Below are 72089 nucleotides of genomic sequence, written 5' to 3' on the forward strand. Positions count from 1 at the left end.
TGTCGCTAACTCTCTTTCGATTGCATATCCGAGAATAATCGATACTTGTGGTTTTATAACGGTAGAAAGCTGACCTGTCATTGGCTGAACAGTTGTAACCTGAGTCGTCATTGGCTGAAAGACCTGACCTTTAATGAGTAGGTGTACTTTAATGAGGTCCATTAAAGGTCTGCTACCAGGTGTATAATTACTACATTTCGGCATGGTCGAGCATAAAATAATTTTCAGTATAATGTATCTTATGCCCTTAAAAGTTCTTGTAACGAAAGTTTTCGCCTCACTCTAAGGCGTCTTCAGGTTACAATGAAATATTACTGTTTTTACAATAAAATTAAAACATTTAAGATTTAAAATAAAAAAAATTAAAATAAAAAGTTACATTTCTATAACCCACATTTTAGTTCCAGTATTAATTTACAATATGAAGACTTTTTTCCAAAACTAACGATGTGAATTACATAATCCAGAAAGTTTTCAGCAAAGTTCAAAATGGCTGTATAGGACTTTTACATGCTGATTGTGACATTGCTATTGCATGTTCATTTATTCTATTAATATAATGCAATATGGTCCTATTTAATTTAGGTTTGTTAAACCATGTTTAATAAGGATACTACTTAATATTATTATTTCCTTATTTTTCATATTATGTGTAGGCCTAAGTTACAGAGTGAGGATCCAGCTAGTGGAGTATAATGCTTTCTTGTAGGCCTACTTATAAAGAATTTCACGTTAAGAAAAAAGCATTGAGCATATGGGGCTGTTCCATCAAATGACCAGTTGCCATAGAGACGCCTACGTACCATATAGCTTGTACAATGTAGCCCATTAAGCAGGGCCCATAAAACCAAAGATGTTTTCTTAAATTGATGAAAGCGTGTAGTATAGTTTTATGGTTCGTTACCATTATTGAAATATAATAATTCTTAAATCGGGTATATTTTATAATGTAAGATTTGTGTATTGTTAAATAAAATTGATTCCTAAAAATATACAAATAGTGGCAAAGGACAAAGACTTGATTGGTATGCACTACTTAGCTTTGGTTCATGAAATCTGACGTCACATCCGACTATTTAGTCCACTACTAGTTCACATCAGCTTTGGGACACGGCCTTATTGTTTAGCCGTAATGAATGAGTCTGAAATTATTTTCCTTTCTCCTGAAACAATAATTACAGTTTTATTGGTTACGTCCTAATTCCGAGGAGATCTTAAATTAATAATCATCATGGTCGTCGTCGTCGTCATCATCATCATCATCATCATCATCATCATCATCATCACCATCACCTCCTTTGAACAAGTGTTCAGACCTCAGAAAGTATGTGTTGTAGGACCCATGTTTATTAGACTTTTTTTTTCTTGTTTTGATGCATAGCCTACTATCAGCTCCTAAAATATTGGATACTTTTTAACACCCTGTATGTACAAACAGCATATGAGACGAGTTTCATTAATTGTTTGGTTTTCTTTTACGTTTTCATTTTATCATTGCTGCATTATGACTTGCCAACAATTCATCATTTTAATGTTCTCTATTGTTTATGAAGGGTGCTAGATGAAGTACTGATTCAAACCTCGTGAAATAAGAGTGCAGATGTCTCATTCAAACGGACGCACGTTGTTACGATTAGAATTTGGTAATTTAACATTCCAAAGACGGGGTATCCATTTAAGATAGAGAGAGACTGAAACATTGCGTGAGGGTGGGATGACAGGCGAATCGAATATGTATTACGAGAATGATATATCGCAAGTAGTATCACAACTCTATATGCTACAACCCGCAGAGGACAATACACAGGGGTGCCGACATGATGGTTTGTCGTCCCAATTACGCACTTCACCACTGCTTCCCTCATTTGCACCCCAATTCCCCGCTACATTGCCCCGGACTATATCACCATTATTGCCATTTTATCTTCAGTGTCAGAGTCTGATACTTGCATCGGTGAATTTATAACAACATCCAAGTTGGAGGGTGTTTCCCCACATGTTTTTCTGATATCGTTTATAAAAGAGTCCAGACGAACTGCTTTCGCTGAAGGCGACGACTTCTAATTGTGAAGTTCCGGGAAAATGACGAGAGCACAGCATGCATGGCGAAGAGGGAAGAGAACTTGATTACAGATGCGTTTTAAAGTGGCTCTCAGTCTTTCAGTGGCCACGTTGCTCTCGGTGCAGTGATTTCATTTAGCAATTCACTCGAAATTCTGTGTAGACTCCTATGTAGGCCTATAATAAGGTTCATAGCAATACTTTCATTTACATGTGGGCTGATTTGCTTCTTCCTGTTATTCTTTTTCTTCTCAATATCTTCTTTTTACTTCTAGTCTTCTTTCTTTCTCTCAGTTCATTTTTCTTTCTTTGTTTCTACCTATTTTCTTTTATGGAATTTCATCCTATCTCTATTTTTCATACTTCTGTTTCTTTATTGTTTTTGTTTCAGCCTATCCTTTTTCATTTTCTTTCTTCCTATTCTTCCATGATTATACCTATTCTATTACTGTGATATTCTGCTTACTGACCTAAGCGTTACTTCGGCGCAGAGACTGCAACGTTTTCATCGATATGTGCGTCCGTTTCGTCTGCAATATTCGTCGGGCTGATCACGTAACACCATCCCTCGAAATGTTGTCCTGGCTCCGTTGAGAAGATCGTAGGAAAATCCACTGTCTTTCCCTTCTCTTTCACATATTGCATTTCTCACTCCCATCTATCTTGAGTCTCGTTTTCAAAATTTATCTACCCACCACAATCTAAATTAAATTAAATGTTATGTTTTATTTAACGAAGTTCATAATACTTCATTTACGTGTGAACTGCTTTGCTTTTTTCTGTTATTCCTTTTCTTCTCCATAATATCTTCTTTTTAGTTTCAGTCTTCTTTCTTTCTCTCAATTCATTTTTCTTTCTTTATTTCTCCCTATTTTCTTTTCTGGAATTTCATCCTCTCTCTCTTTGTTTTTCATATTTCTGTTTCTTTATTATTTTTGTTTTAGCCTATCCTTTTTAATTTTCTTCCTTCATTTCCTTCTTCCTATTCTTCGATGATTATACCCAGACGTCTCCAAAAGCGTACTCGCGAGTAAGCCCCTGAACGGAACCGAAGCCAGTACGTAATGAGCGCGCTCCGCCTCACCCATCTCCACCTATACTGTACTCAATGTTTATGCGCAAAGGAAGAGCAGTGGCGGACTGCCATTATCACTGTGTTGGTCGGAGTGTTCCACCTTTTCACAATGTCTTCTAATCATGGACGTAGTACATTCAAGGATGAATAGGAAGAGAATTTTTTTTCTTTTTGAGTTATTGAGAAGAATGTGAAATGCTTAATTTGTTCGAAAATTCTTAAGGGTGTGTTAAAATTCAACATGCGTCTACAATACTCGACTCTTCACAAAGAATATCATACAATTACAGGCATGTTGGACATGTGAAAATAATTTATTTTGGGGTTATCTGTATAACTGTTGGTTATACATAATAATCAGTATAGCCTATTACAATATGTTTACACTCAGTTCTGCATGACAAACATGTAGTTCTTCGTTTAATTTTAGGTGAAATGCGTAGGCCTATAAATATTTTGATAATTGATATAAAAAAAGAAAATACAAACACAAATCACACACGTGTCCTCAGTCTTAAACAAAAAAGCTTTTTGCTAGCTATGTTCTAGCTTGGAATATTTGAAAATCAAAGAAGCGCTTTACATAAGCATCATTTGTAAAATCGTGCATACAGGACGTTACTAAAATACTGTGTCCAGAACAAGGTCAAAGTTCAAGAAAATTAAAATGTTTCCAATTACAGTTCAGAGAAGGAATTTGAAGACTGCAAATGTAATTGAATCTGAGGTCGACATCACAATTAACCAGTTTGTAGCTTACTCACTTGCATTGCACGAAAGCACAGATAGAAATGATAAAGCCCACCTGGCCATTTTCATCCAAGGAGTTAATTAATATTCTACTGTGTCTGAATGTCTTCTAGATGTAATTACAAAATATAACTGGAAAAGATCTTTTCCAGGCCCTGAAAGGCACCATAGAACAGAAGAGGTTGAATTTGCAATGGCTTGTGTCAGTAGCAACAGACGGGACTCCAGCTTCATAGTATGTCAAAATAATATACAAACGTATGATATTTCTTATTCCTTTGATGTTATTATTTGTAAATTTAAGCAGATCGTTGCCGCGATCCCCCACTGGTCGCTCCTATTTGTTGAGGTACGAGTCTCTTCCCCTTTTCTAGCCTTACAGCACACTGTGTTCGGCGGGCAGCATCGAGAGCACGAATGACGAAACGCTTTTTGGAGACCTCTGATTATGCCTATTCAATTACTGTGATATTCTGTTTACTGACCTAAGCGTTACTTCGCCGCACAGACTGCTTTGTTTTCATAAAATGTGCGTCCAAGTCCACCAGTGATCAGGTTGTGGATTAATACAATTTCGGATGAAGAAAACTTAATTTATTCATTGCCATAACAAACAAAGTCCATAACTCATTTGTTACTCCACAAAGGACAGCCAGAAACTTCAAGACTCAATATCCCAGAACTATGCCAGATGGACTTGGTCCACTCTGGTTGTGAACCCCTCATTTAATCATCAATAGTAACATCTATCTATATATGTAATTTGAATTGGTAATGGAAATTACGGGAAAACTGCTGAACGGATTTTAATAAATGATCCCTCATTTTGAAGCTTGGGACCCAAAGTTTTTCAGAAAAATTGTAATCTTCAGTGAAATGTCAATTTTCCTATATCATTTTTCTATTTTCCAAAATCCATCTGTCGTCAGTTTTGAGAAATATGTAATGGCCCTTTCATAATAAAACAAAACACAAACACACTACAATAAACAATATCACACGAAGGCTATGACCTGCAGGATTGCTAACATATTTAGAGTTCAGATGGCTGACATATTGCCAATATGTCGAGTTTCATTTGTGTAACTTTTTCTGAACGTTTCTGTAATATTGGTTATTAAAAACTTCAAGACTTACTAAAAAGAAGATTCTCTGGTGTGTAATTTTCTGAGTACAGCTGTCTGTGTATTAGATATTAAAAACTACGAAACTTAAGAATATTTGATGACATTATTACCATTAAAACTGAAATACTAGTATAGTGAATGCCATGATGTATTTGTCACCAATTAGACAGATTAATGCTTTATTGATGATATGAAAGTGAAACCTTTTGGGGTTATATAACTAGGCGTAGAGAATATCTGAAGTTAGATCTTCATTTCTATAATATTTACTGAGTGACGGCTATATAGTAGTCTATACAAAACTTACGTAAGATAACACTATTGTTATTAAAGTGAAATATTTTTATAGTTATTAGTCAAGTGGTATGGGTCTTTTCCATACATTTAATGGCGGTATGGTATAGATATTTAAAGTTGAAAGTTAGAATTTATAAAACAGTTATGCTACCGGTTGTTCTTTATGGTTGTGGAACTTGGATTTTCACTTTGAGAGAGGCACAGAGATTAAGGGAGTTCGAAAATAAAAAAAAAAATTGGGGCTAAGACGGATGAAGTCATAGGAGAATGGAGAAAGTTACACAAAGCAGAACTACACGCATTGTATTCTTCACCTAACATAATTAGGAACATTAAATCCAGACATTTGATATGGCAGCGCATGTAGCACGTATGGGTTAATCTATAAATGGTATAGAGTGTTTGGGAGACCTGAAGGGAAAAGATCTTGAGGGATGCAGACGTAGATGGGAGGATAATATTAAAATCAATTTGAGAAAGGTGGGATATGATGATAGAGACTGGATTAATCTTGCTTAGGTAGGAACTTCCAAAATGTCTGGTATTCTTCATTGGAAATAAATTTGAAAAATTTTAATTTGAATTGTAATGAACTTAGTTTGTAGCGTTTCCTGCACAAGCAACTAGTTGAATTTATATCTAGTTGCTACAGAAACTTAATGTCATTCTTCAAGATTTGGTAGTATAAATTTTCATATCGGAGGCTTCTGAAATATTTTTTAGAAATGCGATATTTGTTTGCAGGTGTTATACCAGTGATTTAAAAAGAGAATAACTACGTAAAACATTAACCAAAAGACAGAATGTCTTTAAAATCCAGACCGTTTGTGATGAGAATCTGGAGTCACACCTACCATGACAATCGAATCTAGGGAAATGGAATAAAAATAAAGGAAGTTGGCCGTACAATTCGAGAGGTAATTCTTCCCCTGATTTCCAACTCCACGCCATACACATACCTACTTTTTATTGCTCAATAATTTAAATGCCCTGAATTAAATGCAATGATTAATGGACGTGAATATCTGTGCTACTGGCAGAATTGAGTGGATTCAAAGGAGTGTGAGGAAAGGTGCTATCGAGAAGGAACGAGAAAAAAGAGGCAAACAAAGCATAAAATTGATGGCGTGAAAAGGAACGAGAAAAATAATTAAAGGACGGGAAATGTATGGGCTGGAAGGAATGGAGTTCGGATCTCCTCCTGTCTGCGCGGAATGGGTATTGCGAACTGATTTATTTCACTAGTTTGGAAGTAAGGCAGACAATTAAACTTAATCGTAGATGACGCCGTGAACTTTGATCTCCTGCTGTAACAAGTTGCATTAATTAACTTTCCACGGAACTCGCATTGTTTAGTAATAAACATAAATCTTGAAGCACTTTCTGTGGTTTCTCGCAGTCGCAATGTAGATTACTTCTTGCCTGAAGAAGAGTTGTTAAGGAGGATTCTATTAAATTTCCAAGTTTTATTTTCTCTTTTAATCGATTCGAAAATTTCTTTTTCACTTCCTTAAGACTACACATCTTAGAAACACTTCTCAGGAATCGCTCTGCCAGTTTCTTTACTGTGTAAATGATGATGATGGTTCTCTTTCAGTGACACATCAATTTACCTTCATGATCGTTTCTTCTGCAATATTCGCTGGGCTGATCACGTAACACCATCCCTCGAAATGTTGTCCTGGCTCCGTGTAGAAGATCGTAGGAAAATCCACTGTCTTTCCCTTCCCTTTCACATTTGCATTTCTCCACTCCTGTCTATCTTGCGTCTCGTTTTCAAAATTTATCCACCCACCATAATCTAGACACACGATCACAACACTCCTCAATATTATCCATTCCCTCCTACCGAACATTCTCATATTCATCTTCTTTCACTGTGGCTATTCCTCGGCTTTGGAATTCCCTACCGAGTAATATCAGGGACTGTCAGACATCAAACCAATTTAAGAATAGGCTAACGAAATATTTTTCTAACAATTCTTGTTAACAATAATAGCTGTTTCAGGTTTCTCAATGTTTAATAGTTATATATATATATATATATATATATATATCTCACAGAATAAATATTTAAATTATTATTATCATTATTATTATTATTATTATTATTATTATTATTATTATTATTATTATTATTATTATCATCATCATCATCATCATCACTATTTCTCACCAATGTTTATTATTGTCACACTAACATTACTTATTCAACTTTCATTATTTACTTTCATGTTGTTTTATGGTCTAGATATTAATGTAATAACTATGTAACCAATTGTATTCAATTAGAATTAGAGTCTGGCTGGGCGGAAGAGAAGGCCTACTGGCCTTAGCTCTGCCAGATTAAATAAATAATAATAATTATTATTATTATTATTATTATCATTATTATTATTATCATTATTATTATTATCATTATCATTATCATTATTATCATTATTATTATTATCATTATTATTATTATTATTATTATCATTATTATTATTATCATTATTATTATCATTATTATCATTATTATTATTATTATTATTATTATTATTGTTATCATTAATGGGAACCACACATAAAATAAAATGGAATTGATTTAATTCGTTATAAACATTAACAATAATGGTACTAAATATTCAATTGCAGAATTTGTAATATCTGAAATCTCGTTTGAACTCATTTTAACAATGTTTGTTTATTTCTCCTAGTACTGCTGTTCTTCTGTTATAAACAAAAACCTATCGCGTTCGAAACTAATGAAACAAATATAAACGAATCGCCTCTCACAGGAAGAAACTAATAGGCTAATAATAATAATAGTAATAATAATAATAATAATAATAATAATAATAATAATAATAGTAGTACAATCGCCTCTCCGCCGGGTAGCTCAGTTGGTAGAGTAGCTGGCTACGGACTGGAAGGTCCGGGGTTTGATCCCAGGTGGTGACAGGATTTTTTCTCGTTGCCAAACTTTCAGAACGGCCCCGAGGTTCACTCAGCCTCCTATAAAATTGAGTACCGGGTCTTTCCCGGGGGTAAAAGGCGGTCAGAGCGTGGTGCCGACCACACCACCTCATTCTAGTGCCGAGGTCATGGAAAGCATGGGGCTCTACCTCCATGCCCCCCAAGTGCCTTCATGGCATGTTACGGGAATACCTTTACCTTTTTTACTTTTTTTACAATCGCCTCTCCACAAAAGATATGTTCAAAACTAATAAAAATAATACAAGTACTTTTATTTAAAAATATAAAACCTCATACAGTTTACTTATCGTAACTTCATATCACAATATTCGACTGGTTATCGGACTCGGCCTGCGGCCTCGTGTGACAACTTTCCAATCTCCAATAATATGGGACTTTACGATATTCGTATCGTAAATAATTATTATCGTAAAAATATTTAATTCTTACTCTTTTATTAACATTCCATTGGAAATTGAAATCCGAATAGCTGTCGTATATAGACTTATTTACTTTATCTGCCAAATGTAAACACTTGTGCAATGCAGAAGCAATAGGGAACTAAGTAGGGAAACTCAAATACAAGCTCTGATAGATACACTTCGGTGGAAGAATTTGGGAACATAGATCTAGGGGAGGAAACAGTAGCAGCATTTTGGTATAAATCCTTGAAGAATGAGCTGCTTTACTTTTTTTGTCGTATTTAGTTTCTCCAGCTGTGTGTATCTGTAGTAGCCCCCCTCTTTCCTTTTATGCGATCTTCATTAGTTGCCCTTTTCATTCTCTGAATATATGTCCCAGGTATTTATAGTACAATACAAAGTTCCTGCAATAATAAAAGAAATATCATCCCCTTGTTTCCTCCCTTCCTCGAAATGGCTCCTGGTGTTGTGAGGGAACTCTGCGGGTGGGGGACGAAGTGTTGAAGGGAAGTTTTATTTATCCCCTGTGACAAGGAAACAATCCTGGAGCGTGACGCTGCGGAATGCGAGTGGGTGTATGCCAGGTACAGAGACAGTTTTGACCGAACTGTCACAGTGTTCGTCAGCATTGCCACGTTATTGTGAAGAGTAAACAACATTTCCCTAGAGAGGGGGATCTGAAATTACAGTATAAACTTTTAATAACCTTCCCCTGAAATTACACGCATGCGGCCGTCGCTTTTCATTTGTCCGTTTTATAGGCGGACACCTATGGAGTGCCACTGTTTGTTCACCGCCAATGTACGCAGCAAAGCGGGAGTGATGCTGAAATAGGGTTAGTAAAAATATAAACTCTCCCCTCTTGATTAACTGCGATAGTCTTTTTTTACAAAAGAATTTATGCCTAAATGTAAATAAAAAAAAAAGAACACTGCTGGTTTGCAGTAAGAGAGCCATATTCAGTAGTAGAGAGCATTTGGTCATATTCTTCTCGAAATTTGATAACAGTCGCAGGAGATTTCTATCTCTTTCTTTCTTTCTTTCTTTCTTTCTTTCTTTCTTTCTTTCTTTTCTGCATTCTTGCTTTCTCTTCGTACTAGCTTTCGTACAGTTCCTCTTTACTTTGTTCCCCTACTTGTTTTTTTTTCTTCTTTTGCGGTCTTTCATAGTTTAGTTCATAAATACGGATTACGGTCCTTTCTTTTGCAGGTTCAATTGTGAACGGGACATGTTTGGCATCCCATCTGTATGTCGCTCGTGTTGGACGTCTGAAAATCCTTTATTGAATGGCTATGATGTTTCTCTGTGTATAAAACTCCACTCGGCTCTTGATCAAAGTGATATCAACTGTTTTGAAGGTTAGGGGATATCCAGTTTGTTGAGATAAGATCGCAGCGAAACTTCGGTTCTGTTCAGAGATGATGCTGAAGTTCCATCTGAGCAAATAGCGGTCGGGTCAAAGGTTTGCAAAGGAACACTGTTTTTGTGTAAAACACGACGACCATACATCTTTGACATGATAAAGTGGATGTTACGAGATATCTCATTAAGAAATAACGTGAAAACTCTGCACAGTCTAGTGGCGAAGTGCATCAACATTGATTAAAAACGCAGTAATCATAGATTACGAAACGATGGTTAAACAGTAGCCGTGGTTAAAATGTAATTTATGTGCACCATTCATAATCACCGATTACTAAAACATGGCTAGCTGACACCTCATTTAACCAGAGTAAAGTCTATGATGGTACATTGTTTCTACAAAATGACTAAAGGAAAGCATCCATACCGCTGCAAAGATAATAGTCAACGTCTAAAAACGACTGCGCTCACTATGTTCTACATCAAAATGAACGTATCCTACATTTTCGCGTTGCATTTGTTTGCCTTTGGGCGCTGTTATATTTGTGAGTTCCATTTCTTTGTTTTTCAGTACTTTTAGGTTAAAATCGTACAAAATGGAAAATTGAATCCAAAAATGATTATATCCCAATGTTAGGTTGAAGTATCGATAGACTTAATTACTAGATTTAAATGTAGGCCTATTATATAAAAAAGATGGAATATCCATAAAGGAAAAGGATGCAGAAAATTGGTAGGAATGTGTGTACGATCTTGGACTACACCAGGGAATTGTGCATTATCCTAAGATCCATCCATAACCTCTCTTTGTTCAGCCAGTGACATAGAGAAAGAGATACTGGTATTCGATTATTCCCTCTTAAAATACAGAAAATAATAGTTACATAGAATCGTAATATAAGCAGCCGATCCGTAGGAGAAATATGATTGTTCTTGTGTTATTTCAATTGATCCATTTGTAGATTTTGATAAACGAAATCCCTCCTGAAATTTTCTGTCACCTAATTGCTCGCAAGAATTCTCTCTTTCCACTAAATAACCTTCACGCTCATGCTCTATCCAAGTAATTCAAGTACTGCACAATAATAATCGTCTTCGAAATAATCACCTGTGGTTATGGCTGCCATTTTGCTTTACTTGCTCTACTAATCGCTGGTTATCTCCTTTAACCGCTCATATTTGGCCGGTTAGAGATTACTGTGGTTAACTTCCTATTTAAGTCGTAACCGAGGTCGATCCACCGTAAAAATGCTTAATCGGGGATTAGGTCACAATTTTAACCGATGGTTACACTAACCGACGTTGATGCACGTGGGCATAGTTCTTAGAGCAATGATAGTTGCAGCCTAATATTCTTTAAATAATTTAGGACCTACTCTATGCAAGGTGTAACAAATGTTTGTGCGAGATCGTGCGTATTTGCTTGTTTTCCGCACAGAACCAATACGCGGTAAGTGTGAAATACCACATTCAGCATTCCCAATGTAACACACACAACAATTTCCCTCTTCTTACCGCTTAAGCGCGACATTCATTTTACTGCTTTAGGCTTTTAACATATTATTTTTAGAGACGTTTTACATAGTAATAATTATAAATTGGAAACTTACCACTGCAATTTCACCTAAATTGCAATTTCACCTAAATTGCACTGTTAATAATTATTGTTTTTAAATATTTGCAAAAATTAAGTAAAGTCTACTACTCCACGAAAACTATTGTATTCCTGATACAAGTAACATCAAGGAAGCCGTGAAAAAATCAACAAGACTCCTGATGCCGATGTTGTTACTGCAATACGTTATATAAATAACATTGTTAAAATATTAAAATGAAAAATAAATCATTACATAACCTTACCGTTTGTTTTAAGTTCGCATTTATAGAGTGGGGGGGGGAAGACAGACGTATATCACGGCCTGCTGGAGTATAGATATTTTTGTTTTCTAAAGTTGCCGTCATTAAACAGAAACCAAGATGGAGATTTCATTGCAACTAATTAGAAATTCGTCTTTCAGGTATGTAATAAACGATCTTCGCACAAAATAATGTACGATACACGAGCGGTATGTTTGTTTTCATGTTCTCGGAAATTAAAAAAGCTCAACTACGTTTCGCTTTTTCAATCTTTTCCTCGAACATGAAAACGTCAACATACCGCTCTTGTAACGTATATTACTATTGTAACATGTTTTAAAAATGTACACTCTTTATACTGTATACTTGTTACTATGTCAGTTTACAATAGTGGTAAGCCACTTTCAAATAAAATATATTTTCTAACATTAAACAACAATGCAAGTCTAGTAAAGCTCCCTGTGAAGTACACATGAATAATTTCAAGGGAAAAATTGTTCCGGGGCCGGGTATCGATCCTCATTGAATGTACCAGCGCTCTACCAACTGAGCTACTCAGGAACTCCACCCGACACTCTCTCAATTTTTGCACTTGGAATCCAAGTCACACAGAGTTTGTGTGCACTCGATGTGTGTCTCTGGCATCTTATCAGCCCAGTTGAGTTGTGTGGATATAAGTGGAAAAATTGAGACGGTGTCGGGTGGAGTTCCTGGTTTAGCTCAGTTGGTAGAGCGCTGGTACGTTCAACCAGAGGTCCCGGGATCGATACTCGGCCCCGGAGCAATTTTTCCTTTGAAATTAATTAAACAACATTGTTTGTTAGCTATGAAGATGGTTCAATTCAGAACACTTCAGTGCTTATACAAACGCTTACTCTCGGTAGAAAATGGTCTCAGCGTTTGTATTTAACTGAACATTATGAAAAAAACATTTCGAATTTATTTTACATCTTGTATAGAATGATAGATACACTTAAAAATAGCTATAAGTTGCTATAATTTTTTTTTACAACAGGTTAAATATTTTCATTATACTCGTAAGCTTCGAATAACTTTTGGATACATACAGTACCTATTTTTTACTAAGCAGTATTAGATGTTATAAAAGCAGAAGCATTAGATTTTCAAAACCAATCACATTATTGTAAATAGTTATATTTCATACTATTACTACAATTAGACTGTAATTTATCATGCTGTATTAGCTACCGGCGTGGCTCACAAGCAAACAATCTGATGGGAGCAGATAAAAAAGTTCAATTTTTTCTTCCATCATGTTAATAATGTCGAAAGAAGTGCCGATACAAATTTTGGCCACTCTGCCGCAATTACGAGGCCGTCCAGAAAGTGATTTTCCCTTTGGCCGTTTACAGAACAAAAGCACAATTGCATGGAAAGATTTATTGAAACAGATACAGCAGTTGTTGCGCTATTTGTCAATATATCCCTCACTAGAACTGAGACATTTGTCAAACCATGGGGCCAATATTTGTATCCTTGTGTCGTAGAAGTCAGCCGCCTGGGATCGCAACCAGCGTTTCACAGCCGTTTGCACTTCTCTGTCGATCCCATGATATCACAAATGTCTCAATTCTGATGGAGAATAAATTAACAAATAGCTCAACAATTGCTGTGTCTGTGCCGATAAATGTTTCAAATGAAATTGTGTTTTCTTTCTGTTAACGGCCTATGGCGAACTTATTTCTTTACGGCCCTCGTAATTGCGGTCGAGTGGCCAAAATTTGTATAAACACTTCTTTTGACATTATTAACATGATGAAATAAAAAAAAATAACTTTTTTTATCTGCCCCCATCAGAATGCCTGCTTGCCAGACGTAGCGCATTTGCCTGCGGATCCGGAGTTGCACTCTGGCGCGGATTCGATTCCCACTTGGGTTAATTACCTGATTGAGTTTTTTCCGAGGTTTCCCCCAACAGTAAGGAGAATACCAGTTAATAAAAGGGGAATCTTCGGCCTCATCTCACCAATTCCATCTACGCTAAATAACCCAGTAGTTGATACAGCGTCATTAAGTAACCAAGTAAAATATCATGCTATATTACCCTTTTCTGTACTGGGCTATATATTTTTATATAGGTACTTGATAATATGTTTTAAGTTATATTAACTGAACAAGTACCGTTGTCGTAATGCATTTACTGAGAGTCGTACAACATTCAAAGAAAAGGAAAGTAAGTTAATGTCAGTAACTCTTAGGCAACAAGCATAAACGTCATGGACTTTTATTGTATTACAGTAAGGTTTCACATTGGATAGTAATGCTATTCCTCACAGCTGATATTCCAAATAGCATGCTATACGCTAGTAAAAAGTTGAAAGGACTTCAGTTAATACGCGCTTCGTTGGAAGCTTTTCTTCAACATTGTAACATGTGTCTATCATTAATCAGAGCAAATAATCCGCATGTTAACATGATGAGACAGTTAGATATCGAACTCAAATCGTCGTGTGATTCCCTCTGCGTTTCTTTTCCCGAAGACTTTACTAAAGCTACAATTCGAAATTTTCGAGAAGAATTGAGAGGTCGTGAATATGAATCATGCAAGACCCTTTCAGGACGGGGAAAAGGTGTTGAGATGTATAGCGAAGTAACAGCCTCCAACAGTTGGATTGCAAACAAGTAAGGACTTTCTACTAGTGAATGGATATCTAGCCTGAAAATGACAGCAAATTTAGCAGCTGTTCGTTCCGTTCCCGGCAGATCTCTCGACGGTACCCGGCTGCCCGGAGATTGAAACTTTAGCACACGTCTTGGGATTCTGTGAACAGGGATTGCTCTTGAGGAACACTAAGCATCATATTGTAAGATCCAAAATTGCTGCCGCATTAAGAAATAAGGGCTGGATAGTAGAAGAAGAAATCTCCTGTCTAGCTGAAAATGGGTCAACGAGACGAGTAGATATTTTAGCGTACAATGCTGACACTAAACAGGGCATCATTGTGGACCCCACGATACGTTTTGAAGTAGGATGTCATCAGTCAGCCGAGAAGAAGTCGATCTATGAGCCTACAGTCAACTATTTCAAGCTGAAATATGCCTTAATTCACGTTGAGGTTTTCGGCTTGCTCATAGGTGCTCGAGGGACTATACCAGCTTTTTTTGGAAGAATTTCGACGGCAGTTTGCTCTGCTAACATCTCTGAGGGATGACAGTGTGATAATTGTGCTAAAAAAATCCTGCCAAATCCAAATTATCACATGGTGCCACATTAATAGCAATTGTAATTTTACGCCCTTTTCTTTGTTTCCCCTCTTTAGAATTTAATATCTATGTTTGCATGTATAATATTTTTTTTTGAGGATATAGCCTACTCAGTCCATAAGGGCTATCCTCAATGGGAGGCAGTTTTCTATTATTATCATTATTATTATTATTTATTACTTGGTTCACTTTTTTCTTCTTCTGATTATTGTTGTTTTCTCCTCACCCTGTCTCTATGGAAACTGTGCAACTGTGTTTGATATTTAAAAGCATAATCATGAAGAACGATAGTGTGTTTTAGCATCATTTCTGCTTGGTATTCCGTGACAACTCTTTCTTTGTTCATGATCATTAAGGTTTCTGAAAGGCAACAAACAGCTACTCTTTTTCCGTAACCTCATCCTTTCTCGCCGCTATATAGCCTGTACCGCAGTTCTGGAAACAAGAGAATTATCAGTTGAGAGTAGATTGTGGTTCTTAGGAGCAGTTTTCGTTGCGATAGCTCCACAGCTGGCACACAGCACAGCATTTGCAACAAGTGTAGCATCACTATGCATTAACAGTAGAGATGAAGAATTCCTTTTCCCGAAACCGGTAACATCAACAAACTTAAAAGAACAACAAAGAACCTGAATAACCACATTGTGTGTTTAATTTCTGTAGTTGTTGTGGGGAAGGATAAGGGTACAGTGCATCAGTTATTCATAGATTTCAAAAAGGCATATGACTCGGTTAAGAGAGAAGTTTTATATGATATTCTTATTGAATTTGGTATTCCCAAGAAACTAGTTCGATTAATTAAAATGTGTCTCAGTGAAACGTACAACAGAGTTCGTATAGGTCAGTTTCTGTCAGATGCGTTTCCAATTCACTGTGGGCTAAAGCAAGAAGATGCACTATCACCTTTACTTTTTAAGTTTGCTCTAGAGTATGCCATTAGGAAAGTCCAGGATAACAGAGAGGGTTTGGAATTGAACAGGTTACATCGGCTGCTTGTCTATGCGGATGACGTGAATATGTTAGGAGAAAATCCACAAACGATTAGGGAAAACACGGGAATTTTACTGGAAGCAAGTAAAGAGATAGGTTTGGAAGTAAATCCCGAAAAGACGAAGTATATTATTATGTCTTGTGACGAGAATATTGTAGCCTACGAAATGGAAATATAAAAATTGGAAATTTATCTTTTGAAGAGGTGGAGAAGTTCAAATATCTGGGAGCAACAGTAACAAATATAAATAATACTCGGGAGGAAATTAAACACAGAATAAATATGGAAATGCCTGTTATTATTCGGTTGAGAAACTTTTATCATCCAGTCTGCTGTCAAAAAATCTAAAAGTTAGAATTTATAAAACAGTTATATTACCGGTTGTTCTTTATGGTTTTGAAACTTGGACTCTCCCTTTGAGAGAGGAAAATAGGTTAAGGGTGTTTGAGAATAAGGTGCTTGGGAAAGTATTTGGGGCTAAGAGGGATGAAGTTACAGGAGAATGGAGAAAGTTACACAACACAGAACTGCACGCATTGTATTCTTTACCTGACATAATTAGGAACATTAAATCCAGACGTTTGAGATGGGCAGGGCATGTAGCACGTATGGGCGAATCCAGAAATGTATATAGAGTGTTAGTTGGGAGGCCGAAACGTAGATGGGAAGATAATATTAAAATGGATTTGAGGGAGGTGGGATATGATGATAGAGAATGTATTAATCTTGCTCAGGATAGGGACCAATGGCGGGCTTATGTGAGGGCGGAAATGAACCTCCGGGTTCCTTAAAAGCCAGTAAGTAAGTAAGTAATGCGAAAGAGAAAAGTTGGAGATTGTCTGGAACCCTGTTTGTACATCCTTGTTATGAGATATAAACTGTGTTGCACCTGTGACATTGCTATGTATGAAAGATCAAAGAACCATTTTGGTCACAACTTACTAGTAAGAATAGAATATATATTCTCACTCCTTCCAGTTCGTTATAAAAGGAGCAATGTGATAAAAAGCAGCCGCTGTTGCTGGGGGGCGGGAGTCTTAAATTACGCCGCATTGTGCATGAAGCTTGCCGCGTGATGGCCACGCTCATGTCCTGCAGCGGTCCTCTGTTCTGGAATAGGATGTTCATTTTCTGGGAGGGAGAGGACCGCTTGGTTAGTTGGATTCACGCCGCGGCTGGTTGGCCTTGCGGAATGTCCGCCTGTCATGCCTCTGCAGAGCCACCCAGGCACCGCCGGCAAGCAGAAACTGCGTCAATTAGTCAGCAAAGTTCATTTGCTTGACTGGTCAGTCATTACTTCGGTTCCCTTATCGCCGAACTGAATCTACTCGCCGATACCACAAAGATTGGATCACTTGTCCGTAAATCGGAATTGGGTTAACATTGTGCTTTACGAACTATCTGAATTCCAATACATTATTGCTAACAGTCATTGCTAACACAGAATTATTATTTCGACTATTACATTCTTACTACGTCATACTACTTTTGACCAATAAAACTGTACGAAAGGACGTATTTCAACCAATCATGGCTGCTTATCGCACAATTTTATCGCGTCCCTAGCATTTGTTAAATTTTATCGCGTCCCTAGCATTTGTTTCTTTGTTTGACAACATTTGAAACTGCGCTGGTCTGGACGTCAAAAAAAAAAAAAATTATATAATTACAAAACACTCCAGTCGATGCACAGCAGTTTCAAATATGACTCGCATTGGCATTCAAGAACAAGAATTAATAAAAATCACTGATCATACCGATGCATCTCCTGAAATCCGATTTACAAATGAAGAGCACCATTCGGAAATACTGAATAAGTTGAATTCACCATGTAGGCCTAAATCAACGAGTTCCACTTCTATTACGCACACGTCCAATATAACATCAAATGAACCACCAACCACATTCACATTAGAAAATTGTACATTCAATAATTATTCCTTTTAAAATTATTCATTCGGAAATTCTGAATAAGTTGAATACACCATGTAGGCCTAAATCAACGAGTTCCACTTCTATTACGCACACGTCCAATATAACATCAGTTGAACCACCAACCACATTCAAATTTGAAAATTGTAAATTCAATAATTATTCCTTTTAAAATTATTCATGTTTATTTTTTATGTCATCGTCGTTAATTAAAACTTTTCTAACACTTGTGATATTAGTTAGGTTATGTTATAGCTTCTGCTATATGATATTATGGATAGTCACGTATCAGAGATTGTTTAATATTGAGATTTATTGAAAATCATCTGTCAAGTGACGTTAATTACTGGGATTCGGATAATTGAAGTGGAATGTTGCATTTTAATAAAAATGAAACTGAATCGACAAAGTCTTCTTGACTAGTAACATTGCCATCGTGTATGATAGATCGAGAACTTCTCGACGACAAGGCATTGCTCACTACTGCCATCTAGCATGCATCTAGCGTAATAATTGTAAAGTTGAGATGGCACAATAATACATTTGAAGACAGTTGTATTTTCGTAAGTCAATTAATATTTTATTGTATTGGAGTACTTCGTTACTTCTAATCTTTATATACTTTCTTCTAATCGTGTAATAGTCAATTAAATCCCACTCGAGTTTTGATTTTCTCTAGATAAATCAAAACGTCTAGTGAGATTACTGTGGAATAAATTTTATTCAGCTTCCTCCAAGTGAAGGCTGCCTAGAAGACAAAGCTTACCATAAAATTGTTGTTGTTTTTTTTTTAGTAAATGGTAGGTAAACAATTAGAATTTTTTTTAACAATTTATTGATCGATCAGCACATTTAGCGCTATACAGATCATTTCTAAATAAAATATAAATACAATACATGACACTGAATTGAGGGCTGCCTAGATTGGGCTCCTCAATGAACAAAAATGATTGTTAATAAATAATTATTTACATAGGTTGGTGTGATGATAGCCTAAATTTTGATTATGATACGAGGTCCATTGGAAGTCGGCTCTTGATTCTGGTGGGAAATGTGGACTTCCTTCCGAGAGAGTAGTGGATGGCGCCTGGAACATTTTCTAGGTTGTTACAGAACTTCTTAGCTTGTGAATGAATAAACTGTTTGATTGTGTCAATACCAGTTTCTCTGTGTAGTTGGCTGTTACGGACAAACCAAGGAGAATTGAGTGAAATTCGTAGGACTTTATTTTGAAATGACTGGATGTGTTTAATTTCACTTATTGCAGCTCCTCCCCAGACAGGACAGGCATAAAGCAGTAGAGGTCGTAATAGAGATGTGTAAAGTAGCATGCAATTTTGTAGCTTTAGAGATGATTTCTTGTTGAGGAGCGGATATAATTTAGCGAGTCTTGAGTGGGCCAATTTAAGTTTGTTGTTGATGTGATGTTTCCATGATAGACGGCGATCTTAGTGCACTCCAAGATATTTTACAGCTTCATCGTTTGGTAAACAATTATAATGGAAAAAAAAGAAAACAATGGAGAAGGAAAAGAAAAAGATATGACACAATTATAAATAATTGAAAACGACTAAACAAAACATCATTAATTCCAGAAGAAACATAAAATTCCCTAGCATCTGTCAGGTGATCACAGTCGTCTATTTAGCACTAGCTGCAAGACCCAACTTAAGTGAGTAGATCGCCATAGCAAAGAGATCAATCTATTTAACTGTAGAGATGGTTTCTTAGGATTTTTATAGATTCCTTCACTGCAGACAGAGATACTTCAGTGACAAGAGTTTGTCCTAGACCAAACTGCTTGCAAAAATACGCGAATCTTTTTGTGATGGTTCCTCTAGCCTCAATCAATCAGTATTCCAATAACGTCGATCGACGTTAGATGATATTTTTCCTTATAATATGATATAGTGGAGTCGTATATGTCGCATTTTTCCTGATGTATCTCAGTAGGTCGATTTTCGTATGTTTCCATCCTTACAGTTCGATCAATTATGAATCCGCTTGTTGATCTCGGGATAGCGATGATGTCAATGCGCCTTTAAGACCCATTTGTGGACAAACCATGGACCTCCTCTTCTACTGTTCTAGTGGATTGTGTTAGGAATATGATACTCAGCAAGGCGATGCGCTATGAAATTAATTGGACTTTAACAAATTTTATTTTATTTTATTGTTTTTTTCGCAGTACAAATGTACGTTTTCATGAGGAGTATTTTCGTGAAAATTTTATTTCAATACCTTAATTACAAGTATACGTCCATATAATTTGGTAGAAGTAATGTTAATGCATGAGTTATGTGTAACCAAAACTTTAAATTTAATTATCTCGAAAAAGAAATTTTCTACGTTTTCAACCACAAGTATTCATTTTATTTCTCAGTGGTTAAAGCTACAGCGATGAAACTTTGCATATTTAATCATTAATATCTCTGTTGTGAAATGGAGCATTTGATTGGCTGTAAAAGTAAATCCATGGCGCTACAGCCCATGAAGGGCCAAGATCGACCAGCCGGCTGCTGGCCTCAGGTTCACATGTCGAAGCAGAGGTGGACAATCATCCAACCAGAATGGAGGTATCGTGTGGTTAGCACGTTGATCCTCCTAGCCGTTAGCTGGTTTGCGAAACCGGATTTTCGCTACCTATCGTAGCACCCCAAGTACATCAAGATGCTGGGTGGGCACCGGTCCCATACACTGGCCGAAATTTCATGAGAAAATTTCTTCCCTCATGAGGACTCGAACCAGCGCGCATTCCGTAACGCGAGTCCTAGGCAGGATGCCTTAGACCACGATGTCATTACGCGGGACTTTGATTGGCTGTATTCAGCATAATTTAATTGGTAGAGAATTATACGTAGAGCAGTATTATTTTTTATTGATGTTTGAACATTGAAAAAAATATTTTTCTTACAAATGAACAAATTAGAGTAGGGCATGGGTGCGATCACCTGTCGACAGGTACACAGCTTTGCTATGCTGCGTATCTTTATGTAAAAGGGGTTATTGAGCGCGAGAAATACAACGCGAGCCACGGGAAGAAAAGGTGAAGAAGAAGAATACAATGATAAGAAAAAGAGAATAAAGGATAGACAGAGAGAACAAGGGGAATACAATGAGCACAAGGGGAATTTGAGGAATACGAGGGGAACGAGGGGAATAATTATTACTGACCCGAAGTATAGTATAATATACCTCCATTTGTGTCCTAACAGTAACCTGCAGAATTTTTTCAGGATTTTTTATGTCGGTGACTTTTTCTTTTAAGTGTAGAATTGTATTCAACTTTAAAAATAAAACAAATGTCTCAGGACTCAGGAGGTCAGGTAGTTTTCATTTACTATGGAGCACTCGTGAATTTGACAAAATTAAAACGTCTTGTGTTATGATCTACGGTATAAACTCTCCTAGGGATGTGGAAAAATTAACCCCGAACATCTTCTAAAATTGATTAAGGTGGAAATATCTAAAATATATCAATTTATATCTCTACTCTTGTCTTTGAAATTGCAAGAGAATATGAAAATCAAATTTAAACTAGGGTTTGAAAGTTGCCAAGTGTGCGGACAAATTGCGTGGAGAGCCAGCCTGTTGCTGTTGAAGTGTTGGGAAGCTTACATGGAAATGTACTTGTACGGAATTCGGCGTTGGAACAAGCACGCAGAGTTCGGCATGATTATGTTGTGTGTCATCGAACGCAATTTATTTCCACGCCGATGTGAGCACAGCAGCGCTTTGTTACAAGAGAGTGCATTAGTGCACGGAATCCAGTGAGTCATCGAGTCTTTGTTCAATCAAGCCGTCTTCATAATCCCAGATTTAAATAGAAGCATTGTTAGGAGAGCCCTCAGTATACACAAGGCCTTGATTTGCTGTAAAATAAGAGGACCGCTGCCCATTACAATGAGGAATTAATTTAAGCAAAACTATTAACAAATGCAAGTCACTCCTTGGGGCTAATTAGTGGAGCATGCGCGGTACAGTGTGTCAAGTCTAGTTTGATTGTCCATTGCCATAGAATACGACTATACAGTCTGACAAGACAAGCTTTCCAACTTCAACAGGAGCCTGCTTATTGCTAGGAACTGTTGCAGTTAGGAATTCTACAATTGAATACTTCTGCGCGTGCGACAATGAATAGAACTTCTTTTATGCCACTGGTAATGTGACAATATCACTATTACACATAAAACAAATACTTCTTTGCACCATATTGTGTTTTCTCGTCGTGACAGCAAACGGCCGCCACAATTTAAAAGTTGATTTTACTGAATTCAGAGTTGCCAACATAGATAAATATGTTGAAATATTACAAATAACTGCTCTGGAGTTGTAATGAAAACCACTGCCTTCTATATATGCTACAATCTTACAATGCATGTAAAATTCATACGAAAATGTCCATTCTTCCTGTTTTATCTAATGCCTGGAACGCATCATTCATAAGCAGTTGTCAGACTATCTAATAGAATTTAATCTTTCAGACCCTTTACAATCAGGATTCAGAAATGGCCATAGCACTTCTACTGTTTTGGTGAATGTTACTGAGGACATACGCGCAGCCATGGATAAACGACAGGCTACTGTACTAGTTTTATTGAACTATAGCAAAGCCTTTGATTCTGTTGACTTCGATCTACTATTGACTAAACTACAAACTCTACATCTTTCTGATAGTGCTAGCACCTGGATGTACTCCTACCTTACTGGCCGCCAGCAGCGTGTCATATCTAATAACCGTTTCTCATCCTGGCGTACTGTAGACACAGAAGTTCCTCAGGGTTCAGTATTAGGCCCCATGCTCTTCTCTATTTATATAAATGGAACTTCTAAATCATTTAAGCACTGCAGATATCAAATATATGCAGACGACGTTCAATTGTATATTTCAGCCCGTCCTGGTGCACTAAATGATAGCATGAATAGTCTTAACGAAGATCTTTATTTCATCTCTTCCTGGTCTCAACAATTTGGGCTTAACCGAAACGCATGTAAATCACAGGCTATTCTGTTCGCGAACCGTAGATTAATTCCTGAATCATTTTTATTCCTTCACATTGAAGTTGATAGTGAAGTTTGTACGTTGTCCAGACTGCTAACCTTCAGTCAGCTGTTGATAGTGTAATGTAAGTACAGTACTATATTAAGATTTTTTAAAATATAATTTTCAAAATATACTATCGTGCAAAAAATACTGTACAATACATGTTTGTGAAGTGCATTATAAAATATCGGAAATAACTGATTATAGTTTGTTTCACACTACTTCAGTTCGCGTCTTATCCACAGGAAGAAGTAAGTTATGCTTTGAAACTGAATGGTATTAAGTTCATTTTCTCACTCATCTCACCATTCTGTCATGATGTGGTGTCTATTCCTTCCGTCTGTACGTGCTGGATTGGGAAAAATAGTAAATTTTAAATTCTCCCTTTCATAAAATAAAAAAAGTGTTTCTTCTGTTATGTTTGTCCATCGTTGTTTTAAACGGCGCCTTGTGCTGTGCTGAACTCAAGAGCGTTGTTTTACTACTTGTAAATATCTGATGTTGATTCAGAACCCTTTAAGATATCCCTCATTTGGGGATAAAATCTGTGGCCGGAAGGAAAAAGGTCTTAAGTAAAAATTTTGTACTTTTAGCAGATTAGTAGAAAGATTGAAATTGGTGTCAATTATAGATTTTTTTAAATTAAGAGTTTTTTCCTGGATATTATTTGTTTATATTTCTTTTAAAATAGGTAATGTTGCTCATTTAACAATTTTCTTGATTATTTCCAAAAATAGCCGCACTTAAGCCCTTTTAAGACTAGAAGCCAAACTGAGTAGAAGGGACTATTAAACATAAGACCTTTTTCATGTCAAACTAAATGAGAAGTGTAAATTATTAGGAATGCAAAATGAGTCTTAAACAATTATAGGACTGTTTACCCTGGTGCTTAAAGTTTTAAAAGGAAAGGGCATCAGTATGTGATAAAATGGCTATAATATAATTTAGACCTTTTTAATAGGGAAGCATGGAATGTAAACATGTGATGGTTTGTAAGGAATAAAGTATTAAAAATTCTTAAGTCCTTTATTCTGTGTGTGCTCGATTCAAAAAGTAGGCCTACTTAGGACATTTGGTAACGCTCTATACATCCAGTCAGGAGTCTTATTTGACTTTAGCCGTTTTACCAGATTGTAGAGAATTGTTTCCGTTTTCAGAACATATAGAAATCTCATAAAAAAAAAAAATTGACTTAAGACCTTTTTCCTCCCGGCCACAGAAATTATCTGCAGAAAAGACGGTATTGTCTGCGAATTTAGGTTAGTGTGTAAAATACTGAAACAAGTATTATTAAATATTGTGGAACCATCGGATCTGTGCCCCCGTAAGATATGCGAACTGAACCCTAATTCCTTCTGAGCCTCGGTAATTCATTTCTCTCCCTGCATTGCTATCTCTCACTTTTCTATCTCTCTCCCTTTCTTTCCCCCACCATTCACAATTTTGAGCCCTCTTGCGGGACAGTTTATTTGCACTTGCAGTCCAGTGTTGTCAACTCAACATGAACACTATAGCAAGGAGTGGCGAAAGAAATATTATTAAGCAAGTACGTAATAACATTTTGCGATGAAGAGAAACAGGTCAATATCTGTTTCCTATAAATCAGGCAACGAAAAGAGCAGCTGCGATCACAGGTGAGGCTTATTTTATTTCAATTGATTACGTATTAAAATTACTTACTTCACTAATACTAATAATACAACATTTTTATGTAATTTATATAGGCAGGTCAGAGCGCCTAATGAAGAAAATCAGGAGAGAGGGAGTCTGTGCAGATGAAAAGCTAGAATCACCAGGCAAGAACAGACGAAGGGAACCTTTAATTCTTTTTAGATGATATGAACCGATGGATTTTAAGAAGAAAGATACAAGAATTTTATACAATGCAGAAAGAATTTCCAACATTGAAGAAATTACTGAAGTTGCGAGAGAAACAATAATTTTCAAGGTTGGAGAGAAACGCTACGGAAAGTGATTTGAGATATGGGATTTAGGTTTAAAAATGTAGAAATACAAGATGTAAACTCATTGAAAGAAATGATATTGTAGAATGGAGGACCAGTTATTTATGACACCGTTTGACGGAAGTTTGGCAACATCCCTATTCGGCAAGGTTCGTGGCCTGCTGTTTAACGTGGTGGGAGGAAAGCGGGTGGAATGGAGTGAGTACAGGCGTTAACTTTTCCAAGAACGACAACAGCGCGGAAGGGGCACAGATCCGATGGTCCGACAATATGTGCAATGTAGAGTTAAAATAGCTTTTAATATTTTTTGTTATTATTAAAAACTTGACTGTCATTGTTTCTATCTTTCTTACATGTTTTATTTTAGAAGAGTTTTGTCCTTACATAGCCTATTTAGACAGGCATTTGATGAGGTTTCATTGGTATGTTTTTTTTTTTTTTCGGTCGCGTTATTTGAGCGTACAGCTACGATCGAAGTACATGCAGTTTTATTATTGCGTATACATTCAAATCACAGAAACGTGCAGAAAAGTATATTCTATTTTCCATGTGCTAAAAAGGATAAATGTTCATCTCCCCTCTTGCTTAAAAAAGTCCCTTGTGCAGACACTTGTATTTCCCTATTTCGACTATGCGGACATTTTACTGACTGACCTCTCCAGCGACAACAAAATGAAACTTCAACGTGCTCATAATTTGTGTGTACGTTTTGAAAGTAATGTTGGTAAATATGATCATATTAGCCCATCCCTGGAAGCAATAGGTTGGCTTAAACTAGATAAGAAAAGAAATTTACATTCACTTCTCTTTCTCTTCGAAATCTTGAACTCTTCTATTCCTTCGTACCTGTCGTCTCGCTTCACTTACCTTTCTTCCCACCATAATCTGAACACACGCTCTCGCCATGAAACAATACTAACAATACCACCCCATCGCACCTCCTCATACTCACCCTCTTTCACAATAGCCCTGCCAAGACTCTGGAATTCGCTACCTGCTAGCATCAGGGACTGTCGAAATAAAATTGAATTCAAACGCAAAATTACCAGGCACTTAGTCAGTAATTGATTTCTTGTAAATAGTTTCTTTAATCTATCACAAAATATTTCAATATTCAGTAATTTAATCGCTATACAATTTTGTTATTCTAGATTTAATTTGTAATTCAGTAAATATAAAATATTCTTTGTTTCTCTATGATAAATTATCTAGCTTTAATTAGTCAGGTAATCTTTTCGTACTTTGATTTTATTGTAATTGTAAATTTAATACTAATTATAATATTATTTGTAATTGTAATTATAAATTTAATACTAATTGTAATTTTATTGTTCATATTATAGTTGGAATCTCATGGTAGAGAGGCAGAGAAGGCCTGACGGCCTTATCTCTACCAGGTTAAATAAATAAATACTACCACTACTATATTATAACGAACATTTAACGTCCAGCAAAGGCCGCGAAGGGCGGTAAATTGGTTGTCCTGTGTCCTGAAGTGACTGAGGACCAGGGGGTCGGGGGGCATCGATCACTTGCTAATCAGTGTCCTCGCTCAGGCCGCCCGCTGCTGGGTGGTCTCTTCCTCTCGGCTCGCGGTGGGTCCGCCGGGCAGCTGACGTCACGGGCGGACCCACCACCTCGCACGCGGCCTACACCGACGGCCCGCTCGTTAAAAAAGTGTTTTGCTTTTCGTGTTGCGAATCCCATTGTCGGTACGAGGACTATGTGATCAATTACGATCTGGGAGTCTGCGTATATTCCAGGAAGGAGGAGGTGAGGTAATGGCGGCAGGAAACACTAGGGGTGGCCGCGTGTTGGCGTACAAGATTCGTATTGAACATTCCATTTTTGAACAGACAAACGTAGGTGTGAAAGCCTGTGTCTGTTTATGATGCTGTGAAGTGCATTAAAGTTGCTTCCAGTATCGGCATAAGTAATAATAATAATAATAATAATAATAATAATAATAATTGAACGGGTTACATCAGCTGCTTGTCTATGTGGATGACGTGAATATATTAGGAGAAAATCCACAAACGATTAGGAAAACACGGGAATTTTACTTGAAGCAAGTTAAAGAGATAGGTTTGGAAGTAAATCCCGAAAAGACAAAATATATGATTATGTCTCGTGACGAGAATATTGTACGAAATGGAAATATAAAAATTGGAAATTTATCTTTTGAAGTGGTGGAGAAGTTCAAATATCTTGGAGCAACAGTAACAAATATAAATGATACTCGGGAGGAAATTAAACACAGAATAAATATGGGAAATGCCTGTTATTATTCGGTTGAGAAGCTTTTATCATCCAGTCTGCTGTCGAAAAATCTGAAAGTTAGAATTTATAAAACAGTTATATTACCGGTTGTTCTTTATGGTTGTGAAACTTGGTCTCTCGCTTTGAGAGAGGAACATAGGTTAAGGGTGTTTGAGAATAAGGTGCTTAGGAAAATATTTGGGGCTAAGATGGATGAAGTTACAAGAGAATGGAGAAAGTTACACAACGCAGAACTGCACGCATTGTATTTTTCACCTGACACAATTAGGAACATTAAATCCTGACGTTTGAGATGGGTAGGGCATGTAGCACGTATGAGCGAATCCAGAAATTCATATAGAGTGTTAGTTTGGAGGCCGGAGGGAAAAAGACCTTTGGGGAGACCGAGACGTAGGTGGGAGGATAATATTAAAATGGATTTGAGGGAGGTGGGATATGATGGTAGAGACTGGATTAATGTTGTCCAGGATAGGAACCGATGGAGGGCATATATGAGGGCGGCAATGAACTTCCGGGTTCTCTAAAAGCCGTAATTATTATGATTATTATTATGATTATTATTATTATTATTATTATTATTATTATTACTTACTTACTTACTTACTTACTTACTTACTTACTTACTTACTTACTTACTTACTTACTTACTGGCTTTTAAGGAACCCGGAGGTTAATTGCTTCTCAACTAACACTCTATATGCATTTCTGGATTCGCCCATACGTGATACATGCTCTGTCCATCTCAAACGTCTGGATTTAATGTTCCTAATTATGTGAAGTGAAGACTACAATGCGTGCAGTTCTGTGTCGTGTAACTTTCTCCATTCTCCTGTAACTTCATCCCTCTTAGCCCCAAATATTTTCCTAAGAAACTTATTCTCGAATACCCATAACCTCTGTTCCTCTCTCAAAGTGAGAGTCCAAATTTCACAACCGTACAGAACAACCGGTAATATATTTGTTTTATAAATTCTAACTTTCAGATTTTTTGACAAAAAGTTCTCAACCGAATAATAACAGACATTTTCCATATTTATTCTGCGTTTAATTTCCTCCCGAGTGTCATTTATATTTGTTACTGTTGCTCCAAGATATCTGAATTTTTCCACTTATTCGAAGGATAGATCTCCAATGTCGTTAAATAACCAACTTTAAAAAAACTATTAATAGGCAATGTAACGAAATCTTTGCGTTATAATGTTAAATTCGTATATCACTAACCAAATTAGAAGTAGTAATAACAATCATCATCAAAATCTGTTTGATTCAGAATTAATCACTCGATCTCTTACGTATTCTTCCATCATTTCTTATCCAGCTAGATTATGATTAAGCATCCTGTATAGAATACGTTTATCTGACATTTCGTTTACATTTTTTCAAATTCAAATTCAAATTTTTTCAAATTTATTCACAATTTACATTTGAAATGACACATGTGAATATATACTCGAAATGAGCATATGCTCGTGCTCGTGTACAGTCCAGTAGTCTACATAAATTTTAAAGAGATCAATAATAATGTTTATGATAGAAATAATAGTAACAATAATAATAATAATAATAGTAATAATAATAATAATAATAATAATAATAATAATAATAATAGAATATCCGTGACGGAGATGATACAAAGATAGTAATACAAATTAATTCATTAATAATAATAATAATAATAATAATAAACAAAAATATTTACAATAATAAAATAAATACTAACACGGATAAAATAAAATATAAAACCACTAGCGGGAGTAAACACAACTTAAATAAGCATATAATAACCAGAAAAAAAATGACGAACTCAAAAATCAACAGAAAAGTTCGATATATCACAGACGACAGCAACCGCCGTATTGACATTGTGTTATGCATTATTGGTAGTAGGGGGGAGCCGAAGGTCTACGTAACTACCGTTCTCTTCGAATCTTCTCGTAAAATCATGGGAAGTTAATGCTGAAAAACAAAATGTCTACGAGTCAAAATGTTCATTATTACCAGGATAAATACAAATAATACTGAAATTTATTAATCAAGTTTCAGTTATAGATCTCCCCTTTTGTGCAAGAGGTATCATATCAAAATATTTTATGAATGGCGGGGAAAATATAAATTTCGATAACTCTCTAGTGAGAGAGATAGTGACAAGTACAATCAAGTGTATCTGTGGCGATGATAAGAAATCATTTATTGGACATATACACTGTTATTAATTAATAAAATGATCTAATTATATTTATTACAATGTTTTATCTTACAGGTTACATGCATCAGATAAATGCAATAAATATTAGTAACATATAGCCTAATGCTAGTAACACTTAAAATAATAATGAAATTTATCAAATATCATACAAACATTTTCACTTTATTTTTAAACATGCCAATACAGTCTTTGTTGATAGATGAGTATTGTGTCTGTGTTATTAGTCACCTTCATTTCTTGCCGCATTTCCTACTACTTTCGCTTGTGCAGTCAGCCAGAGGACGTAAAAGTACCATTTCTTCTTCTTCAAATGTTCTTTTTCGTGTTGTGAGTGTCCATGATTCAGATCCCTACAGTACAGTGGTACAAAATACGTCAACAATGCGAACCGCGACCAGGAAAATGAAATTCTGTAGAACATACATGGGCATCGTGCCTCACTTGAGAATTTGTGCCTCACTGACCTTCACAGAGCTTATCGCTCTGAGTGACATCCTCTTCACAGTCCCCGCTCCTCCCTCACGTAGCTCCTAGGCGTGGGCAGTTTCATAAGCAATATCAGTGGTTTGTATAATGGCATTATCAAAGCAGTGTGTACGCGTTAGAAAACGATTATTTCATGAGAAATCTGAAGAAGAGTTTTTTTTTTTTTTTTTCGCTGTTTAGAAGAGAGAGAACATACGATGTGTGTTATGCTCGAAAATCCTATTAGCCATTAATAAATTTAATATACAACGACATTACTCCTTATGTCATAAAGAACATGCTGAATTAGAAGGTAAGACAAATTAAATGTTATTTTTCGTACTATTCCGTAGAAAATTTATGATCTTAACATTTGCATAGTATATTAAATACGACATTATACCTTAAACACGCTGCATTAAAAGGTACGAGGAATTAAATATTGTTTGTACGTATTATTTCCAAAAGAAATTTATAAAAAAAATATCAAATGTGCGTAGAAAACGAAATATGATTTTCTGAAATTATTTTAGATCGAGAACGTGCAAATCTATTAAGTAATCCTGAGAAACGCCAGAATATTCAAGAAAATAAACGTAGACAACGTGATTGAATATTATTGGCTAGTTACGCAATTTTCTCGCCTGTGATTTAAATCAATTCAATGATGGAGAAATAGTCAAGAGGTGTATGATTAAAGTTGCCGAATTAATTTGCCAAATTGAATAAAAGTTTTCGAGTCTCTCACGTTAACCAAGCGCTTTCCTAATAATTCGCCACTGACCGCCTTAGCGATTACGATAAGGTGACGCAGGTCACAGCAGTTTATATTTCCCATCCTACTCTGCAGTCTCTTCTCCTAGTAAACAAACTATTTCAAATCGAGTGCCTCACGTAACCGAAAATTGTGCCCATGTATGCTGTAGAAGCAGTCAGTATGGCGTGTTCCTACGCACTAGTCTGAGTAATATCATTGCTAAAATCTGGATAAGCATACTCCTATAGCAAAGGATGCCATATCTGGCAACACCGGCTTAATTCACAACTCTATCAAGGATTGCGTGTGGGAGAAGTCGACGAACTTCGAGTCCTTGAAACAATAACACCATGACGCGTGCATACCGACGCCGCCAACAAAACATGTAGCAGATAAGTCCATCGCTAATGAGATGAATTTCAACCGTATGTCTTGTGCGTCGTATAAGCCTATTTGATATCAAATCTTCATCAAGTTACACAGAATTTCTAGCGGACAATGGAACAGAACAAATTTATTCTGTAATCTTTACATCATATCTTCAACCACTGTCTTAGAGACAATTGGGTAAGATCATATGAAAGTGTATGTGTTCACAGTAATAACGAAATACGAATTAACCGTGACATAATTTTGAAGTATACTAGCGCTGCTTCCGAGTATTAATGATTTATTAAGAGCAGCAGTAGCAATAATAATAATAATAATAATAATAATAATAATAATAATAATAATAATAATAATAATGTGTAAATTTTACTTCACCTACATATTATACTACTAGCCGTACCCGTGCGCTCCGCTGCACCCGTTAGAAATAAATATAAAGTAATTACATAAGTTAATTAAAATAGGACATTTGATCCAGGGAACATTCATGTTTGATAGAAGGATAAATTGTTTATTATGTTACTTAATTTAAATTGTATTAAAAGAATTAAAATGCGATCATTTTGATCCAGAGACCACTCATTTGGTCATAGAAATTATTTTGTACGAGATCGTGCGTATTTGCTTGTTTTCCGCACAGAACCAATACGCGGTAAGTGTGAAATACCACATTCAGTATTCCCAACGTAACACACATAACAATTTCCCTCTTCTTACCGCTTAAGCGCGACATTCATTTTACTGCTTTAGGCTTTTAACATATTATTTTTAGAGACGTTTAACATAGTAATAATTATAAATTGGAAACTTACCACTGCAATTTCACCTAAATTGCAATGTTAATTATTGTTTTTAAATATTTGCAAAAATTAAGTAAAGTCTACTACTCCACGAAACTTATTGCATTCCTGATACAAGTAACATTAAGGAAGCCGTGAAAAAATCAACGAGATTCCAGATGCCGATGTTATTACTGCAATATGTTATATAAATAATATTGTTAAAATATTAAAATGAAAAATAAATCATTACATAACCTTACCGTTTGTTTTAAGTTCGCATTTATAGACTGGGGGGAAAAAAAGACAGAAGTATATCATGGCCTGCTGGAGTATAGATATTTTTGTTTTCTAAAGTTGCCGTCATTAAACAGAAACCAAGATGGAGATTTCATTGCAACTAATTAGAAATTCGTTTTTCAGGTACGTAATAAACTATCTTCGCACAAAATAATGTACGATACACGAGCGGTATGTTTGTTTTCATGTTCTCGGAAATTAAAAAAGCTCAACTATGTTTCGCTTTTTCAATCTTTTCCTCGAACATGAAAACGTCAACATAGCGCTCTTGTAACGCATATTACTATTAGGAAATACAGGAAACGAATGCCTAAGAAGCTATTTTAATCTTACCTGTCCTCGATTCACTCAGAAGTTACTGTAATAACATTATAGCATTATGTCCATCTAGAGAAACTACACTTTCCAATAGTAAATTAATAATTAATTACACAAATCGGTTAATTTAGCTTCCGATATTACATCATACAAACACAGAAACATTCTCTGTAGGCTACCGTATGTTTCATAGCTTTCGATTGTTGTTGTCGTCCAAGGCCCCTTATAGACGAAGTCATTTGTTTTTTATTTCATTACGCCGTTTTAGATGGCGTTGTTATTGTAATTTTGAAACTCATTTATCTCATTAAATATCAGTCCTATAAAAATTTTGCATGGAATAAAACTTATCGGGAATTATTATTAAAGAAATGTTTGTTATGTAATATTTTTCATGAAAATTAATAATAAGGGAGATATTTCGATTTATTTAATTCAAGCCCCCTTATAACCCCTCTTTTAAATAACATATTTTGAATGCCATACAGCCTAAGTTCTAAGTTACAACGAACTTAATTTATATTCCAATTTTCATATAAATCGGTTCAGCCATTATCGCATGAAAAGGTAACAAACATCCAGATAGACAGACAGACAGAGACAGACATACAAAAAAAAATTCAAAAAAGCCATTTTCGGTTTCAGGGCGGTTAATTATATATGTTAGGACAAATTATTTTTGGAAAATCGAAAATTACCAGAAAAATTTCGGCTACAGATTTATTATTAGTATAGATACATTGGTTAGATTCAAGCTTGAATATGCATCTGTTGTATGCAACTCCATTACTTCCACTGACTCGGCTAAATTGGAGAATATTCAAAGAAAATTTATTTCTTTGTGTTCTTATCTTACATCTTACTAAAGAAAAAATATAAACGTTTTCGCCTATACGGAATCATCAGATATTCAAATGTTATCTTCTTGTCTGCTTTGTTTTACTTTCGTCCTCACTTTTGAAATACAATATATAGTGGAAGCTCTTAAGTGCGACAGAAGTCAAGTTCAACATCCTATAGTTCGACTGCTTACGTAGGAGAATTAGATACGTCCGTATACGGGTACTAAGAAATCGGTTTGCCATTTGAATGGGAATTGATTCTGTAGTGATACTTTTGTTAAAGGAAAACAGAAAATTTTATTGATTAGGACATTCATATTGATCACTGATTTTAAATTAATGAACTCTTCTTTTTCTATTTGAGAATTGTGCAGTTTGTGAGACGGAACTGTCGAAACCCACTGTGGTACTAGAAGCGCATACACAAGTCTCGGGGCGGGCAGGATATGCAAGTACAGTTCTGTATTCGTTGATGGATAACCAATAAGAATTTGTATTCATTTCACCTGCCACACCCACTACCCTTATTGGACTGAACTTTCAATTCTGTTTTGTCGAACTTAGGAGAGTCCACTGTACCGACTGCGGGCACTGCGGCTGCATTATTTGTTCTGTTGCGTTGAATGGGAGAAGCACGTAACACACGTGATCATGAGTCGAGGCTGATGCAACCGTAAAGAACATTCCTGTAAGATGCAATCGAATTGCGTAAGCCAGCGTTTCTCAAACTATGGTCCGCGGACCACCTGTGATCCTCGATGTCTGCCCTTGTGGTCCTTCAAAAAAGACAGAAGAAAAAATAAAATTCAATGGGATTGTGTATCACACTATAGCTGAAAATCTCAGAGTTTGTAAATGACACATGGCAATCGCCTTTCACTTTTTCTACCAGTACTGACATTTTATGAAATTTATTTAACCTACCCGTCTATCGTCTTCCCACTCTACTCTCAGCAACAAAAGAGGGATTTAAAGCACTATGAACGTGGTGTTTCTCGCCATCTTTTCCGTGCAAATCTGGCGCTGTGTCTGTTACCCTGCTAGGGACCACCCGAATTCATAACAGGACCAAAGTACCGAACCTTTTCATGTATTTATGACTTTCTTAATAGTTTTGCTCACACCCAGTCTGCACATTCAAATGGCCACGTACTGAACGTCATACACCAATAATATAACATGCAAAATTGCATCTTTACTTGTTGAAAATCGGGCATGTTTCTGCATTTTTTTTATTTCTGTTTTTGCAGATGACGATATAATAAATGTTCTTCTATTAATATTAACTTAATTAGTCAATACTAATATAAAATTAATTGAATTAAATTAACTTTGATTAATTAGGCCTATTGCTATATAAAAATGTAAGTATACTGGTATTAAAATATGCTACAAAAATGATAAATTTGTTTTCGAAGGGAACTAGAGTAAGGTGGTCCGCGGAACTGTTCTGACTTAAAAAAGTGGTCCCCACTTCAGAAAAGTTTGAGAAACACTGGCGTAAGCAATGTGCAGTAGGTTCTCGAATATAGACTACGATTACACCGTAAAAAAAGTCCGTTCATATGGAGAAAAGGGCATAACTGCAACAAAAAGAATATTTCCTAAAGAAATGAACAATAAGCAATAGAAGATCGAAATATGCAAAATAAAAGTAAGCTGTATTAGTTCGTGTTGAAGAGAAACGAGTTTGTATTGCATTCTGCATTCTCTGCGATGTCTGAGAAAAAATATTATATTTCATCAACTTCCGAGCCCTACTTATCACAGAATTAGGATGATTTCAATATCGATGATGTTGCTGAGAAAATGCCAGTTGATTAAGCTAAGATCGAGCCTAAATTAAAGCTGTGAAATAAAAAAAAATCAGACAATCCGATTTAAAATAAAAGTTTAGGAATTAGCGAATCGAAGTTAGGACACCTATGCGAGACATAGGCTCCATTGTGAACCGATGGTCCACATTATATCGGTTTGTTTAGAATACTAAACAATACACTGAAATACAGTTTTAATCCCACTCGCTACATACAATTTTCATACGTAATCCCCCAAGCTGCATTTGCACGATCGTAGCGTATTAAGGTCGTTTCACTATTTTAACAATAATAAGCCAATAGGGTGAGGCGGTAGTCATTCAATCAGCAATCAGATTACACCGGAGCGGCCTCGCTAATCGGCACGTTAACTTTTAGAAGGTCCTCCATTACATTTTATTTCGAGATCCCATCATTACGCTTGCCGTTAAAACAAAGCTCGTATTTTACTCTCTGTAACTGTAATGAAACCTAAAAGGAACCGCATTAAAATTCTATGAAGCAATTGGAGTGCAAACGGTCGTGTATGAACCCGAAAATTGGACCTTCTGTGATAGAAACAAGGGAGAAAAAAATTCAATTTCATTCATATAATTTCAAAATATCATGTTTTGTGTTTGTAACTATCGGGTGCAATTGGCAACAGATTGATACTTGTTAACATTATTAAAAATTAAAAATAGTGTTTTACTGATGGCGTAATGCAGTCACCTCAATAACCACGGTTGTAAATAAACCACGGTTAAAATTTCAATCCAGTCCATCGTTCATAATCAGCAGTTACTTACATATACTGTAGTTAGCTAACAATTTATATCACTAGGACAAAATCTGTGATGACACACAGTTTCTAAACTGTGGCTCAAGAAAAACATCTACAGTGTGTTTTACATAGGTTCAACTGAAGAGGTGAATAGGGGAAAATGAAACAAGCCAAAAGGTCCTAAGAAACAACATAGGTCCGGAAAAGAGTAATTTAATAAATCTATGGGGTTTTATTATGTATTGCAGGCATGTCAATTGATGCCCACAGGAGCAAGCTCGCGCTTTAGAGCCCAGGAGAGCCTGAGCGCTTTACAGAGGAAAGGAAAGAGACGGACGAAAGAGGTGGTATATGCCGCTTGGTCGAGCTATATTCAGGGATGGCCAGCACTGATTCAATAGATAAAGGGAAGAGAACTTATTAAAACTATATCCATGTTAATTTTAGATTTGCCTGAGAAGTATAAGTGCATTATAAGAATGTAAGTTTTAACTTTAATGCTCATTTTTCACAAGTTTGATTTTTTATTCAAAAGAAATATTTTCTCAACTTTTCGTATAGAAAAGTGAAATTTTCAGGTATAGGTCTATTTATTTATTTAGTAGCCTTACAGAATGTTTTCGTAAATCTAATATACCGTATATACGTATTACTGAAGATAGGGTATTGAAAATTTTGAAATATTCGCATGGAAATTGTTTGTAAGGAAATGAATTAACAAAGCAACTGCTGTTACATCATAAGCAAAAGATACGTGCCCATGTGTTGTATAAATGTCAGCTCTATAACTTCAGTAGATTTCGAGAAAATAATTTAATATTCTGATGATAGGAAGTTGCTCACAAATATCACCTGAAAAGCATAATGCGATAAGAGTTTGTTATGTAATATTAGTTACACTTAAAACAGATACAGTACCTAGGTAACTTTGCTTTGTACTGTAATATTGTTTTGATTAGTTTATTGATTACTTTTGTAAGGCTAAAGATACCATCATTATAAATTCCAACTTATCATGTCATACTCAATCTCTTTCTTTGGAATATCACTTTCTTTATGAATGATGTGTTTCATCCACTTAATACAGTATAATATTATACTACTATGGAATTTAAGTGAATATTCCTTGTTAACTCTCTGTTATGTTATTAAGATTTAAAACACAAGTGCAATATTAAGAAATCAGTGTTAGTACTTTTGTTTTACAGACAGTGTAGATAATATTAAACAGAAAGAAGCCATATAAAAATAACGACATAAAATTTCACGTTCCGTTTGAAGTTTGTGCACCACTGTTTTCTTAATCCAACAGGTTGCTTATTCATATACACAACCATTCCTCTTTCCATACTTAGCGCTTGCTGCCCGCGCACGACGTCAAGGTCAGAAAAATTCGCTTGCTTTGACATCACTGATGTATTGTATTGCATTGTATTGTATTTATTTACATTCCATGGTATTCGTACATCGCTTCCAGCTAGAGTGTGGAATGGAACGTCTAATAAAATCTTAACAGTACTACGAAGTCTTATTTCATAATCAGAGTCTAGTTGAAATATAATATATTATACAGAAGGGTTTTATAATATACTGAAGGGTTCGAAACTATAGACTACTAGTGCAATACAAGGGGTTAGTTTTGATACGCCTACTTAATACAAGACAGAAATATTCTTGCAGCGTTATTGAATGTCATAAATTCACCTACAGAATAGAAGGCGTGATAAATTAGGTACTACTTTAATTTGGCCCTAAATCTTATGTTTTGAGTTTGATTTTTTAAGTGTATACGGAGGCTATTAAAAATTTTAGTGCAATATAACGCACTCCTTTTTGATAGCACTATAGACTTGCCCATGGAGTACGAAAGTCTTTTTTTATTTAACGAGTATTTGTGCTATGAACCGAAACTGTTAAATTAGTTACAAAGTTTTCACAAGCCATGGGCATTATTTGTAGTTCTTTGAAAATGGTCCTACACGATTTCCTAGATTTGGCACCTACTATTATTCTAATTACTCCTTTTTTGTAGTAAGAATATTCTCTTACTATCTGTAGGATTTTCCCAGAATATTCTTCCAAAGCTCATTATCGAGTGGAAATATGCAAAGTATATTGTTTTTAAGGTATTGATATTTACTATCTCTTGCATACATCTAATAGCAAGACATGCTGAATTTAGTTTGGATATAATTTCTTTCTTTAATGTAATTTTTTCAATTTAATATATTATCGATTTGTAAGCCAAGAAATTTGGTTGTTGTTGTTGTTTCTATTATGGACCTGTGTTAATTAGTAGAGGCCTATTGTAAATACTAGGTAGAGATTTAAAGAATTGCATCTACAAAAGAATCAGTACTGTCTGAATTTTTTTAATAAGTTATTAATTAATTATGCCACTGTCATACATCTGTGACACAGTGCATGAGGGTTTGCCGCTAAAGGGAAACTAAGAGGTGAAGCTTAAACTCAAAGGATTCAGTCCGACATCGGAACTGGAATCCGGAGTGGCTTAGTGGATAAAGCGTCAGCACGTAGAGCTGAAAACCTGGGATCGAGTCCTGGTGCTGGAGAGAATTTTTCTCCGCTCCACCCATCCTTCGTCAGAAGATCGAATATTTTAAATAAAGTTGAGTACATTTCAAACGCAGTGATTTGTTTTGTATAATGTAGGCCTATATTAATTAAAACTGCCTTTTGCCTGTGAATTTAATATGCGTTGTAGGATTCTAGCATACATAGAGCACATCTAGGTCAGAAAGCATGGGTAGACATAACGGCTCGGTTAGAAAAGCCAACGTACTATGGTAGGAACGATCATGTTTTTAAAATCAAATGTAGGAAACAGAAAACGGATGTAGGTAAATTCTCATTTTTAAATAGAAATATAAATGATTGGAATGACCTACCTGCAGCGGTCTTTGAGGGCTGTCCTTCCTTAAGGAGATTCAAGAATAATTTAAAAAGTTGTGTTTAAAGTGCAAATTAAAATTAAGGCGACATTTAACATTTAATTTTTTTAAGGTGACATGTATTTATTTAGCCTGACGAGTTACTTCCTTGGTTTGAATTGTAAATTATTTAAAAATAGCGTGGAAGAGGGCCTTAGACTAGAAATGTTTAGTTTAAATGTAGTTCTGTTTATAAGTACAGTATGCATAAGGGTGTAATTATTTGACTTATTTGAACTGTTGTATCAGTGAAGCGAGGTGAGTTAGTGAAGTTATGGTTTTACAGTGCAGTGAATAGCTCCGATCAGTGATAATTTATAGCGTCAATAAAATGTGTTCTATAGTGTCAGTGAAATGTGTGCTAAAGTGTCAGTGAAATGCGTCATAGTGCCACTACAGTGAGTGAGATGAGAGTAAAGTGAAAGACTATTGAAACTTATGTAGGGCCTATACATAATTATGTAGGTTGTAATGTTTTTATTATTATTGTGTTAAATTATATTGTGTATTCTTATTGTATTGTGCATAAAATTGTAGGCCTATTGTGTATTGTATAATTGTATTGTGTATTGTAATTTTGTTGTGTATTGTTTATATTGTGTATATCACTGCCACCGGGTGCATGCCCACTTGTAGTGTAAATAAATAAATACATACATACATACATACATACATACATACATACATACATACATACATACATACATACATACATACATACATACATACATACATACATACATACATACATAATATATAAGGATAAGTTATTTGGGAAGATAGGTTAAAAGTCAGAATTAAGTGATAAGAGTCAAAAATAGGTTACTTACATTCTGTAAATAAGCTACAATATTATAGGGTATAATTTATCTGAAAATAGGCTGATCAAGAGATAGTAAATATGTAAATACTGTAAATATTTTAATGCTAGAATATGTAAATAGATTCTTGTACTTCATAGGTTAGGAATAGGAAAATAAGTTAGATTAAGAAGTACCAATATTATCTTGGCAGTTACACATAGTAGATGAACTACACTAGTCCATATTTAATCTAGAATGGCAACATAATAATATATAATGTAAATGGATTATGTACTTGAAGGTAAACCTAGGCATGTAGTATTACTTTCCATTTGTAATGGAACATGCTGCTCAAAAAAAGGCATACATACATACGTACGTACATACATACATACATACATACATACATAGAAGGCCGTGGTTTTCATTACAACTCTAGAGAAATTATTTATAATATTTCAACGTATCTAGGTTGGCAACTCTGAACTCAGTAAAATCAACTTTTAATCGTGGTGGCCGTTTGCTGTAGGCTAACGACGAGAAAACACACAATCGTGCAAAAAAAATTTGCACGTTTTCAGAGAAGTGTAATAATCAATGTCCAACACAATATTGAAATTGTGCCTTAGCAATTCCTCCATAATTTCGATTTTCAGCGAACTATAATTAGTATATCATTAACGTCGAAACTATTGAACAAGAAATGAAGGCAGATAAGTTTCTTGACTAACAATCACGTCTTGGGAGGTAGCATATATCCGCAATTTGTTCTACTTCAAATACCCAATAAAAACAATCTTTAACGGCATCAATTTTCTTCACTTCTTTTTTGTCACCTGTAATTCTTAATAAATCTGATCGGACATCAATGTAATCTTCTAAATTGTTCTCTTTAATATTTCTTTTTTGGATAATCATCACAGTTTAAAGTGGAGGGACGATTAGGTGTTCGCGAGTCAGCTATCATTAAAATTAAATTTTAACGCTTCACTGGTGGTCATTTAATAAAACGCCCGCAAAAAATGGTGGTGGGGGAGACGATTACGGAATCTATCCAGGGCGGTGGTCCATATTTAACGTCGCGCGGGATCAATGTCTGCAACTTGTTGGGTATTCTCAGTCAACCTTAACCAAATCTGCTTCAGGCGAAGATGGGTTCTGCTATCGGTGAAACCTCGTAGACAATGGATTTTTTTCCCATTATTCGTGGAAGTATCTTTAACAGAACTCCTATTTATGCCTCTGGAAAATGAGTAGCTTTACATAACTGAAAAAAAAAAGGCAGGGCATTACACGCTAAACATCTAATTGACTTAGACTTGTTTTAAATGTGAGATATCTATTTGTAACACTAATCTTCTTTATTTTTAATTTTTAACCTAAAATAATGACGCTGTAACAATTGCAAGGTCATCTATAATCGGTGGAATTGATAATATGAGAATATATTTCCGAGATTAATCCAAGAATATTTAGGCTAACTTTTGCGGTGAATTTCAGTGGTCTGGAGGGCCTAATTAGTTAAATCCTAGATCATAATTATAATATGTAACAGATAGGCCATCGCTATGTTAAAATGGGTTGCACTTTGAAGAGAACAACTGCCAGGATCGCCACCCGTCAGCCGTAAACGAACACGAGATGGCAGTATAGTCGCTAATGGAATTCAAATGGAAATTATGACGTGACTCCTTATGTACAAACTAGATGGCAGCGTAGTAAATCTGACAAAAGTTGTTAACGTCAAAGCCTACAAGGCCGACCTATCTGGGGTATATATACATATGATCTAGGGTTAAATCCACTCTCCTCACCTCCACGCTGAGGTCCACTGGAACCTTTTAAGATGCCAAAGAAAAAACAAAAAGCAAAGGGAAGCTACCGCATTAAATTTATCTTTCCCAAGAAAAACTGCAAACATAGCATGATGACTTTTTCCACAATATGAAAGGGGTGATAGTAGGAGGAAGAAGAATAAAGTGTAGGGATAAGATTAGCTGATTATACAGTAGGCCTATGGCGTTGTTAGCAGGGGAAGAGACGTTACTAAAGGATATGCTACTGGAGCTAAATGACAATTGCAAGCATTATGGGATGAAGTAAATGCAAGCAAGACAAAGGCCATGGTTGTCGGAGGAAAAATAAATAAGATATACGTGCTAATTCTAAATGAGGCAGTAGAGCAAGTGGACAGCTTCAAATACTTGGGGTGTACTATAAGTAGTAACATGAGCTGCTGCCAGGAAGTCAAAAGGAGGATAGAAATGGCAAAGGAATGCGTATCAAATTGTACCACATTCCCATATAAAAAGGCATCTATTAAAGAAGACTTCGTTGCAAAACTTACTTAGTGCATAAAGTTAGTAGTGATATTCCGTATCAGAATCAACCTAACGCAACTACAAAATAAGAAGAATGCTTGTTTTAAGGCCGTTAGAGATGCACATATTTTCGTTTATTAATATAACCGCATTTGCAGACTTCAGCAAGTCTTCTACAATGTTGTTAATCGATGAAGAAAAAAAATACTTTGCTCCAACTGAAGCCAACATAGTTTACGCATACTCATGTTAACATTGGGTTTATTTATTTATTTTTTAAATATTTATTTATCTGTTTATTTAAATATTTATTTATTTAAATAGTTATTCATTTAAATATTTATTAAAAAATATTTTTATATTTCATTAAATATTTATTTATTTAATAATTCTTTGTTTATTCGTTTATTTAATTTTTATTTATTTATTATTTACTTGTTTATTTAATATTTATTCACAAAACAGGAACACAATACAATAATGTAATAAAATTAATTCATTATTAAACAATGCCTCATATAAAGTGAAAATGTACATAAAATTTGTCAAAATAACCGAGATACGACGATTTTCCCACTTAATTACTTCAAAGCGTTTTTATTTATTTGTTTATTTATTACTTATTTATTTAATTATTTATTTATTTATTTATTTATTTATTTATTTACCTATAAAATAAATCGAGAAAACATTTAAGAAACTCATTATTGCATATTTCAACAATACAACACAAAAGCTGCTACCGGTAAAAATGAACTGGGTGACGGTTTTTTAGATTAAATACATTTATAACTCTCTTCACATTCGTGTTAGAGATTTCTTTTTTTCTTTTTTTTTTCAGGCAAATATAATAATGAAAATCGTACTTGTATAAGAGCCATAAAGTATATAAAGGCGCTAACATAAATCCCGTACAATTTGTGAAGCTTTAAAAATGCTTACCGGTCAGAATGACCGATACGGTCCTTTTAGCGTTAAAAATAGTACTGTTTTATGAAAAAAAATGTATAAAAATTAGGTCTAATTACTTTACGTCTTTCAGGAAAATATAGGCCTACTCTTGTAAATTAATTGTATAGATGTTTCATACAATCTCCACTGCAAAACCTGCTTAATGTACAATTGAATCATTATTATCTGCTAAACTAATTGAATGAATCTATTGACAATTGAAGGGTTCAGAACCATAGTGGGCCAAGCGCCATTTACTAAAACCGTAGAAAACAAGGATTAAAATGAAGTTGTCACCATAATTCAATGAAAACATATAGCAAGTAATATGAAGTATATACATTTAAACTAAATTATATGTCAATCTTCATTAAACTATGGTATTCACTTAACTTTAACCCTTGCTTTCTCCGTTTTTAATAAATGGCGCTTGGCCCACTATGGCTCTGAACCCTTCAATTTGGGTTCTAATAGAAAAGAATGTATGCTTGCAAACTTATATTAAGGGGAGAGGATGGTATTTTTTTTAACTTTTTTCCTATTTGGTATAAAATATTAATTTTCTGTATGTAGAGAGCTCATAGCTGTAGGAACTCAACCAAATATAAATATTTTGAAAAAAATTATTTGGGGGCCCAAATTCGAAAAAAATATATCCAATGCAGGAGTGTACCAAAACCGATATATCTAAACCGTTTTTAAAGATAGATTCAAACTTTTTTGCAATGTATTTGCAAAAGCATATTCTACAAACTGTAACAGAATTTTGATATTAGTCCCTACGTTTGTAAATTAAACAATTAAAATTTAATAACAATTTTCTGATTTCCTTTCTTGCAAACAAGCGGGCGTATTTTTAAAATGAAATCAATTAACAAAATTCTGTTACAGAGAAACGTTTCCTAATAGTCTAAAGAATGTGTGTTCTAAATTTCATGCATGTATCTTTAATAGTTCAGAAATTATATCCATTTTTGTCTGGCAATGTAGCAAAAAAAAAAAAAATGAAGTTACTGGAAACCGATAAAAGTGGGCGTGTGATTTAAAAATCCATAGCGCAGGAAGTTTAAAAATGACGTTTCGACATCCGATAAGGGCACAAATACCCACAAAATGTTATGCAATGCATTCCACACATATCAAAGAGTATTTTAAAGAACATTTTTTTTTGAAAATTTAATTTACCGGAAAGAACAATGAAAGTGGGCGAGTGATTTAAAAATCCATGACGCTGGAAGTTTAAAAATGGCGACTCAACATCCGATAAGCGCACAAATACCCACAAAATGTTATGCTATGCATTCCACACATATCACAGTGTATTTTAAAGATTTTTTTTGGTGAAAATTTATTCATTTTTCACCAAAAAATACCATCCTCTCCCCTTAAATAGAATTGCATTACTCTTAGTTACTGAGATACGTAATTTTTTTTTTTTTTATCACTATTTAAAATTATGCCTTTAGCACGTTTTGAACGGGACCCTCTCAATTCGCGTATAGTTGTTGGTTCAGCATTGCTCTTTCACTATACCACGCTGGTTCCACGTCAAAGAGAACCAAGAAACAGGCAGCCCTCTCAAGCACATGTTCGCAATAGTCAGGCAATAGTTTCCATATGAAGGAAAGCTATTGGCACAAGATTACAGGTTTCTTGTAGACTGATGGTATCGCGACAGTGAAGTATATATTTAACAGCCACACAGGCAGTGCATGTTGCCTACTTTGCACCTCGTGTTGTCAGAGTCCTCCTCACCCGACGGGTTCACACCAATTATTGTGAGCGTAGCGTCACAGCGTTTCAAGGCGAGATCCCAATCTGCCTCATGGGGAGCCGAGTGGTGCTGGCGAGGCATGGGCGGAGCCTACGAGGGCCGGTACATACCCATTGCACATTTCCATTACAGTTTTTTCGCCTTCCGGCTTACCACGATGCAGCCATATTATTGTTTGTTCTAGCAACTAGAAAGATGGCCGAAAAGACAGCGTAGAGTGGGTGGTCGGCCAAGAATGAAGCTTTGCTGATAGCAAACTGAGCCTTTCTATCTTCATCCACTTGAGATTTGCTTTGAACTTCGTTTTAATTAACGTTCTCACAGCTTTATATAAAACTCATCATGCGGTGTTGTATATCAATTTTATTCACACTTTTCATGTAACTTTACACTTGTGTGTATAGCTGTAAATGTTTTCACCGCCTGTAATTTTTGTTCTATGTAATTATTTGCCTTAGGTGGTGTAGTGGTTATCATGCTAATCATTGTGTTCGAGGTTCTCAGGTTTAAACCTGGCCGAGGGAGATGGATTTTAAAGGGTGATAAAATATTTCGCGTTGCTTTTTTCGAGAGAGAGATAAGTAGGGGCGTCGTTTCAAGTTTTGCTTGGGTTGGAGGGGGGGACAATATTTGTTTAGAGAAAACCTTGTAGAGTAAATCGCTTGGCGTACAAACTTCCTTTTTCCCCTGAAATGAATTATTTTCCATATGGTAAACTAGGGTAAATTTGACCATAAAAAATTTAGACCGTGACATAAGATGCACTCAACATATTTTTTAAGTTAATTATTTTTTCCCCAGTTCCTTCAGTATTTTTTATTATTTCTAATCACAAATAGGGCCGATATCAGGCTTAAATTGTTTTCTTTTTTTAATTTTCGTTTTGTGATCAAATTTACTCCATTTTACAGTTGGCCTACAGTGCTCAAAAAAGCCAATGTTTACCTACGCGGAGCAAGTCACCTGAAATCGGCAAACATAATGATTAGATAGGGTATGAAAGTCAAGAAATATTGTGAACAGTAAAAAATCAATCAATGGGTATTTAAGAGTTCTTAATTCATTATAAAAGTCAATCTCATGCAAAGTTAACACAAATTAGCCTTTTATTTTTATTTCCTAGACTATATCTAACTTACGTATGAAATAAATAAATAAATAAATAAATAAATAAATAAATAAATAAATAAATAAATAAATAAATAAATAAATAAATAAATAAAAAATAAATAAATAAATAAATAAGTAAATAAATAAGTAAATAAGTAAATAAATAAATAAATAAATATCTTAAAGCCTCGGGCAATATCCTTAATATTTGCATCGTTTTCAATGCGTTGAATACTCAGACGTGAACGTGTTTGTGACATGATGCCTTACCGGTATGCGGGGACTTGGATTCTCGTCACAACAACAGATCACGTTGTACTATTTTGATGCTTTCTTTAGACTCACATGCATTTTATTAAGTCGGCTGAGCAGTGTTCATTTCCAGTTTCCACGCATAGGCTAGTATTTTTTACTGATAAAGATATTTTAATTTTAGTTATTAAAAATTGTAAGCTACTTTTATTTACAATAGGTAACAACGTACTAATGTAGCAAAGAGTAACGTCTTGGTTTCATTTGAGTAAAATAATTAACTATTTATTTATTTGTTTGTTTATGTGTTTATTTATTTAATTATTAGCCTATTTATTTATTTATTATATAGCAAAGGGTAACGTCTTGGTTTTATTTGAGTAAAATCTTTAACTATTTATTTATTTATTTATTTATTTATTTATTTATTTATTTATTTATTTATTTATTTATTTATGTCTTTATGTATTTATTATATAGCAAAGGGTAACGTCTTGGTTTTATTTGAGTGAAATCTTTAACTATTTATTTATTTATTTATTTACTTATTTATTTATTTATTATATAGCAAAGGGTAACGTCTTGGGTTTGAGTGAAATCTTTAACTATTTATTTATTTATTTATTTATTTAATCTGTCGTAGTTAAGGCCATCAGGCCTTCTTTACCACACCACCAGAATACAAATAGATATGTACAAGAAACAAATGCTGAGAAAAGAAGCAAATAATAAATATAGAAATAAAATTACGTATACAAATAGCCCACAAAAAGCACAAATGCAAAGAGAATGAGAGAAATAAAAATATGTAATTTATATAACGTATACTATTAGAAAGATAAGATCACAACGGACACAAACGGTACTGATACAGTATATTGTCTATCTAATAATATTAGTGATTAAGAAAAATGATTAAATATCTAGAAGTAAGTAGCTGACTGTGACTGTGCAATTAAAAAAGTAATAATTTCGATACATTTGCAATAAGCTAGAATACTATCCTCTCTTATTTCATAAGCGTGTTTAAAAGTGGAACATATTAATATTAAAAGTTTTCTTCTCAATTATTTTTCTTTTTTTTTTAAGTAATAGGGAACCTATTTCAGGTACCTACTACTCAATGAGTTATTATTTTTTTTTGCAGATGAAGTATTATGTTATTTAAATAACAACTTGACTATGTTAATATTTAAATTGTGGTATTATTTTATCTGGTTGACTATTTCGATATCCATCATCCTCTGAATTCTATTTTTTATCTTAAACTCGGTGGAAGAATTAATCTACCCCCCCTCACACACACACACGCACGCACACACACACACACAAAATGACGCCTCTGGAAAGAAGTCTGCTAAGGCTGTGGGTCCCCAAGATTGTATATTTACTGCACGTAAAAGAATCGTGCCTCTTCCTGATAGCTGCAGGCAAAATTTCTCTAGATCTGCCATTTCTCGCCCACTTTGAATTCTTCTTTCTCTTCTCCACTTCGTCGATTAAACTTAAGCCTGTTCAGACTTCGCAATTATGACTTTATTGTTGGTCCTTCCATCCCTTCCTTGGAGCCCCACATCTCTCGTTCCCGAAGGTCTGTAGTTAACTCATATGCTGCAGTAGAACTTGCTTAAAGCGGAACGTGAGTAAGGCAGAAACCTGTGAAATACGGACAAATTCTGTGTTCCCGAAGGATAGAAAAGGCATTGTAGTGGTATTTATTTTTTTTTATTTCGGAATCTGCTCAACGCAAACGGAAAACATTATTTCAGAAATAACCAGTAAGTTTATCGTTGAGCCTCACTCATAAACAGGTAGGCCTAAGTAATTGTCTTAATAGTAGGGCCTGCCATAGGTTCTTAACAAAATTTTAGACTGGTGTAATTTTGAATAATGCGAAAACATGTCCAATTTCGAAACTAAATCCTTGCTTTCCCCTTGTTCTCCTTTCATTGCCCTTGTTCTCCTTGCATTGCCCTTGTTCTCCTCGCATTGCGCATGTTCTCCTCGCATTGCCCTTGTTCTCCTTGCATTTCTCTTGTTCTCCTTGCATTTCTCTTGTTCTCCTTGCATTTATCTTGTTCTCCTTGCACTGCCCTTGTTCTCTTGCACTGCCCTTGTTCTCCTTGCATTTCTCATGTTCTCCTTGCATTTCTCTTGTTCTCCTCGCATTGCCCTTGTTCTCCTCGCATTGCTCTTGTTCTCCTCGCATTGCCCTTGTTCTCCTCGCATTGCCCTTGTTCTCCTGGCATTGCCCTTGTTCTCCTTGCATTGCCCTTGTTCTGCTGGCATTGCCCTTGTTCTCCTTGCATTGTCCTTGTTCTGCTTGCATTTCTCTTGTTCTCCTTGCACTTCCCTTGTTCTCCTTGAATTTCTCATGTTCTCCTTGCATTTCCCTTGTTCTCCTTGCATTGCCCTTGTTCTCCTCGCATTGCCCTTGTTCTCCTTGCATTGCCCTTGTTCTCCTTGCATTGCCCTTGTTCTCCTGGCATTGCCCTTGTTCTCCTTGCATTGCCCTTGTTCTCCTGGCATTACCCTTGTTCTCCTTGCATTGCTCTTGTTCTCCTGGCATTGCCCTTGTTCTCCTTGCATTGCCCTTGTTCTGCTTGCATTTCTCTTGTTCTCCTTGCACTTCCCTTGTTCTCCTTGAATTTCTCACATTGTTCTTGCATTTCTCTTGTTCTCCTCGCATTGCCCTTGTTCTCCTCGCATTGCCCTTGTTCTTCTTGCATTGTCCTTGTTCTCCTTGCATTGCCCTTGTTCTCCTGGCATTGCCCTTGTTCTCCTTGCATTGCCCTTGTTCTGCTTGCATTTCTCTTGTTCTCCTTGCACTTCCCTTGTTCTCCTTGCATTTCTCATGTTCTCCTTGCATTTCTCTTGTTCTACTTGCACTTACCTTGTTCTCCTTGCATTTCTCATGTTCTCCTTGCATTTCTCTTGTTCTCCTTGCATTTCTCTTGTTCTACTTGCATTTCTCTTGTTCTCCTTGCATTTCTCTTGTTTTCCTTTCATTTCTCTTGTTCTCCTTGCATTTCTCTGTGTTTCATTTCTCACATAACACACACGTAATTCTATGTAAAGATAAGAAGCATAATTAGTAAAGTTATAGGCCCACACCTGTCGATTTTATAGTTTTTTTTTTTTTTAATTCTTAGCTTTCGACTGAGTTTGAACTCTCGAACGTCAGATCCAACGGCTAGTACAATATCAAACTAGACCACCGAGAAAAACTACGCTCGATGTCATGGAGTCGAATCTCTTCCATTCTTATTTATTTACTTACTAGTTTTTTATTTTTTTTGTACGATATTAATAACCGTATATTAATTTATTACGTAACTTAGGTTTGAAGTACAAGTGCAACCTATTTTGTAACAAATTAAAAGATTATTGTAATAACTGGTCACAACGTGCTTTGAGGATTATTATTATTATTATTATTATTATTATTATTATTATTATTATTATTATTATGTTATTTTTTTAAGCTTCGAGATAAGCACTGCACATACAAGTACAAAAAATTACCAAGTATCATTGCATTCTCAGGCTTTTTAATACAAAGCATAGCATTTTCAGTTCGCGTCTTTATATTGCGGCCAGGAACAGAGGATGATATTCTTTTTCACACACGGAAGCATGGATATACGATACTGGAGAATAAGATGCAAGGAGCAATGTGAAATGTCGACAAAGAATGGGACTGGCACAGGAAGCCGCACGAATACATCTGAAGCTACCGGGACCTCGGATGTAGCAGGGAGGAAGTCTGGGTATCACAACAGGTCTCGCGGGAAATGATATCACGGGAATCTTTTCTTATTTGCAGAGCTGAAGCTTCGATTCCTAGCGACCTCCTTCACGGAAAGAATACAGCACAGGGAACAATCCAACTTGGTTTCGAGAAAGGGATGCTCTTTAGAGAATAACCCACTTAGGTCTATATTGCTATCTCAGTTGCTTTTACTTCAGATGGAAAAAAGAATTCTAGGAAGAGTATCAGAAGAGATTCGCAATTTCTTGTGTTCGTGCAAGCTGCATGTCTCTGGCAAAACTTGCGGAATCGTACGTGTTAACATAGTTGTTATTAGTCTATGGCCCGGTTTCTTCAACCTTTGTTAAATTATAACAGTGTGTTATTCCATTTTAACTGTAAACTTAACAGTTGAAGCATTTCTTCAACTACTGTTAGTACTAACAGGCTGTTAAAACCTATGTTAATTTAACTGCCCAATTTCATTCAGTTAAATCATTTAACTCTCTGTTAGCATAGAAGTATCCAATATGGCTGGTGCGTTAGATGCTGAACTTTTATATCTGGATTATTTAGAAAATGATATCCATGAATACATAAACAGAGCGGATGATTTCTGTGATTTGACAGACCACAAGTTCATACAAAGGTACAGGCTATTTTCTGCCAAACCTCACTTTTTGCTTTCAACTTAGATCCGTTTGTTTGTTTGTTTATTCTCATTAATTGGTTTATACTGCGAAATAATTTCTAGCACAAGGTTTCTTTCGAACGAAGAGAAATTAGTCCCATGATTTCTTTTTGTTCCAGTGTTTTCCATTTCATAACAGCAATACCAATACTCCGCTCCACGCTATTGTGATACAGACGAGGAAAGAAGCAGAAAAAAAACCTCAGAGAATAGTCCTCTTGCTTCTATCCTCTCTGAATCAAACAACGGAAACAAGAGAGAATCGTAATTCTCAGAGTTCAGAAAACAGAAGTCAGCCTATACTTGTTTATAGCTTATGGTTAAACTCTAGAATCTCTGGTCCTAACAGAGAGTTAACAAACAGAATGTTAAAATGTGAAATGTAAAGTTGAAGAAACGCAATATTTTTAACAGCAATTCATACTTTCAACTTACAGTTAATTAACTCTATGTTAGGTGCATTTTAACAAAGGTTGAAGAAACCGGGCCTATGTTTATTTGAAAGGTTCCCACAGACAAGCTTACTAGCATTTCATGAAGAACGGATCCTACCTATATTTTTATCTTACAACTTCTTAAGTTACAGTCTCATTTCAACAGCTATTAAAATTATTTCCAATGTAACACTACGAGATCTCAACATGTAGCACTATTATATTGAAGTATATGTAATTTTCATTAAACGGACACTGTGTAATACTACGACAACTCAACTTGTAGCAGTATTGAATTGAGAAGTGTGCAATTTTCTTTAAATGCACTATAGTCGGACCATCGGATCTGTGCCCCCGTAAGATATGCGAACTGAACCCTAATTCTTTCTCAGCCTCCCTGCATTCCTATCTCTCTCCCTTTCTGTGCCCCACTACTCACAATTTTGGCCTTCTTGCTGGACAGTTTACAATATTTACCCCTGCAGTCCAGTGTTGTCAACTCAACATGAATACTAAAGCACGGAGCAGCGAAATAAATAGTATTAAGCAAGTACGTAATAGCATTTTGCGATGAAGAGAAACAAACAGGTCAATATCTGTTTCCTATAAATCAGGCAAAGAAAAGAGCAACTGATATCACAGGTGAGGCTTATTTTATTTCAATTGATTACGTATTAAAATTACTTACTTAACTAATACCAATATTACAACATTTTATGTAATTTATATAGACAGGTCAGAACTCCTAATAAAGAAAATCAGGAGAGAGGGAGTCTGTACAGGAGAAGAAAAGCTAGAATCACCAGAGAAGAACAGACCAAGGGAACTTTTAATTATTGTAGATGATATGAACCGATGTATTTTAAGAAGAAAGATACAAGAATATTTTGTGCGAGATCGTGCGTATTTGCTTGCTTTCCGCACAAAACCAATACGCGGTAAGTGTGAAATACCACATTCAGTATTCCCAACGTAACACACATAACAATTTCCCTCTTCTTACCGCTTAAGCGACATATTGATTTTACTGCTTTAGGCTTTTAACATAATATTTTTAGAGACGTTTAACATAGTAATAATTATAAATTGGAAACTTACCACTGCAATTTCACCTAAATTGCACTGCTAATTATTGTTTTTAAATATTTACAAAAATTAAGTAAACTCTACAACACCAATAAAGTTACTGCATTTGTAATGCAAGTAACATTAAGGAAGCCGTGAAAAAATCAACAAGATTCCAGATGCCGATGTTATTACTGCAATATGTTATATAAATAATATTGTTAAAATATTGAAGTGAAAAATAAATCATTACATAACCTTACCGTTTGTTTTAAGTTCGCATTTATAGACTGGGGGGGGGGGGAAGACAGACGTATATCACGGCCTGCTGGAGTATAGTAAACACAGAAAACATTTTATAGCAACAATGTCGAAGAAAGATATTTTGGTTTTCCGAAGTTGCCGTCATTAAACAGAAACCAAGATGGAGATTTCATTGCAACTAATTAGAAATTCGTCTTTCAGGTATGTAATAAATGATCTTCGCACAAAATAATGTACGATACACGAGCGGTATGTTTGTTTTCATGTTCTCGGAAATTAAAAAAGCTCAACTACTTTTCGCTTTTTCAATCTTTTCCTCGAATATGAAAACATCAACATACCGCTCTTGTAACGCATATTATTAATACCGTTCAGAAAGAAGTTTCAACATTGAAGAAATTACTGAAGCTTGCGAGAGAAGTAATAATTTCCAAGGTTGGAGAGAAAAACTACGGAAAGTGATTCGAATCATGGGATTTAGGTTTAAAAAAATGTAGAAATACAAGATGTACTTTGATTGAAAGAAATAATATTGTAGCATGGAGGACCAGTTATTTATGACACCGTTTGACGGAAGTTTGGCAACATCCCTATTCGGCAAGGTTCGTGGCCTGCTGTTTAACGTGGTGGGAGGAAAGCGGGTGGAATGGAGTGAGTAGAGGCGTTAACTTTTCCAAGAACGACGACAGCGCTGAAGGGGCATAGATCCGATGGTCCGACAATACCACATTATGTGCTCTGGTATCGGCTGTATGACGAGCAGCGCATGTGCAGTATTGATATGAACAGATCTCTGAAAACTTAATCCTTCCGTGACAGTAACTCAAAAACTAAAATTGTTTAGTTATCGCACTATTGAACTGAGCCGTCGATATTAAGATACCTGTTCTATTGTTTCAGTCAAACAATGAAAAATAAGAAAAGGATACACAATAAAGAATATTATAACATATCAAAAGAAAGGGTACAGTTATCAACAGTAATCTCACCAGAGGTTTTGAATTATCTAGAGAAAATCAAAACTCGAGTGGGATTTAATTGACGATTACACGATTAGAAGAAAGAATATAAAGATTAGAAGTAACAAAGTACTCCAATACAATAAAATATTAATTGGCTTACGAAAATACAACTGTCTTCAAAGGTATTATTGTACCATCTCAACATTACGCCAGATGGCAGTAGTGTTTTATGATTATGTTTTCTTGTTACCGGTATCAGTTGTGCCAACTATGGAATCATCATTGAACTCTGTGGACTGTTACTAGTCAAGAAGGGTTTGTTGATTCAGTTTCATTTTTATTAAAACATTTGCATTTCACTTCAATCATCCGGATCCCAATAATCAACGTCATTTGACAGATGATTTTCAATAAATCTTAGTATTAAACAATCTCTGATACGTGACTATCCATAATATCATATAGCAGAAGCTATAACATAACCTAAATAATATAAACGAGTGTTAGAAAAGTTTTAATTAGGTATGATGGAAGAAACAAGAAACATTTCAATTAACGATGATGAAATAAAAAATAAACATGAATAATTTTAAAAGAAACAATTATTGAAAGTACAATTTTCAAATTTGAATGTTTTAGTGGTAGGTGGTTCAGTTGATGTTATATTGGACGTATGCGTAAAAGAAGTAAACTCGTTGATGTACATGGTGTATCCCTCAACTTATTCAGGATTTCCGAATGGTGCTCTTCATATATGACCAGTGATCCTTATTAATTCTTGTTCTTGAATGCCAATGCGAGTCATATTTGAAAGTGCTGTGCATCGACTGGAATGGTTTGTAATTTTCTGTTTTTTGACGTCCAGACCAGTGCAGTTTGAAATGTTGGCAGACAAAGAAACAAATGCTAGGGTAGTGATAAAAATAAACAAATGCTAGGGACGCGATAAAATTAAACAAATGCTAGGGACGAGATAAAATTGTGCGATAAGCAGCCATGATTGGTTGAAAGACGTCCTTTCGTACCGTTTTATTGGTCGAAAGCAGTGTGACGTAGTAAAAGTGTAATAGTCAATATTTAAATTCCATTGTATGGAATGTGAAGTAAATAAGAAAAAGCTCATAAATATCATCTATTTCTCTTCCTCTCCTTTATCATCATCATCATCACCATCATCATCATCATCATCAACTTCAAGGATTAGCTCTAAGCAAAATTATATATAGAAGTGTTATACTTCTTTCTTACCTCCGAATTAATATTTTAAGATTAATTTATTTTTTTCCTTGGTGCAATCACAGTCTAGTATATACAGTCACGAAGCTCAATACGTAGTAAATATGCATCCATAGATAGTTGCTAACCACTGGGATCGCTACTATCGCCTCATTACAGACAATGCGAAATAGTACCTGCACACTCTATTGTTCCTAGCACCCTCACAACTCAAGCTTCGTGACTGTAATTTATGTACTAGACTGTGGTGCAATCTTAATACGTTATGGTATTGTAGGTCGGGACAGTGTTTCTAAATCCATAAGAAGGCCGCTGGGTTTACTACGAGTACAAGAGAGAATAATCATAATTTGTCTGAAAAAGTCTATTCATTACCCTATTAAACTTCTTTATTTGGATTTTAACGTTTTCAGATTGGAGCAGATGTATAAATATACATTATTAACCTTCTTTCATAAGGACAAGAAAAATTTCAACACATATTGGCATAATTATACTTGTGACTTTTAAGGAACCCGGAGGTTCATTGCCGCCCTCGCGTAAGCTCGCCATCGGTCCCTATCCTGAGCAAGATTAATCCAGTCCGTAACATCGTATCCCACCTCCCTGAATCCTTTTTAATATTATCCTCCCATCTATGTCTCGGTCTCCCCAAAGTCTTTTTCCATCAGGTCTACCAACTAACAATCTATACACATTTCTGGATTCATCCATACGTGTTATTCGCCCGGCCCATCTCTAAAGTCTGAATTTAATGTTCATTATTATTATTATTATTATTATTATTATTATTATTATTATTATTATTATTATTATTATTATTACTATTATTACTATTGTTATTAATATTATTATTATTATTATTATTATTACTATTATTACTATTATTATTATTATTATTATTATTATTATTATTATTATTATTATTACTGCTACTGCTACGAAACCAACAGTCTTATTCATGTGTCTTTTATAATTTTCTTATCGTTTCTCGGTGTTCATGGATATCGGTCACCTATTTTGTGAACCTTCTCCTACACCCAGGTCCCTTTATTTCCCTTCTTCTTCTTGACCTGCTCTGTTTTCTTCGCTCTGGGTGGTGTCTGTTCTTAGATTTAGAACCCGCATTACCATATCCTATTAAACATAAAAGGCGACAAGTAGTCATTTGAATATTTCCTGTAGAACATCTCAGAGTTTTTCTCTGCAATCAGTAAAACTAACAAGAACAAAACTTAGGACGTCGTGTTACAGTATCATGTCCAACAAGATCCATATTAATGCCGAGATGGACGGTACATTGCTGTAGATGTTCGAGGTGACATGATAAATAGGAGAATCTAAATGGACAACTCCCTTGTAATGCCAGGAATGAAATAATTCACCGTTCATCCTGCATTTGTCTTCTCTGGTTTTCCTATGACGAAATTCCGCCATGGTCACGACAGAATATTTGATGAAACACATACCCGAATATAGCAAATACTGCAATATCTCAACGTTCACAATGCTGGTTCAGGACATCAATGAAGCAGAATACATTACTTTAAATGTACAAGACAAGAGAATAAGTAGGGTGTGGGGAAAGCCAGAGACGAATTATCTATACGATTTGCCTAACATCGACTGTGTTAAATAATAAAATGTATTATTTTAGGTCCTAGGTCGTTGCGTCCCACTGAAATATGGACCAGTACCTAGGTAATTTTTCGTGAGAAGTTAAGGTTAGAGACTTTCGAATAAATGATTTCATGTATAATAAGCGTGAAGTATCCCGTTGTCCTTGTTAAGTATAGATCATGAATGGAGAGCAACCTTATCCTGATTTTTCTTCATAAACCTGAAAACACTTTCAAAATAAATTTCTGGAATATAATTTTGGATCAGAAGGACGAGAACGCTAGGGACGAAGAGGAAAAGTACAACGATAGGGAAAAGAACGAGGAGAGCATGAGGGACGAGAAAGAGGAGGATGAAACGGATAAGAAGGGAAAAGGAGATTAGAAGGAAGAGGAGGAACGAGTGGGAAGAGACGAGAAGAACAAGACGAAGACGGGACGGATGAGAAGAAAGAGGACGAGATGGACGGGAAGGCAGAGGACGAGACGGACGGGAAGGCAGAGGACGAGACGGACGGAAAGGCAGAGGACGAGATGGACGGGAAGGCAGAGGACGAGATGGACAGGAAGGTAGAGGACGAGATGGACGTAAAGGCAGAGGACGTGATAGACGTAAAGGCAGAGGACGTGATGGACGTAAAGGCAGAGGACGTGAAGGACGTAATGGCAGAGGACGAGATGGACGTAAAGGCAGAGGACGTGATGGACGTAAAGGCAGAGGACGAGATGCACGTAAAGGCAGAGGACGAGATGGACGTAAAGGCAGAGGACGTGATAGACGTAAAGGCAGAGGACGTGATGGACGTAAAGGCAGAGGACGTGATAGACGTAAAGGCAGAGGACGTGATGGACGTAAAGGCAGAGGACGTGATAGACGTAAAGGCAAAGGACTTGATGGACGTAAAGGCAGAGGACGTGATGGACGTAAAGGCAGAGGACGTGATGGACGTAAATGCAGAGGACGTGATGGACGTAATGGCAGAGGACGAGACGGACGTAAAGGCAGAGGACGTGATGGACATAAAGATAGAGGACGTGACAGACGTAAAGGCAGAGGACGAGACGGACCGGAAGGCAGAGGACGAGACGGACGGGAAGAAGCAGCAAACGGACGAAACAGACGAGAAGAAGCAGGACGATGACGAAAAGGACGCGAAGGGAGAGGATCAGGTCGAGAAGAAAGGGGAAGAAAACGAGAACAAGGTAGACGAGAAGGAACAGGACGAAGACGGGACGAACGGGAAGGCAGAGGATGAGACGGACGAGTAACCGAAAAAGGACGAAATGGACGAGAAGGAAGAGGATCAAGACGAGAAGAAAAAGGACGAGGACGGAACGGACGCAAAGTGAGAAAATCAAGACGAAAAGAAAGGGGAAGAGGAAGAGGATGGGACGGACAGGAAGGAAGAGGATCAAGACGAAACAGACAGAAAGGAAGTGGACGAGATGGACGGAAAAGGACGAGGAGGAATAGGATCAGGTCGAGGACGAAACGGACGGGAAAGAAGAGGATTAGGACGAGAAAAAAGGAAGGGGACGAGATGGTCGGGAAGAAAGAGGATCAGGACGAGGACGAAACGGACGAGAAGAAAAAGAGCAAAGACGAACAAGGAAGAAGAGAAAGAAGACTAGAATGAAAAGAAAGAGATGATGAAGAGGAGAAGGGCAGAGAAAAGAGAAGAAAGATGACGTATCGGACGAGGAGAACTGATCGATAGAATGATTGAAATGAAATGTAGGCTAATGTAGGGGAGACATTGATAGACCTAAAACTAAGAAGAAAAGAACAGATACTAAGAGACTTCTGAAGAGAAGGAAGTAGTGTCATTATTATAGCTGGCTTCTATATATAGGCCTATATTTGAAGTGTGAAATAGACCATATTCGTACATTGGTAGATATAAACCCTTGAAAATTGACCATGATTATGACGAAGACATGGGTAAGCTGCCTATTATTTATATATTTCCAAAAAGTAACGATGACTTCGCAGTAACAGCTTCAAATGAAATGATTGAATTGATATATCGCGCGCATTAAGTAGTATTTAGGCGCTCTTGTCAATTCACATCACTAATTTCAATCACCAGAACGATTTGTTTCGCTTATCTGCAGTTAAGAGCAAGGTAAATTTCACGCTTTAAAAATCCCTTGTACCCGACCGGGCATGAGGGCGTTAAATAAAATAAATGCTTTAACATAGAATTGCCATTAAATTCAATGTCAACACGTTCGCATGTAAATATAAATAAAGTGATTATACTTGTTTTGTTCGTGCTTATATAATTTACGCAGGCGTAAGCAACACTCTTCTGTTGTTGGGCAGAGATTTAGAATTCAGTTCCGTGTAGTCATTTGTCAGCAATCAGTGATAACAATGAATGCGTTGAGAGTCTTGTCAGAGGTGATCGGATGGAAGCTGGAACGCTTTATTTCTGCTTCCGTACGGAACCAAGAACATCTGCTACAGTATTTGAAATTCCTAGCTGTTAAAGTTCATGGACACAGTCAGTCTTCCATTGCAAGAGTTTAGTAAGTCCTTCAGGAAGTGTGGTTCTTCAGAATGTTCAAGCATCTATTTCCGACTTTGATTCTATGCATTCTATTAGATTATTGCAGGAAAATAAGGAACGAGCAAATTTTTAGATATCTCGTTCTTCGATTTTTTTTATTAATTGTTGTTTTAATAATTTTATTCATGTCCATTCATTCATATATTGTTCCTCTAATTTACTGTTCATTTTTTCGAATATCTAATCATTTTCTTTATATTTATTCATTAGTTAAAGTTTTCGTTCATTCTTTTCCTCATCACATTTTATTACAGTTTTACATTATTTAATTTCTTCACTTATTATTCCTTCATTCACTCATTAGGAACTTGTGGGTTAACCGCATGATTTTACGAATGACAAGGCTATACCAACACTTTTTAAAGGGTGTAATTGATATTTGTTATTGAAGTGTTGGATCATTGAAGAAGTGTGTTGTGTCAGTGAAGTGTGTTTCTGTCAGTGAAGCTTTATAGTTTATAGTGGCAGTGCAAAGTATTTCAGCAGTGAAATGTTTTTGAAGTGTTAGTGAAATCAGGATAGAATCAGTGAAATGTGTCGTAGTTCCAGTGCAGTGAGTGAGTTGACAGCGAAATGGGTGTAGTGCTGGAAGGTACTTGTGCAAGTATGAACATATCATACTCGTGGGTTTTAGTTCGAACTTAGGGTTAAGATACAAATTAGATTTATTTTAAATGTTATTTTAAGTGATCGTGCTTCATTTAATTTAGGATGCTCCCTGTTACACACACACACACTCACTCACTCACTCACTCACTCACTCACTCACTCACTCACTCACTACCTCACTCCCTCTCTCCCCCACTCTCTCTCCCTCTCTCTCCGTCTCTCTCTCTCCCTCCCTCTCTCCCTCCCTCCCTCTCTCTCCCCTCCCTCTCTCTCTTTCCCTCCCTCCCTCCCTCTCTCTCCCTCCCTCCCTCTCTCTCTCTCTCTCTCCCTCCCTCCCTCCCTCTCTCTCTCTCCCTCTCTCTCTCTCTCTCTCTCTCTCTCTCTCTCTCAAGAATCTTCGTGGCCTTGGTTTATTTAATGCTGAATGGAAAATGCACCTCCAAAACTATCACATTGCCAGAAGTCTTCTAAAAATAAATTACGAACATCTTCATTTCTGCAGGAATCTTGAAACTGAGAAGCTCTTTCACAATTAAACATTCTCAGCAACGCAAAAGCGCATTCGATGACAGGACGAAATTTAAGATCTGAGTTACGGCTGAGATCGTTTGATAATTGGTATTGTCTTCCACAAAAAGGTAAAGGTATGGTATCTTACAGTGAAGATCCAAAAAACAACTCTTGGATTAGTAATAGATGAGATATATCATTCTCAGAGTGAGCCACCTGGTTGGGTTTTTTCCGAGGTTTTCTCCAACCATAATATGAATACAAGGCAATCTCTGGTGAATCCTCGGCCTCATCTCGCCAAATATTATCTCTCTATCACCAATCTCATCGACGCTAAATAACCTAGTAGTTGATACAGCGTCGTTAAATAACCAACTAAAATAAATAAAATCCTCAGAGTGTATCAATGCCATACAGATGCCCACAAACATCGCAGCAGTACGATCTGTGCTAGATTGTTCCTTCCCAGATCATTATTGTCGCCATCCAGGATGCAGCGAAGTAGAAACCCTTGGACATGTTTTGGGTTATTGCTCTAAAGGAGAATTACTGAGAAATAATCGCCGCCATACAGTGAGAAGTTTCATCGCAACCACTCTTCGGAAGGCAAAGTGGGAGGTTTACGAAGAAGTGCACTGCTTGGCTGAGAATGGGTCAACGAGAAGAGCAGACATTATAGCCATCGATCGCCGGAATCAAAGAAGCCTCATTCTTGACCCTACTGTCCGTTTTGAGAAGGATGGTGAACAAGCCAATAACGTTAACGACTAAAAGAAGTTTATTTACAAACCATGTATTCCTCAGTTTAGTAAGAGATACAAAATTAATATTAATACATGGGAAGTGAAAGGATTTCTTTTTGGTGCTAGGGGAACTTCATTTAAGTTAACCAAAACCATTCTCCTTTCTCTTAAATTTTTTAATGAGGACATTAACAAAATTTGTCTAATGGCATTGAAATATCCATTGTCCATTTTACACAATCACTTGTATAACACTATGTAATATTATTTACTTCATTTCAATTGTTTTTCATTGTACTTTTATCTCATGTTTTTCCGAAATCAAATTGTACTTTATTTTTAAGTTTATCATTGTTTTGTATTTTCTCCGAAAATATAATTTTACGTTATTTTTAAGTTAACCTTTGCTTTGTTTTCTGGGTCCTAGTGGTCAGCCGTAGATGTCGGCCAGTTGTCCCAAATTGTGGAAGTAGTAGTATTCCTTCATTTTGTCATTCGTCTTGTCGTTCGTTAGGAGTTTTATTCATTTGTTTTGTCCTATCTTGGTTCATTTACTTTCTCGTGTTTTTATTCGTTTACGTTTTCGTTTTTTTTAACTTCTTTCTCGTAATTTTATCCTTTTTCTTTTTTGTGCTTTTGTCTTTTATTCATTTTCATTCTCGTGATTTTATTCATTCATGAGAGGTAAGACATCCTACTTCAGCTCTGACAGAGGACGAGTAACCTGATAAGCTCCATGGCTCGAAGATCCAAGTCCTTCTCATTTCAACATGGAAACCCGTAATATACTCAGGACTTCCCCCCAGCCTCTTTTTTAACTATTGTGGATGAAATATCCCGAGAAAACCCGTCTAACTAGAGATGGGAACGATATATCGGTTTTTACGAAATCCGATATTTTCGTTTCGATATAGCGATATATCGATATCGAAATTTTGATTCAATATATCGTATAATATATCGGTTTTCTCATAAATTTATCGATTTTTTTTTGTTGGAATTATTATCATAATCAACAACAAAATCCACACTACACAACTCCGACAATTCCCGAGAGATAGCTCTACTGAAAGTGGTCAGTTACATAATTGTGCAACCTCATTCAATATCTTGTTCTAATTGGCTGGACTGGAATTCTCCAAGGCAGGAGAGCAACTCCCACCCTGAAAGGGAAACGTCTGACCTCAAAACGGGTATCAAAACTTTTATTTCTATATTCTGAAATGGAAAGAGAAATAAGGATTTAATACCGATGTGACTTTGTTTACGGCTATGATTTCTATGCACAACCTGGTGCTGACATTCTGTTTTCTTATTATATCTTTTAGTGCATAAAAATTCTATCCCTATAATCATCACCATTTTTGTTTGGAATGTTTGAGTGTAATAATAACTTGCAATGGGAACTTACTACAGAAGGATTATATCAAATCAACTGTGAAGTTTGTTAAAGTTGTAACATTCTAAGTACGGTTTACTTATATTTAAACATGATTCAAGTTCTGTTTACTTACAATTAAAAGTGATTATATTGTTAGGTAGAAAAGAGCATTATATATGTGTCCTGGATTCAATCCTATATAACATTATAATAATTGAATCGTGTTCCAATATCAAATACTCAATCATGTAGAGTTCACTTAACTCTTTCCCACTATGTCATTTAAGTTCCTTTGCCTCCACCATAATTATGATTGTTTATTGTTACAATATTACGTGTATGGTTTTGACTGTTATGATGTCAGTTTCAATGGTAAAAAGAAATATTAAAATTTAAGTAATTTTACTATAATACAGTAAATGTACGCCTGAAAATGAAATTTGCTTACGGAATAGCGATATATCGATAATCGTTCGATATATCGATATATTTTCTGCGATATATATCGTTTATCAAAATTAGGTTTGCAATATATTGCAATATCAATATATCGGTATTTAATTTATTTTTTCCGTCACTACGTCTAATGTCTACTTTGGACACTACAAAGTTCATCACGATCTAGCCGGGGATCGAACCCGGGCCACTTGAATGAAAGACCATTGCGTTAACGCTTCAACCACAGTCGCGGTTTTTTACACTTCAGTTTATTGTAAACAATAACAATTTCTGATTTCTAAATTTTTAGTGAAATCATTATGAATACAATGAACGTAATGTCAATGAACGTACAAAATTCATACACTAAAATATTTTAACTACGTGGACTTATATGCGGGGTTTAAATACTTGGTAAAAAAATAATTATTTTTTCGAATACATCTAATGACATAATTAACAGATTTATATGCGTGTGATTAATCGGGACCATTCTATTAATAAAAAATAATAATTGTTTTATCTAAAAACAAACGACAAACAAAAAGTGTTCATACAGTAACAAATTAATATCCCATTCTTCATCAGATTAACAGAACTTGATGGGATTTTCTTTTGCTTCCACAACTCTTGTGAGACGTCTTGACATTGATGTCAGCATCTAGTCTTGGAAGGCGGAATTTTATTCCATTCTTCTAAGAGGGCAGCCTTCAGATCCTGTTTGTTCTTTAGTTGTCTTTCTCTGATGTTGTTGTCGAGACAGCCCACAGATGCTCTATGGGATTTATATCTGGCCGGCATCAATAATATGCAAGGATCCATCACCTGCAGCGCTCACACACCTCCAAACATTCCTTTTCTGTAGCTCTGTTTTTTTTCCCCCTCCATACCAATGTCCCTCCATTCGACGAAAATACATTAAACTTGCTTTCGTTGGTAAATATGACTCTATCCCAAAACTTCTTTGTCATGTTTACATGCATTTTAGCAAACAAGATTCTCTTTTCTCTGTTTCTTTCATTGACATAACATTTTCTACGTGCTACTCTACCGTGAAAATTATTTCTTAGGCAGTTTCTTAAGGTTGAAGGATTGACATTTAAGTGAATTTTATGATTTAACTTACTAGCTATTTTCGGAGCACTGATATGTGGATTTATTTTTACTTTATCTGAGTATCAGTGATTGAGCCCGTTCACTTACTTTTGTGCGAGATCGTGCGTATTTGCTTGTTTCCGCGCAGAACCAATACGCGGTAAGTGTGAAATACCACATTCAGTATTCCCAACGTAACACACATAACAATTTCCCTCTTCTTACCGCTTAAGCGCGACATTCATTTTACTGCTTTAGGCTTTTAATATATTATTTTTAGAGACGTTTAACATAGTAATAATTATAAATTGGAAACTTACCACTGCAATTTCACTTAAATTGCAATGTTAATTATTGTTTTTAAATATTTGCAAAAATTAAGTAAAGTCTACTACTCCACGAAACTTATTGCATTCCTGATACAAGTAACATTAAGGAAGCCGTGTAAAAATCAACAAGATTCCAGATGCCGATGTTATTACTGCAATATGTTATATAAATAATATTGTTAAAATATTAAAATTAAAAATAAATCATTATATAACCTTACCGTTTAAGTTCGCATTTATAGACTGGGGGGGAGGGGAAGGCAGAAGTATATCACGGCCTGCTGGAGTATAGTAACACAGAAAACATTTTATAGCAACAATGTTGAAGAAAGATATTTTGGTTTTCCGAAGTTGCCGTCATTAAACAGAAACCAAGATGGAGATTTCATTGCAACTAATTAGAAATTCGTCTCTCAGGTATGTAATAAACGATCTTCGCACAAAATAATGTACGATAGACGAGCGGTATGTTTGTTTTCATGTTCTCGGAAATTAAAAAAGCTCAACTACGTTTCGCTTTTTCAGTCTTTTCCTCGAACATGAAAACGTCAACATACCGCTCTTGTAACGTATATTACTATTGTTGGACGGCCTGATCTCCTTCCATTTTTTAAAGATTTTGACTTGTCACCTCTGTCATAGTCTGAATGGTTGCTCTAGGCTTTCCTACAGTTTTTGGCATTTCGAAGAGAGTTACATTGATTATGCAAATTAATTATAATTCTTGTCTACCCTTCAGTCGTTTCGCGTCGTTTACACTTCATATTGCTGTATTACTTCAAAACAGTACAGAAATGCGGTCTGCACTGGTACACAGTGTATCTGGATGGATCATAAACTGAAGAGGCACTACCCCCTCGGTAGCGTAGTCGGTATAGCGCTGGCCTTCTATGCTCGAAGTTGCGGGTTCGATGGCATTTAAGTGTGTTTAAATGCGACAGGCTCATGTCAGTAGATTTACTGGCATGTAGAAGAACTCCTGCGGGGCAAAATTCCGGCACACCGGCGACGCTGATATAACCTCTGCAGCTGCGAGCGTCGTTAAATAAAACATAATTGAAAGACACTACCCCCACCCCCTATCTGTAGTAGAAGTTCAACTGTTTCACAGGAATACTTAGTTGTATATGAAGATTTTTTGCTCATTAATTTTAAATCTTTCTTTATGTTCCTATTTTTTAACGGACTTCGAGCTTGATTTATCTTTCTTTTTTATACGTTGTATTACATTTATATATAGGTATTCCTGAACATATTCTTCTATATACTGTCCTTATAAATTTTATGTTATATTATGCTCTTGCAGCAGTAGCTAGAAACATTTTTGTTTTATAATTTTAATTTGTACTCGCTAGCTAGTTAGATAGATAGGTAGGTAGATAGATAGACAGATAGATAGGTAGGTAGGTAGGTAGGTAGGTAGGTAGGTAGGTAGGTAGGTAGATAGATAGATAGATAGATAGATAGATAGATAGATAGATAGATAGATAGATAGATAGATAGATAGATAGATAGATAGATAGATAGATAGATAGATAGATAGATAGATAGATAGATAGATAGATAGATAGATAGATAGATAGATAGATAGATAGATAGATAGATAGATAGATAGATAGATAGATAGATAGATAGATAGATAGATAGATAGATAGATAGATAGATAGATAGATAGATAGATAGATAGATAGATAGATAGATAGATAGATAGATAGATAGATAGATAGATAGATAGATAGATAGATAGATAGATAGATAGATATAGATAGATAGATAGATAGATATAGATAGATATAGATAGATAGATAGATAGATATAGATATAGATATAGATAGATAGAGATAGATAGATATAGATATAGATAGATAGATAGATAGATAGATAGATAGATAGATAGATAGATAGATAGATAGATAGATAGATAGATAGATAGATAGATAGATAGATAGATAGATAGATAGAAAAAGTAAATAAATATTTAAATAAATAAATAAGTAAATAAGTATTTAAATAAATAAGTAAATAAATATTTAAATAAATAAACAAGTAAATAAATATTTAAATATATAAATTAACATGTAAATAAATATATAAATAAATAAATTAACATGTAAATAAATATATAAATAAATAAATTAACATGTAAATAAATATATAAATAAATAAATTAACATGTAAATAAATATATAAATAAATAAATTAACATGTAAATAAATATATAAATAAATAAATTAACATGTAAATAAATATATAAATAAATAAATTAACATGTAAATAAATATATAAATAAATAAATTAACATGTAAATAAATATATAAATAAATAAATTAACATGTAAATAAATATATAAATAAATAAATTAACATGTAAATAAATATATAAATAAATAAATTAACATGTAAATAAATATATAAATAAATAAATTAACATGTAAATAAATATTTAAATAAATAAATTAACATGTAAATAAATATATAAATAAATAAATTAACATGTAAATAAATATATAAATAAATAAATTAACATGTAAATAAATATATAAATAAATAAATTAACATGTAAATAAATATATAAATAAATAAATTAACATGTAAATAAATATATAAATAAATAAATTAACATGTAAATAAATATATAAATAAATAAATTAACATGTAAATAAATATATAAATAAATAAATTAACATGTAAATAAATATATAAATAAATAAATAAGTAAATATTTAAATAAATAAATAAATAAGTAAATATTTAAATAAATAAATAAATAAGTAAATATATAAATAAATAAATAAGTAAATAAATATTTAAATAAATAAATGAGTGAATAAGGAAGTAGGCCTAAGTAAATAAGTGAGTAACTAAGTAAGTAAATATGAATTAAATATATAAATAAATATAAATTAACATACTGAGGTTACAAAATGCTTCTTTAAGACATATTTGTTATTTTAATAAGTATATATGTTGACCTTTTACATACAATGTATAATACTGTTTTGTAACGTAAAGAGTTGAATTACAAAAGAAAAAAAATAGCTTATTTAACGACGCTCACAATTGCAGAGGTTATGTCAGCGTCGCCGGTGTGCCGGAATTCTGTCCCGCAGGAGTTCTTTTACATGCCAATATACCTACTGACATGAGCTTATCGCATTTAAACACACTTAAATGCCATCGACCTGGCCGGGATCGAACCCGCAACCTCTAGCAAAGTAGCTAGCGCTATACCAACTACGTTACCCAGGCCGACACTACAAAAGATGTTCTGTTTGTAAGACACGATGTTTATTCATCAAAGACTAAGAAATAAACTTTTGAACCCAAGTCCCTTGTTCCCCAATTTGTGCCTTAGAACGAGCCAGTATTGTTTTATTTTCCCCTTCTTGCCGAGCACGAATCCTGTTACCGCATGGAATATTTTTCAGGGCTGTTCTTGTGATTTGTTCACTCCTGCTGTACACGTAACCTGCTATTAGTTTTCGATAAGATGACATCTAAATACCATTATCCCGCACTTTATAATGTTATCCTAGGATCCGGTTTCAAACTGCGTCGTCACCACTAAGAAATTCGTTAACCCACGTTTCTGGCAATTAGCTCTTAAGTCGTGTACCAACACTTCATCATTTTATAGTGCATTATTTATGTTGCGTAAGACGCTGATATATCTGACTTTATACTAGAAATCTCTGGTTTCGATCACCCACAGATTTTCTGTTTCTCTCTATCTTGCAATACGTAGCCTGAAGAGTTTTAGTTGTAAATCTTCAATAAAACTAGTCCGGTAAGTAAGACTCGTACAGTACAAGTCTATGGACTTAGTTGTTATTGACAGTTCTGTTTAGTTATGAAATTGTCTGAAGTTACGTCCTATTGATTAAATGTTCATTTTTTATGTAATTTTAGAGGTTGCGAACAAAACTGGTCATTTCTACCGAGAACAAAAAACGAGTCTTTTACGGTTTCGATATGTTTAGAGAGGCATCTATCTGAATATGTTACTGCTTTATTCTAACTACAGTCTAGTATATACAGTCGCGAAGCTTGGGGTGATTTTTTTGCATTTCTCGCGATAGTTGCTAGCCGCTTGGAGCGTTGTGTGTAATGTGTGTGTCACTGCCAACGTGATCTAATATAGGCCGTAAGGCAGACCATGTGACTCGCTTAACCCGATGACGAAGGGCGGCGTTTCAACCATATAAATTAATTGGAATGCATAAAAAGTAACACAGACCCTATATTTATCTAAAATGTAGTGTAGTTGCATTAATAAAATTTAAAACAATGATTAGGAGACACTTCAGACATAATTCCTTGCGAGTTAAGGTGTAATATTATTTTTGGTGTGAAAATTACATTGTTCGTATGTGTAATAGACCTACCTGCCTTTATTTCGATTAAATATTGCGAAATTATTGTACATTCATTTATGCACGATTCAATAATTTTCAGTTGCACCGCGCGATATGTTGAAATTATAGGTTATGTTTACTGTCCCAGTTGCTCCTTTCTGTCTAATTTTAGTGGTCTCCAATGCCCTGGCATACATATGGAAATATTATAGGTTATGTTTACTATATCTTATATTCCTAAATTCGCAGTTATACATTATAATTAAGCATAATGTCATGTATGATACTCCGCACATTCAATTTGCCTGTATTTTAATACTACAATTGAGTATTGAATTATTGTATTTATCTACTACCTAAGAGACGAAGTAACAATCGTACGTACACTAATTTCATAAGAGTGGTATGATAAATTTTCTGTCTTTATCAAGGAAAGTAGATGTGCTATATTAAAATCCCAATATAAATTCTTTTTTTATTAAACCTCAAAATAGCTTCCATTCTAAATTTAAAATATTGATGCGAAAAGATTATGTTAACATGTAAAATTCTCTTCACATTAAAATGAGACATTTTTGTAATTATTTCTGCAACATATTATGCAACAAGAAGTAAAGGGAACTTATGGACACATTACACTAAATGAAACTTAGCAATGATAAGCAATAAAGTTATACTTACTTACTTACTTACTTACAAATGGCTTTTAAGGAACCCGAAGGTTCATTGCCGCCCTCACATAAGCCCGCCAGCGGTCCCTATCTTGTGCAAGATTAATCCAGTCTCTATCATCATACCCCACCTCCCTCAAATCCATTTTAATATTATCCTCCCATCTACGTCTCGGCCTCCCTAAAGGTCTTTTTCCCTCCGGTCTCCCAACTAACATTACACTATATGCATTTCTGGATTCACCCATACGTGCTACATGCCCTGCCCATCTCAAACGTCTGGATTTAATGTTCCTAATTATGTCAGGTGAAGAATACAATGCGTGCAGTTCTGTGTTGTGTAACTTTCTCCATTCTCCTGTAACTTCATCCCGCTTAGCCCCAAATATTTTCCTTAGCACCTTATTCTCAAACACCCTGAACCTATGTTCCTCTCTCAGAGTGAGAGTCCAAGTTTCACAACCATACAGAACAACCGGTAATATAACTGTTTTATAAATTCTAACTTTCAGATTTTTGGACAGCAGACTGGATGATAAGAGCTTCTCAACCGAATAATAACACGCATTTCCCATATTTATTCTGCGTTTAATTTCCTCCCGAGTGTCACTTATATTTGTTACTGTTGCTCCAAGATATTTGAATTTTTCCACCTCTTCGAAGGATAAATCTCCAATTTTTATGTTTCCATTTCGTACAATATTCTGGTCACGAGACATAATCATATACTTTGTCTTTTAGGGATTTACTTCCAAACCGATCGCTCTACTTGCTTCAAGTAAAATTTCCGTGTTTTCCCTAATCGTTTGTGTATTTTCTCCTAACATATTCACGTCATCCGCACAGACAAGAAGCTGATGTAACCCGTTCAATTCCAAACCCTGCCTGTTATCCTGAACTTTCCTAATGGCATATTCTAGAGCGAAGTTAAAAAGTAAAGGTGATAGTGCATCTCCCTGCTTTAGCCCGCAGTGAATTGGAAAAGCATCAGATAGAAACTGACCTATACAGACTCTGCTGTATGTTTCACTGAGCTCCATACACTGAAATAGAAAACCCGAACATACATTACGGCCTGGTCTAGATCGAAAAGGCATTGACTGTGCCGTATTTCGCATTGTTGTGAAAAATTGTGTAAACTGTGAAATGTTCGTTATCTGTTGTAATAACTGTAAATGGATAAAATACAATAATTTGAGTAGTAATATGGTACAAGGAGACGTTTGTTGCACTATAAATTCTAAGAAAAGCCCCACTCGTGGCTACTTCCGTTATTGACTTCTAGCCGAATGTGGTGCCCACAATTGGCGTGGTAACACAAAGTACGGAGTGTCCAACATGCCCGACTGTCCAACAGACCCTAGTTTACCCTATTCATTTTTCCATAATACAGTAGAATGAATGTGAAGGATATCTAGGAAGATAAGCTGTTCAATTCATATTTTTATTTTCATGCAATGTGCATTCACATAGTTGAGATAAATATTTTTTTAAAGTTAAACATGTTTGTAACAGACATGTTAAAACCTAGTCTTGATTCGACATTGTTTTCATTCAATTGATTAAAATATAAAAACAATATTATAACTTTTATACAACACTAATGAGACTTTTATTCCTAACTTTAATCACACACCCGTCAACAATGGGTATTCCACTCAACAGAGCAACACAGTAGTCATTATTGCACTCCACAGAACGACAATGACAATTCACTTAGATTATTGAGAAGAACAACAATGTACTCATAATTTCAAATAATGTTCACAAAGCACTATGTACAAAATAAAACTGTCAGTTCTCAGTTCACAGTTCGTTCGCCTTGGCTAGTTCTTCTAACTCACTCACTCACGAAAGTTCACTGTACGTCGAACCCAAACCTTCCAGATACACTGCACTTCGAACCCAAGGCTTCCAGATACAGGTCACTGCACTTCGAACCCAAGACTTCCGAATACGCCGCACTCGCCTGGACGCTTCCAGTCACTCAGATCCTCTGGATACATCTCCGCTGTCCAAGTCATGACTACAGCTTGTCCAAGTCAAGTCTGCGAGTGGGGATATTTGGATGGAATGTAGAGGCAAAACACAGTTGCCACATAGGTCACTTGACGGTCAGATTTCAACGTGTGCGCATCGTTTAAAATACACTACGGAACGCACGTATTTTTTGTCCTTGTCTTCAGATAAAGGCAACAGTTACGCTGCCTCCCCCCTCATGCAACTTTGTCTCCTACGCTTGCCAATCAGAACGCCAAACCTCACTGTCAAGCAGAAGTAGAAGTACAGTCTATTTCAAAGCGTCTTAAATTGTTACCGCTCTATGAAGTGAAGCGCAGTAGGAAAACTTTGCTGTCATATGAGACTGTACTGGTCTGCTCTCGTTACCGCCTCCTTTCACTACAGAACTGCCTCCAACTTCCCCTCTCGGCTCGCAGACTTAACTTGGTCGAGCTGTAACTAGCTCTCTCACAACTGACAAACTCGCCATTTTATTTATTAAATCACACGTTCTCGAATCTTCGGTTCGCGTGGTTTTGCGAACCTTCCAGCGGGATACGTTTATAGATGTTCCCCCCCTGCTCACTCTGCTCCGCGTCACCCCGCTATAGCGCCTTCCGAAGCTCGAGTTTCCTCTCCCCGCGCCTTCCCTCGCACTAGATGAGTGCGCAACTTCCGAGGCAACCAGATCTTCCAACATGACGCCACAATATAATTATTACATTATTAAAACACACATTAAAAGTAATGCTTAGACCATACATGCTTCAGGACGTGTGGTCCTATCTTCAGTTGTCATAACTGATCAACTGATGTTCGGTGATGTATGACGCCAGTGTGGGTTGTCGCATTCAGTCATGCTCGTATAAGTTATTTTCTTCCTCCGCATGTCAGGAATGTTTCCCTCAATTTATGAGGTTATGACATACCTTTTTGTTACATTATTATAGGGCGCACAATAGACCACAATAAGCCCAATGGTTGGATTCATCCCCTCAAAAAGCTAGTGAGCTAACCAGTCATCAATAATATTTTTATCGAATTTTAATCCACTAGTCTATCAGTCGAAGACAAAGACAATTTTGTTATAGGTCTTTACATAGCAGAATTAGTCCCCTATATTGTCTGATAAACTGAAAATAGATCTCGATTTTATAAATATTAAATATCACTTGAATGTTTTTAAAAAGGAAATTGATTTCTAAATAAATTGTAATTT

This window comes from Periplaneta americana, chromosome 13 (genome assembly GCF_040183065.1).
Source record: "Periplaneta americana isolate PAMFEO1 chromosome 13, P.americana_PAMFEO1_priV1, whole genome shotgun sequence".
Taxonomy (NCBI): Eukaryota; Metazoa; Arthropoda; class Insecta; order Blattodea; family Blattidae; genus Periplaneta; species Periplaneta americana.